Source organism: Lissotriton helveticus, chromosome 9, assembly GCF_964261635.1.
Source record: "Lissotriton helveticus chromosome 9, aLisHel1.1, whole genome shotgun sequence".
NCBI classification, from domain to species: Eukaryota; Metazoa; Chordata; class Amphibia; order Caudata; family Salamandridae; genus Lissotriton; species Lissotriton helveticus.
The window spans coordinates 1,005,923,116-1,005,995,204 of record NC_136070.1 but is presented as its reverse complement, the minus strand read 5'-3'; positions in this window follow the sequence as shown (position 1 = coordinate 1,005,995,204).

Genomic DNA, 72,089 nt, shown 5'->3' with positions numbered 1-72,089 from the left:
CAAAATGTTTTTTTTATCAAAAACAGCAATACATCATTCTCAAAGAGGTATATAATCGGTTGTAAATACAATCCTTGGAACGACTGCGGAAAAGTAAACAATACTTAATATACATTAATGTACTCATAAAGGGTTGATGAAACCCACCTACCTAGTGTGCAATGGTTCATCAGTGGGTTCCACAACAAGCACTGTAAACATCCAAGACTAGTAGTACAGTCCCCTAGGAACCTAAGAGTATAGCCCTTAGGTCAACACTTATGTTCCCCTTTGTTAAACTCTCAGACCTGTATTAAAATTGTCTGTGGGCGTGAAAAAAGAATTCTATTAGAAATAGTGTAGAACAAGGGAACCTGCTTCTCCTTTCCGTCAACATGTTTTGGCACTCTAATATTGCCAGTTTGGAGACAGGATCTTACTCAGCCCAACAAACACCTCACATCAAATATTGTGGAAACGTTCCTGTTCATAGGGTATGCTATGCAAGTGCATTCTATGTATCTTTTTTTCTTCATAAGCAGTAGAGGCACCTTCATTCAGCAATGAAAACATTCCTTTTTCATAGAACAGGTACACCTTATGGAGAAATAATGCAAGCTCTTATCCTGCAGGGGACAAATATTAGTAGGGCAGGAGAAGGGATAGCTTTCCCCATCACAGGACACTTAAAAATCAGACAGCAGCATTGCAAGTTTTGCTTCCTCACAAAATTGATACCCATTGGCAGTAGCAAAGCAAGCCTCCCACTCCCTAACAGAGTACAGCAAATGCCATCTTTCACTCCCTGTAGAACAGATTCAGCAGCACAGAATAGTACAAGTTTTCCCCAAAACAGAACATGTACAGTTAAACATGGACATCAATTCACCAAAATGAAGGGGTGGTGGAAATCATATCACACATCCTTTGACCTCGGTGACATCACAGGAAGTAACCTCATAGGACCTTTCTATTTTATATACACGTCATCTTCTGTATTCTGGTACTCGAACTGATTATCCTGTGCATGCTGCACCGCCTTAACTTCCCCCGCAGGTTTGGCTTTGTATCAGTTCCAATGTATTTCTACACTCTCATCTCGATGTGCCTGTATATACGTCAAACTCTTCTTGGCTTTGTAATAAACTAACTAAACTTAATTGGGAGTCTGTGATTCTTCTGAGTCATAGTTCATTGGAACTGCAATGCTTGATTGACTAACGATTCATTAGCTTCTCCGTTGGTTGTTCTTGGTGCTGGGTGTAAGTTTGGTTTCTGCTGGGAAGTTTTCAGTGTTGCATAAGACATCCTTCAATGTAGCTTAAATCACTTTATACGCAACCAACATAACATGCCAACCCTCCCGATTCAGGCGTGAGACTACCGATTTCAGGGCAAGTCTCCCGCCTCCCGATTCCTGCAAGCAGAAACCCGATTCCTCAGGGGTTTCATCTGACAGGGCTTAGTATTGTGTTAAGTGCTAATTCTTCCAGAAAAAAATCAGAGGGGCGATGAAGGGGCTAGGAGGGGTGAAAAACCAATTAAGCCTCATTAATAAGTGCATGGTCTTTTAAAGACCTGTGAAGTACTCGGGCGGCTGTGTGTGTGTCCTTTTCAGGGGGGGAGGGGGCGGGGGGGGGGGGCTGCCAGCAACGTGCCAGGCCAGGCAGTGTTCAACACCTGCATCACCCTTTCTCAGCCTGTCTTGCGCTCCATGCTTCTGAAAGGTAAGAAAAAGAACGTGCATTTGTGTTTCAAATGTCCGATCCTACAGCAACACACTTCCAAAGCCCACACATGACAGTAACCAGATTCAAAGCCCCATTCTCCCGATTTTTAAATAAAAATCTCCCACTTTGCTCTTCTGAAATGTTGGCATGTATGAATGAGGTAGCAACGCTTTTCCGGTGCAAACTTATTTGTGCAATGGTTTCCTTCACATTTTGCATGTAGCACAGCTCACAAGGCCGCCAGCAATAGCAGACCGAGTGAGGCTTCGGCCGTACCCAAGACCTTAGCCAACTCTGTGTGACCCCCGTCTCCTGTTGTGCGCCGTGGATCTAGCTTCTTGGCACTACTTGAGGAAGCTCGGAGCGAAGGGCTGGGCAGGGCGCGCAGGTGGCGTCTTGCCTCGACTCCAGCAGCGAGCCTGGGAACACAGGCCTATGACGCGTGTCCTAATATCTGCCGCACCGGGTCAGGGCAGGGATGAAAGCCGCATTGATGCCCGCCCCACCTCACGGAGAGGTGGAGGGCTCTTTCCTGTTTGCATGAATCGGGCCCTCCGCCTGCATGCAGCATACACAGGATGCTGGGAGGCATTGCGGCCCCCGCCCTTGGCCACGTCCAAAAGGCCCATTTGTTTCATAGCAGGGCCTGAAAGAACCGACATTCCTGGAAGCAGCAGCTGCCAACGAACACAAGGGCAGCGTTTGTGAGGAGGCCCGGGCGCGTGAGATGGAGCAGGAAAGGGCGGGAGAGGAAGGGGGGAGGGGAGGAGACCTGAAAGGACGGGGTACCGAAGACATTGAATGATAACGAGTAAGGGGGGAGGAGAGATGAATGTGGGAGACAGGAAAGAGATGAAAAGGTAGTGGGGGTAAGGGACTGTATAGAGGGACCGAAGGCGGGAGACAGAAAGCGGTGGGGGAGGGGTGGAGAGAAACGAGCGGGAAGGAGTGAAGGCGTCTGGCGGCACCGGGAAAGTGCAGTTTACTTTGGCAGGCAGTGCAGGGGGGTGTCTGGCGTTGGACAAGGGCATGTTATTGCAGCTGGAGAAGGTGAGAACTGGCGAGGGGAGGGGTGACGAACAGGCTTAGAAAGAACTGGTCGGGGAGTGTGGAAGGAAAGAGGAAAGGGAAGTAGAAGGATAAAAAATAAAACTTTGGAGCACTTCGGTTCGAAGTCCGTGTTTCTCCAGCTTCACTGCATCCTTCAGTCGTTGGAGGCAATGCCTAACTGTGTCCATCCTACGTGTTTTTTACATTTACAAAAACTTTTGAGCTCTGTATTTACTAGCAGAAAATACTGCGCTTTTTTTCTTCTCTTTGGTTAATTAATTCCCGAACTCACTTGACTCTGCAACTTTCAAAAATGGTGTGAGCTTTATTTATTTGGATTTTCCCCTCAACCCCCTTCACCCAGCGTGGGATTGGTAACGTGGGCATTCGGGCAATGCCCGAGGGGCCGGTGTCCGAGTGCTGCTGTGGGCCTCTTTTTTGAGCAGTCTGGGGGGCCATTTGGGAGCTGTCTCTATTTTTCGAATACAGCCGGTGGCCCAGCAGGTGTCTGAGTGGCCTTTCTATAGGCAGGTGGGCGCTCATTACCTCCGTTTAGCAAGAGGTGTCACTCCCTTTGTCTTGCTGGCAGGCCCATTAATGTGTGCACATACTGAGTGGTGGCAGGGGGCCTGAGTAGACGTGGCATCACTTGTTTCACCATTGTAAACTAACGCCTGCATTTTTTTTATCCCTCTCCTACAGTTTTTTTTATAAGATTACGCCAAAGCAGTGATTTGAGGAGTGATTATGCACATGTGGGCCGATTTTTTCATGCGTGCCCGGGCCGATTTTCAATCCCAATCCAATCCTGCCTTCACCTGCACTCTAACGTACTAATAACGTTCATGGAAAGGGAGCTAACGCAGCTATTGGAGGTGCAGGGCTTTTAGTCCGATGAAAAAACCTGAAGTGGCCACTAAAAGGGGCGTGGCCTAAGAATAGAAACTAGGAATCCTTTCCAAGAGTTGTAATGGCCCAGGGCACAAGTCCTAAAAAAAGAAGTGGGTGGACGCTGACGTCACGAAAGGTGGCTTGCACCATTGAACTCATTGCCTCCCTTAGCTCACCCCTTAGATGCGATTGCATCAGAGAAGCCAGCGCGTGAGCAGCATTCTAAATTAGCTCCGATCTCGCCCCAGAGAGGCCAAAGAGTGAATGTGTGGCTCCATTTGCTCCAGTTATCGAGCTCCCGGTAAAATAAGTGGGGGAACGCCGTCCACCCACATGGTATCCCGACTCGACCTCTGTTGTGGCCTATGTAAGTATGCTGTGGGTTAAAACATGTAAACTAAAATCCTTATGATTCTCAAACAGTCCCAGTCAGCCAGCATTTTGTTGCTTCTCTTTGAGCTTTCTAATATTGCATTGAGACACACACCTAAAACGAGCCAGACCTGTTGGCTTTGTTTTCTGCTAATTAGCAGTAGTAAGTAAAGGAGTCAAAACAATGATTTTGGTGTGAATAGAATGGAACATGTTTCAATTCTGAAAATATGTGACCAAATTAAACATTACTAAAGCCTTTCAAAGGTGTAGTGGACTTCGGAGTATCTTAGACACTCCTTTTCTTCCCTCACACCACTTCACTCTGACAGACACGTGTGCCCTTTTTCTCCTCACATCTTTCTACAGATGCCACCTCAGCATTTCTTACACTTCAACTCTTTCTTCTTCACCGCCTTGTGTTCAATTTCTCCTGCATGTACTTTTCGGCATCTTCACTTCACCCCCACTCACCTGTAAGCACTAGGTTTTACTTTCACCCTGTCAATATTTACATAGCTATGTACCTTATTCAAACTCTTTGAAATAGAATCACATCTATAAGTGGCACACATGGCTATTACTCTCTGTTCTGTGCTGAGAGGCCAGGGATTGGATGAGCACATCTGAAAACCTTTTTCACCCATTGACAGGCACTGTGAGAAACTAGCGCTACCTACAATTTCAAGGTCTCAATCATAGCCCATTCTAAATGCTCACACAGATACCTAGAGAGGTGACTACGTACACAGTAGGCTCTATTCAAGAATACTATGCTGCCTGGAGAAAAATGTAGAAACACAACATCCTGGAAAAAGCAAACACCCTTAGAGAAGCAAAATTCAGTAAAACATGTGAAATGTGAACAGGAACTACATCTCTGACATAAATTAACGTGTTTACAGTTATTCAGAAATCAATCTTTTTTTTTCTTTTAAAGTTAGGGACATGAATATACAGCAGTTTTTAATTACTACCAGGTCTCAAACCCGGCGGGACCCACCCCGTTTAAAGCCTTGCGCAGTTGCTAGGTGGGGAGCCGGTTCGCCGTGCCAGCTTGCTTTTTCCTGTCAGCTTTGCGTAGTGCTTCTTTTGGCTGTAGTTTAGTTGGCAGGTCTGCTCATGAATCTGTCCCGCTGCAGGCATTACCATAACAGGGAACACTGCAGCGAAGTGGGACTGGCTAAGGTATCCGACATTCGCTTAGCTGCTCCTACCATGCCTTCTGGTGGTGAGACTGAGCCTGAGCATGTGCTTGTACTACTTTAGGCACTATGGTTAGCGGAAATCATGATGAGGCTGGAGAGATTGCTGTTGATGTCTTCTGGTAATCCCACCACACCCTTTTAGCCTGTTTCTGCTCTTCATCCAGGTCTGGTGGGGCCACATGAGGTAAGCACTGCTGCGCCAATGCTGAATGACAGGGTCAGACTGGAAACCAAAACAAGCCCTGGCGGAAATGTTCAAACTAGCCCCACCCTGCAGGTGGCCAGAAATATAATGAGCCATGGTGGATATCAGGGTTGAGTCATGGCAGCCTAACCAACTCTGAAAGCAGCCCCGTAGCCTGCAGTCCCCAGGGATAATGCCATGGTGGCAGAATGAAAAGCCCCGCCCTTAAGAATGGGACCAAGCGCAGCCATCCGCAGTAGTTGGGAAGCTACCGTTTGGGTACCTGCAGGTCCTGGCCCATCCATGGGTGTTGAAGGCCCCTGCCCAGTTTCGGAAATGGAAAAAAAGTTCTCCAGGTGTCCATAAATTGGAGGTTATGGTGTGGGAGCAGAAAGCGGGGAATGGAGTCAAATGGGACAGGGTCTTGAAGAGCAAAGTCTGACAGCCATGCTACACACTACTTTTCTACAAACTCTGCCCCCAGAGAAATTGGCAACAAGAACAAATGGTATGGTAAATGTATTCTAGTTTAGTTAATTGGTCACAAACAGACTTCATTTTAAAATATCTTGCAGGGGTTAAGACACCTGTTGCAGAGATCTTTCTGTATCCTGCAAGTTCAAGGCTATAGTAGTGTAAAATTACCCTGCTGGTTAAAATCACCTGCTAGAAAGACCATCACAGGGCGTTAAGGAGCTGTATGCAAAATGGAAGGCACATATTTAGAGCCACACTGTTTGTTATCTCATTTTTTCTTTATTCTATGGTAACTAAACGTGCTCCTTTGAGAAACAATAAACGTAAGTGCTACATACATGGCTATTACTGCAATTACGTACAGATACATCCGCCTTCTCACTGTTCGTTCAGTACATTTCACTGGAGTCGACCTAGATCAGTAATAGCTGCTCGATCCTGGATTCACCTGGATCCCCGTCTTTTCCAGCACTGCTCTCACCAGATTTTAGTCAGAGCCTTTGGGTAATCAGACAAGAGCGGGAGGCAGGCCGGTCTCCTAACCTTCAGCTATGGGCAGTGCTTGAAATGGAAAATTAGAAGTGCAGGTACTCTGTAATAGAGTACCTGTTTGTTTCTGAGAAGTGCCGGTACTCTCCAATTAAAAGTGTAGCATTTCTCTTGAGAAGTGCTGGTACTCTCCCTCTCAAAATAAAAAAGTGCTGGTACTCCGTACCCGACAGTACCGTCCAATTTAAAGCACTGGCTATGGGTAGCACAAGAGCCCAGTACAAAAATCTCTTTATGTTTCACAGCCCAGAACATACTGGGGTGCTCTCACAACACATTTACAGTGGAGCTCCATCCAGTCTTCTAATGTGGTGTTTTGGCAGGATGCCTCACCAATCATAGCCCTTGTTTGAGATTAGGCTTTCATTGGTAAAATTGGTTGTTGATGTGATCTGGTATTTGTTCAACCAGCAACTACCTTCACTGTGTTACGGTGGTGTGTTGCCTTGTTGAGTGGATGCTATAAGCCTGAGCATGCATGTATGCATGTATGGATTGGTGGTGACTGGATTGAGAGTATCATATTTTGGAAGAGTGTGAGTGCCTAATGTGAGCTCTGACCATGTTCTAGTGAACCTGACGAGAGGGCTCAGCATGCAGGTTTATATAAGGTATGTAGCAGATTACATAGGTATTGATGATTTCATACATACCTAGCAGAGGCTGCCTGAGGCTGCCTAAGATTGATTGTTCCAACACAAGGAGAATATAGAGTTGAAGAGTCAGCAGTTTAATGCTTTATAATGGAAGTGGGTGCATTTAGACTCCAGAAAGGTAATTGAGATACAACTAGTGAACAGAATGATACACTGCCTCACAAATTGGAGGCAGTTACTAAGTTGTAATGGTTTTCTGGGTGGAGAGATGGTCTTGTACTTCCTGCTTCTGATTTGATAAAGAATTCCACAGATTGGCAGCCTGCGCTAAGACAGTGCAGCCTCAGGCATGATTTGCACCATCAAGGAGTAGCTATTATGAGCGGGATATCTGATTGAAGATTTTAATTAAGTCTGTAGTGCAAAAACTTCTGCTGCATAACTTGTGATCCAAATCCTTAGAGAAACCACTGTGCATTTCAGCAAACAGTAGATTTGAAAGCTACTGGCAGCCAGTGGTGCACCCGTAACACTGAAGAGGTGCTGTACTATATGGAAAATGTAGGTGGAGCCAAGCAGCTCTTTTGTGAAGCCACTGATGTTCGAGCAGAAAGCGTACAGGCAAGGCCATGTATATTCTGTTAGTGAAGTCCAGATATGAGACAGTAGAAGTGCTATGATGGCTTGCAACCACTGAGATTTCCAATTAAAGAAAGATTTGACTGATGAGATTGGAGGAAGCCTTGACTACTGAGTGGAGCAAACTTTGAAGTTCTGTACTGTAAGCATCTGCACTTTTACGGACATAACACTTCTAAAGTATTATTGCAATGTATCCAATTTTGCGATTTTGTACTGTAAGCACTTGCACTTTTATGGTCGGAATGGCCAATAGGGCCCGGATCCCCCAGCATGCTCCACGCCCGCCCTACCCACCAATTAATCAAACTTTGAGATAAGGTGGGTGTAAAAAAGGCCATGTTTAATGACAACACTCATAAACATGACAATAGATGATTAACATACAGACATATTATCAAAACATTAACAACAGCTATTATTGAAGCATATCATCGAAATTGCGTTGTTCATTATTAAAGCTGCATTTGTTCTTAAACTATTCTTCTTTCCCCCAGCACCAAGGGGCCCTCTGGTTTGCATCTCCCAGGCCGAGATGCCCACGCAAGGTGCAACCCACCTGCGCCCCTGAGTGATGGGCCCCAGCCCTCGGGTCCTTGTCCGCCATTTCCAGGGCCCCACCTCTCGTCCACCAGGCTGCCCAGGATCCCAGGAGGCTCGTACCTGTCGCCCTAGCCTCCCCAACCGGTGGCCTCCATCCCCCTGCGGAGAGCTTACCTTCTCTCCCCTCAGTGCTGGCCTAGGGAGTGCGCAAGGCGTACTCCCGTCCATTTTGTAAGTCTATATCAATGGTCCAATGTCTCTTTTCCGCAACTCACCCCTTCAAACTACTGCATTAGGGGACGGGTGGGTGGGAGTTAAAGTCTTAATCTAAGGCGAGGGGTATGGGGCCGGCCGGGTGCGAGCAGGTCCGGTGCAGGCGAAGGAAGAGGCCGAGAACCCTGCGCTACTGACCTAAATAGGTCACGGCCTCTGCCCCCGCCCCCGCCCCCCACCGGACGTGCGTCACCTCCCGCCCCGGAAGCACTTCCTCTGGCCGGCCTCCCATAGGGCGGCCGGCCACCTATTCTGATCAATGGCGTTGCGTGGGCCGGGGGGCCGGGCCCTAAAGGCGGGCTCGTCTAGCCTCGCCCTTGGTAATAAAGTTTGACTTGAGTGGAGCAGAGGGGAGGCCTGATTATAAGTTCCTAAGAGAGTTTTCTGAGGTTGCAGGATGTCCCAGATCTGATGACCAATTGATTGTTGCTTAAGAGTGGCACTTGTTGAGCCATGTCAGGATTTCAGTCTTGCTGTCATTCTCTTTTAGATGATGCTTGTATATCCAGTCCTGAATGTGAGAAGGCATGGCCCTAGCTAATTAGCATCTAGGATGAGAGAGTGTTAAAGGTCAGGAGGATGTGATTTTCATCTGCATGGTTGAAGGAGGTAAGGGCAAAGAACTGATCCAAATGGGGAAGGGTACTGAGGTAAAGTTCGAACAGTAAAGAGGATAGTAGGGAGCCGGAGGAATGTCACAGAAAATAGATCAAGGAGTAAAAGGTCAGCGCGAGGGCCCTGTTTGGTTCCCCCTTGTCAGATAATATTTTGAAATCGACCAAGCTCCGGATGCTCCCTGAAGAGGTTGGCAGCTACTGATCCAAGTTCCGTTTCATTCTCAACGATTGGATGTGTCCACTGACAGGAATGATAGAGGTGGAAACATGACGGAAGAGCCGCCTGCACGGGGCTTATGCTCATTTCTGACCATGCATAAAGAGGAAGTGCTGCATTGCGCCTTTCTAGTAGGCATGATACATCCTCTTTGCCCTGTGTCACAAGCATAGGCCCATTTTCTTAGCCACGGGTGAGCTTCCTGTCAATGAAGTGCTGTGTATCTTGGTGAACAAACACTGTCTGCCTTGACATCCAGCGTCCATTGCCAGCATAAGCAAATATGCACCATTCTCTTTGCCATTGTTATAAAGGTTATAAGAACTGCCCTTTTCCTTAACTGCACTAGGGAGAAAAAGAAGAGAAGCCCTATCATCCCCAGATTGGTAGGCCATGATCCCTAAGAGGACCCCAACCAGTTCACTTAGAGAGGATTGGCCAGCAAGATGTACCATAAAACTCTGGGTTCTAGGACTTCTCACCACTAGAATTTCAATGGTGCACATAGTACGACTGCCCAGTGGTGAAATCAAGTGTTTCGCCTCTTATAGCCCCTTTGCTTTAGGTCTTGCCTTGAAGACAGTTTTTAGCTGTCTGTAGGTGAAAACCTCTTGAGGGCCATATCCAAAACGTTACAGTGGGCTCAGATCCCACCCATTGCATATGATTGGTTGGCTTTCTTACTATTCTAATTTGCTTACTTCTTCTATCATCTCTTTAATTCCTCCTCTTGTAAATGGCCCTCGCCGAGAGCATAACGTCTTTACCATCCTTCTGATTGCATGACTTGTATCCTTCCACTGCTCACATGGGGAACTGCTTTTTTCTTTTTCGTTGAGCACTTCAAGAGAGTGAATTTGTTTTCTAGCTCTCTCCCTCGTGTGCTGCTTCTCCCCCAGTACCCACAGGCACTCTCGGTGTTGTTGGCCTACAATTTCCAGTGTATCTGTAAATGCATAGCAAATTGTGTATTTTTGTCAGGTTATGGCTAAAAAGTAGAGTTTAAGAGTTGGTTTTGTTTTACCTCCTGCATTCAACCTACAGAATGAACGCACAGGCCTTGGCACACAAAGGCTTTTAAAGCATTAGGTGAGGGTAATAATAATAATAATACTTTAACTTTATTGTATAGTTAGTAAAAACCATTACAAAATACCAAATATCACAATGTTTAAAAAGCAGAAAATTAACACAGCTGTATAAAATTTAAAATATTATAAAATAGAGCAGTTAATCAAAAACATTTTTTTTTTAAATCTGAACATATTGCTAGTTCAAATCTTTGCCAATGATAGTCGCTTTTTCTCAAAGTTGGTAATGAGTTTGTCTGCTCTGCAAATAAGCTGTGGGTCTACCGAGCATAGGATTTGTACAATCGCAGACCGGCAGGGGTTGGTGGCAGTACTCAGTACTCAGCTTGCATACAAGGGAATTAGAAAAGGAACTGTGTCTTCTCCTGTTCACCAATAAAACAGCCTCCTGGGCCACTCAGGAGAACCAGATGGCTAGAGCATGTTTCAGTTCTTAGAACCTGTGGAAAAAAATAGACATTGACAATCGATTTCCTTTAAATTGTGACACTTCCTTTTACTTTTTAAATTATGTTCAGAGTTTGCTGAATGAAACCTGCTTGAAAAAGAAAGCAGGCCATTTATAAAGAACGAAACCGTTCAATTCATGGTACACTTTTGAAATACCTTAAAATATATGTTTTCTATTGCTCAGGTATCTTGAAATGGTTTTTCCTATTACATTTTTACAACAATGTTTTATAAACAAGCATAGGCAAAGCCAATAGCTTGGAGCGTGCATTATAAAGACACGATCTGTTGGATTTGACAATGCTTTTTGTAACTGTTGCCCTTCTGAAGGAACTCTTTTGTTTACTTGGAGAAGAGTGATAGTACAGGCAGAACTAATGGTGGCAGGGCTTTCTGTCATGAAGGGATGGCTGCGCTGTCAGGTTGTTGGGGCCCTCCAGTTACACCCCTTATTACCATCACTCTAGCTCCCTTTTTCAGATGGAGTTAAGAAGGAGATACAACAGACACATATTTGCCAGCTTTGCCACAACGGAGGCGAAATAAGAGGAACACTCTTCATTGAAAAGAAATGCAATAGCAATCGTAGTTTTGGATGAGAAAATGCCATTTTGTCAAATGCTGGCTCCAAATATGACATCGACAAACAAAAGCTCCCGACAACACTTTGGGACACAGCTTATGGAGGGGAGGGGAGGAGTTTGGGGCGTTTGAACACTGATTTACTGAGGACAACTGTATAGCTTTGATGTATTATTTGAGTAGTCTGCAATCCGTTGATGTAATAAACCTCAATAAAATCTGCTTAAAAATAAAATAAAACTTTCAGTAAATCAATCAATAAAGTGTAGGGTATTAATGAAGGGTGGGCGATAAATTCCACTCTGCTGGTGGAGTTTTGCCCTCTCTGCGTTACACGTGTAACGCAGAGTTCCGGCAAAACTCGCAAGCTGAGTTTATTCTTGTGCACAGCCCTGTTGGTGAGAATTAGCACCCGCTAGCACGTGAGAACACAGCCACTTGCGGTGAGAAAGCTGCTGCTTGAGTTCAAAATCTACACAAGCGACAACAAAGAAGCAGCATCCTCAGCTGCACCGCGTAGTAGCGTTTGATATTGCAGCTCGGAACAAGCTCCTGGTGCTAAAAATCAACGTGACATGTCGTTTCTGCCCGCTCAGGGAACTCTGCGGAATCTCGCAGACTTTTTATATAACTTTAAGGAATCCTGTGGAGTGAAACTCCGCAAGTACCATCCACCCCTAATATTAATACAGGTATCAGAGAAAAGGCTTCATGTTCCTGTTTGACTGGGAAGAACATAAACACTGTGACAATTGACAAAACATTTGTGTCGTAGACTCCCTGGATGCATGTGTGAGATTGGGTTTCTAGTGGCAATATCAGAGTGCCCGTACAAAAGCATTTGCAATAACTGGAGTAAAATAACAAACGGGGGCGTAGCTTCTGGGGGAATGTTTCAGGTGTTACCCCCTAAAAAATGTAGTCTGTGGTAAATAGTTGGGTACAGGTGCTTTCAGTCAGGTATGGTGAGGTGTCTGTAAGAGTTCACCCTGGATTTTTACATGCCCTTACTGACAAATACACATGCACACTCTCTCTCTCCTCCCTGCCTTAAAACCTGGGGGCCGATTAGGATGGCGGTGAATCCGCATCCTCCGGGGCGGCGGAAGCCACCGCCGGCCTGGAGGATGTGGAATCACCGCCGTGGCCACAGGAAACACCCACCGCCAGATTAGGATGGCGGTGGGACCAGAGGCGGATGGCACGTCCATCCGCCGCTGATCCGCGGGTTGTGGAGGGCTATTTGGTGGCGGTGTCTGCAAGACACCGTCAGCCAAATTACGATGTGCAGGGAAACATGCTTTTCCACGGCGGCTTTTCCGCCGTGGAAAAGCATGTGGTCTTTGGGGGCCCGTTGCGGGCCCCCAGGGTGTCAGGGGTGCGCATGGGGGGTGCCTATGGTACCCCCCAGCATTTACACGCACAAAGCGGCAAGCACCGCGCGGTGCCTGCCGCTTTGTGCATGTAAATGTCAAACATGCATTTTTAACCTTGCGGCGGGTGCTGCTTCAAGCAGCACCTGCCGCAAGGTTAAAGATACAGGATGTGACCGCCAGGGTGGCGGTCACATCCTAATTGCACCGGAGGGACCGCCGCTGCCCCTGCGGATGGTCCCTCCACCTCGGGGGTGGCGGACGGACGCAGGTCTGTCCGCCATCCTAATAGGCCCCTTGGTTAGTTTGAAAATGATTGTGTTTTAAGTCCCCCATACAATCTGAAGTCCCCTCCCGCTCTCCTGCTTCTCATGATGTATTTTAATCATGGTAAGCGTGGGAGACAGCATCTTGACAAAGATGTACAGAAAGTCTGGGATCTAATGCAAAATGAAGGAATTGTCTGATAACTGCTGATTAAGTGCAGATGACTACCAAACCATGAGCTTTGTAAAGAGTGCAGGCATGTAAAGAAAAGTTGCAATAAAGAATATGCACAATCCTTTCTGAAGGATGTCAGCAAGGCGTAGCCATGTGAACCAGAGTGGTAAACAAGATATGTGTCTAATAGGAGATGGTTAGGTTAGAGTTATGAGGGTAACATATTTATTTTATGAACTTAAAACAACATGATGTGTACTACAAGGAAGCTGAGGCAACTACAAAGCGAAGAAAGAAATGGGATTATGTACTCATATGAAGATCTTTCATAAAAAGCATGTTTTTAGAGGGTATTTGAAAGCAGAGAAAGAGATGTAGTTCAAATGGAGAATGAGGTGTGATTACAAGAGGAGGCAGCTGGCAATGAAGGTTGTGGAGGACGCGTTCAAGATGAAAATCAGGAGGGGAAGGTTTGTTGATGTGACAAGAGTGACAGTCACGGCTGTGTGGTGATTGAGTCAGATAGGCCATGTTACATTGGCATTACCTTTGATGTTAAATACGCTGAAACATTCACGGAGGCAACAAGGTGGAGTGTCTCTGCCTGAGAAGTTCTGGTGTAGGTTGGGGCAGTGTTGTGTCTTGTCTTGTGGTGCGTGTATGTTAGTGCATTGATTGTTGGGTATATGAATTCCATGCATAATCCTTATGTTAGTATTTGTAGAACGCTAATCTTTGATGAACGGAGTGCTGTACGGGGGCATAGCCTCCGGCATATAATCACTGGGGGTAGGTCAAGGGTAGACCTTCGGACTAGGGGTAGTCCTCCCTGAAGAGGTATACCTTTCAATTTGTTTCTGATTGTAGAACAGTTGGTGCTGATCCAATATTGATAGGGATGCTTTTCCAGATACTGGAAGCAGAAATGGAGAAGGCTTTCCTTCTGTTGTTTTCCTCCTTGCATTTTTTTTGTCTCAAGCCTTTTCATATCGAGGCTCCTGGTCTAGTGTTGTGCCCCAGATGTGGCTAGTATGTTTCCAGGTTAGCTAAAGTCTTGTTGAGGGCTTCATAATTGACGCAGCTGGTCTTGTAGATGATTTGGGCTGGAAGAGAAAGGCAGTGTAGATCTTTTAACATGGAGGTGTTGTGTTTAAATTTTCTTTGACCTCTGTATGAGTTGTAAGTATGATATCTTTCAACAGAAGCGGTTACTACGTTTGAGCGTTGGAGCGTCGCCCCACTAAATTGCCCAAAAAATGCCATAGGGACGAATAATGAAGTTAATTGATTACCATTTTATTTTCCGTCAACCCGTCCCGAACCGAGTGTCAGGATACGGCGGGCATGCTGAGTGGCAGCAATGGTGGGCTGCCTGTGCACTCGTTTATAGGGAGCATGTCCCTTTGGGTGGCCGTGTTTGGCAGCCAGCCTAACATGCACACTATACACCTTTCAACCTGGCTGTCTTAGACAGACGGGTTGAGAGCCTACACAAGCCTCCAGTGTCCTCAGGAGCGGCAAGAGAGGTCATTCCCTCCAATCCTGGCACTGTTCTCCTGCAGCGTCAGGGTTGGTTAAGCCCAGCTTGACGTGACATCAGGAGAAGAAGACGACCGGAGAGAGAAGGAAGTGTCTGCGGAAAGCATAGTAAGTATACTTTTTTATTTATTTCTTTTATGTATTTACATTTTTTTTTATATATTAACCCATTTTCCCGCCCTCCAATTGCCGTACTTTCCAGCCGCCACTGCCTTTCAAGGGTGCTAGGCTGATATTCGGAGACCACAGAGCAGGCTTTACCTCCCTTCAGATGGGAAAGGACTAATGCTTGTAAAGATGTTCTAAATCCTGTTATACAATAAATGGCTTCGGTTTCCTCAAGAGGGAGAGTAGGGACCAAGCTGTGTTTGCTTTCTGGCCATTTGTTGCTTGAATGAGAGGCCTGAGTCGAGGGTGAACCCTAAATATTTAGCATGATCTATATGCTGGGGAGGTGTGTGCACCCTGATAGGGTTAGTTGGTTAGCCAGGTTTGAAACTGGTTATGGTTGATGGATGGATAGTCCAGTGGTTGCTGCAATAAAGTGTTGTTAATGAATGACATAGTGTTAGAGAATGCAGCAGGTACACTCTGTCTGTTATGAAACAGCCTCCTCCTATCCATGGATTAAATCCCTGAACTGCTGGTGAACCCCCCATGCCATTGCTCAGTCAGGCTGCCCTTTGCACATTTTATGGAGTGCATCATCATAAACTCATACGTCTGGCGTCACCTTTCACTCACTGCACTCAGCGTGCAGGGTCCAAGGTCCAGCTTTTTGCGTATTGTATCCTGGCACACACAACAAAGGACTTGCTGTTTCACAACTTTTCCTGGATACGAAACAGTGATATGCCAGTTTGTTTGGAGCTTGATAGCAATTATGTCAGCAGCAGTTCTGATTATAGGAGAGACTGGTGTGGTTCCAGCTGCCGCATGTCCATTTCCAGGAAGCGGCAGTAATGCTCCCAGCAGCGCATGCCAATTCCCAGCAGCAACAGGTCTAGTCTTGGCAGGAACCATGTCTGTCCCCAGCAGCAGCATGAGCATTGCCACCTGCAGGTTTGTTACCAGCTGCCGCAGAGCAGGTCTATCCCTAGCAGCAGATGGTCTTTTCCCAGCAGCAACACACCTATTCCCCGGAGAACGCCATTTTTTTGCAGGTGCAAAAGGACTATTTAAATCAGCAGCCGGTCTGTTCCTTATAGAAGAAGGCCTGTTCCCAGCAGCAAGTCTGGCTCCATCAACAGCAAACTGTGATGGGCTAGGAACCGACTGTCAATCATAGCTGAAGGGAGGGGAGGGCGGGAGGAGCAAGTCCACTCCTAGCACCAATAAGCATGGTAGGTGCCTGCTGAAGCTGATTAATCCCACTAGCAGTAAATCAGATCTCGCAGCAGCAGTTCTGGCCAGATAGGAGTAGATCTGTTCCCAGTGGCTAGAGGAATAATCTGAACAGCACCAGGTCTAGCCCTGGTAGGAGAAATCCTGTTCCCAGGCGCTGCATGATGACCAATCCCAGCTGTTATGGGTCTATTCCCAGTAGCAGCACACCCTGTCCCAGCAGCGGCGAGTCTATTTTCAGCAGCAGTATAATTAACATTCCTAGTACCCATTGCATTTCCGGCAACAGCAAGCTCTGCCCGAAAACAGCTGTTTTACTCCTAGCAGCACGTAAAAACACAACAAATGCATAGTTTGAGATTTCAGCCTCTGGCAGGCATTCTTTACAAACCTTCTGTAGCAAATGTTTTAGAGTTGTACTCCTTCAGCAGGCTATGTATTAGTAATTATGTTTGATCATCATTTTCCATAGTATACTTATGAAACAACTGTCTTGTTGCTACATACAGAACTCACAACAAATACTTTGAGGTCATCAGGAGAGTACAGCGGCTGCAGAGTAAGGACTTGCCGGCATTGCTCCACAGCAGCAGCACTTCTGTTCATAGCAGTAAGAGGCCCGGTCCAGAGATTTTGCTCTCATGGGGAACAACGTTTACAACGCAACTTTTACAACGCACTTCCATTACAACGAAACTTTTACAACGCAACATCCATTACAACGCAAGTCATTACAACGCAACCATTACAACGCATGACACTACAACGCATACCATTACAACGCATACCATTACAACGCATAGTACCCCTACAGTATCCAACACTTACCCTACTGTTGCACCCCCTGGAGTTAGAATAGTAATTTTTACCCCTACACTATCCAACACCTACCCTACTATTGCACCCCCCTGGAGTTAGAATAGTAATTTATACCCCTATACTATCCAATACTTACCAATTATGCATTGTAATGGTATGCGTTGTAAAGGTACTATGCGTTGTAATGGAATGCGTTGTAATGGTAGTTTATGGAAATTCTTTGTAATGGCATGCGTTGTAATGGAATGCATTGTAATGGATGTTGCGTTGTAAAAAATGCGTTGTAATGGCATGCGTTGTAAAAGTATGCGTTGTAACGACATACATCCGCTCTCATTAGGTGCAATAGTGCCCCATGCGCCACCATTATGGCTGTCTTTTATTTCGCAATGGGAGGGGGGGGCTTTTTCCCTTGCTTGCATTTAATCTTATGGAACCCATGCTATGCATTAATCTGGTCCCAGCAGCAATAGGCCCTTGCCCAGCAGCACCCGATGAGATGCGAGCAGCTACAATGCAAGGACGACATTTTGCTGTTGGCACAATCCCCTCAAATTGAAACAGGGCAGTTTTGATGCCTTTTGTAGCAATCTCATGCCAACTTCTTGTTCTACCCTGAGGCAGCTGTTTACAAGCGCGCTACTAGAACAAGCAGTTCTGACCCAGCAAGAACAGACCTGGGAGCAGAAGGAATATGTCTATTCCTAGAAACAGAAAGTTTGATCTGAAAGGTGGCTGGCTGGTCTGACATCAAAATAAGCAGGTCCAGTATTGGCAGCAGTAGGCCTGGGTCTTGCTGGATGTGGTCGATCTGGCTCTTGCTATGTAGGTATAGGCTTTGCAGTAGAAGCCCTGGTCTTTGAAAAGGGAGGTTTTTCAGTAACCTGTTCCCGGTGCTTAATTTGAGCTGGTGGTTGCTGGTGGGAGCCACTGACCCTCATTTCTGGGGACCAGAACGCATCTTTCCTATTCAGTCTTTGACACGAGTCAGAGAGGTAAAACACTCTGAGGGAAAATAAGCAGGAAGATAAAGACGGAAAAAACATTGCAAAGGGTGAAAGCAGCAACCTGCAAGAGTGACATAAAGAGGCAGGGAGAGTGTGCAATAGTGGATGGAAGAGCCACAGGGTTGATTCAAGACTTCACAGCCTTGGTTTTTGAAGCGCCGATGTTTAAAAGCACCATCCGCAGGTTATTCTGCACAGCGTTGGGCACCGGCACTCAATCTTAAACTTAAACACTGCCTTTGTCCCTGGTTATTGTGACAGGTTTTGGCACTAGCCTTCATCTGACACCTTCCCAGGCTTCTAAAGAGTGAACCTTCAAGTTCAGTGGCAGAATGTGGGACTGAAAGTGCCAGTAGGATGGCAAAGGTCAAAGAATGGAGCTAAAGCTATCGCCAGAGGCTCCTGGATGTTTCATTTTTACTAATGAATGTAAGTCACAGTTTAAGAAGATATGTAATAAATACAGGTTGAGGTTTTTGATTCCTGAAATTAATTATTAACCTCCAGCCTATGTCAATAAATTTGCAACAGGGCCTGGAGACCCAGAATTGTGCTCCATAAGTTATCCCTCAACTGGTATGATGGCGGTATTAGCCTTCCCGACATTAAAAAATATTATTGGGCGGCCCACCTCGCTGCCATCAACCAGGGTATGTATCGGACCCTTGGAGAGGTGGCTACTATCGGGCGGATCATACAACCAAGCCCTCTATTCAAATCCTAAGATCCTGCACCTGACTGGGCCAACTTCCCACTCGGTCCAGGTGTGGCATGCAGTTAACAAAAGTTTAGGATGGGAGCGTAGACTGACACTTGCAACCCCCTTGTGGGACACAGCTCAGCTGGGTGGTCTTCATTCCTCTAAAGGGTTCGATAAGTGGGACCTCACTGGCATTTCTTGGGTGGGTGACCTGTGGGTGAAGTGCCGAGTGCTCAGTTTTGACTAGCTGAAACAACACTATGAACTTGCGGATACAGAGTTTTCCCGCTATCTCCAGATCCGTCATGCCCCGACCACCGCCATTAGTGAGGGGTCCACCCTCCCTGATTCCTCCCCACTGGAAGATAGGTTACTGGACCGGCTTCTCCCTCAGAAGGCCATCTCCTTGACCTATAAGAAACTTGTCAACAACGCACCAGATCCCCTAACCAAATTGCATGAGTCATGGGAGGCAGACGGCCTCCTATTAGATGACGAAAACTGGATAGAAGCGGTGGCCTCCCCTAAAGAGATAGTGATCTCTGCACGTCTCCGCCTGATACAACTGAAAATTCTTCATAGGATATATATTTCGGGGCTGCAGCTGGCCCGTATGGGGTGTGGTGACAGTATAAACAGTAGACATCATTGTGGCCAGGTGGCCACATTCATGCATATTCTTTGGGAATGTGAATAGATTCAGGGATATTGGAAAGGGGTCCATAGTGTCATGAGTGAGGTCCTGCACAAACCCGTTAGACCAGAGGTCAAAAGATGTTTGCTTAATGTGTTTGAACCCACGGACTTGGTAGGAGCGGAGAAGCTGTGGGTCACGCTTGGTGCCACGGTGGCCAAGAGGGACATTGCTCAATTATGGGGAGGGTCAGCGCCCCGACTGCCACAATGTGGAAGCGCAATATGGACAGGTGTATGTTCCGGGAGAAGACTGTGTATGTGGCACGGGGCTGCCCTCAGAAATGGTCTCGAGTTTGGGCCAAGTGGAACTCATATAAAGGAGATATCTGTGTTGCACCTAGTGTTCCTCCTGATGATGATCCAATGTCTTAATGAATGTTTGATATATTGCAGTGCTGACTCCCATGTAAAATTCTGCAACCTTAATAAATTGCCATATTCAAACATGTCTAATATTTTTTATCCTTAAGCCAATGTAAATGCCGATTGTTTGTTTCTTTTTGCTTATTTTCAAAATGAATAAAAATATATTTAAAAAAAGAAATTTGCAACAGCATCCTTTTGTAGTGTAACATTTATATAGCACTTACTACATGCATGCCTAAAATCGTACCACGCTACACTGCACGGTGCGTGGTTGGAAGGGTGTTGTCTTTGTTTTGATCCCATTCTGGAAGTGTTTCCATACTGTGCGTGATGAACGCAGGTAGATGTGAGTATCTCATTCCCGGACACAGCCTTTAACTATGTAATGAGTAAAGAAGTGTGAGAGATAGGTGCACAGTTAATGGTTTTCACCAAACTGGCAGCTTTGAGAAGCTCTGCAGGTTCCTCTATGGCACTTCTTATGCATAGACTCCACTTAGCTGGTTATCACACTACGTTATCCATGCTGAGATTTTTAGTTTACAGTTTATGGTCCTAAATAGGCATCGGTTAAAGGGAAAGAATATGGAGATATCTGCTGGGATGAACTGAGTTCCAATCATCCCGTATATGATTCTTGTTATGAGATATCAAGGACGGGGGCGATAAAATATAGTTACTTAGGACCCAGAGTGGAGGATAAAATTAGAATTCTCCATTAACCAGAGGTATATGGGAGATCCCTTCAGTTATTCCATACCTGTTCAGTTGGTGATGGGTGGTTTACTGGTGTGGAGGATGATCAACATGACATGTAGGGATTCTGTCTTAAGTGAGTGCAAGAGGATCAGACACTATAAGAAAGTTATTATGCAGCCTGTTTGTGCTGCAACTGGCTGTCCAACAGCTGGGTGTTATGGTATTAGAGAGAGCCAAGAGGGTTATATAGGAATTGACCCAACTATGCTGCATGCGGCCCTCCTGAACTTTACATACAGCCCTCCTGACCTTCATATGCAGCCCTCCTGACCTTTATATGCAGCCCCAAGGTCAACAGCAGCAATGGGCTGCTGTTTACTCAACTCAACACTAACATTGAAAAGATGTTCAATAAACAAGCAAGCCTTTATTTAAAAGTTAGTTAAAGAAAGGAAGTAACTAGGGTGTCTTGCACCGCTTAACTTAAAAAAACCACCTTCGGTTTTACAGACATCTTGCAGTAAAAGTTTAATAGTATAATAAAGTCTATCACAAATTCAAAAATTGTTTTTCATTAACATGCAGAACTGTTCCACCTCAGTACATCAGAAATATATCAGTGCAATGAGAATAATTTCTTCTAAAATCATAGGTAGCAAAAATGAATTTAGATACATTCATTCTTCCCTTTCACCCTCACAATAATGTTATTAGTGAACAAAGAGGCAAGTCAGTTCTTATGTGCACTCTTTGGGTGGCCTGGGTTTCTATTATACATTAACAACATTAGAGTTTATTAAATCAAACACAGGAGAAGATTTTGTATAGCACACATCCTGAAGTCATGCATTTCGAGGTCCTCCTAAATGTGATAATGAAGAAAAAAGAGGGAAAGTCAAATAAAACAATTGTCTAGGACCACACAATTTGGTTGAGTTAAGAAGCCGTTATTAATCCCTAATTTTTGGGTTTCACATTGTGCATTTCAGACACTATGTTTTGCTTTCTCTATACCCACATTACCGCCAACTCCTCTCCTGCCAAACACTTGATCGCCACCCTGCTGACTTCAATGGGGCCCTCTGTCACATCACTGACCAAGCTTTGTGGCCCCTGGGAAAATGTTTGCGAGTACCCCTGGGCTAGACATATGATGAACAGAAGTGGGAAATTCAGAGCACATACCTTTGCAACAATACTTCATCACAACCATAAAAAGAAATGCTACCCTGAATGTTCAGAGATAACAAGAGACTTTAGTCATGGAAAACTACAACTCTTCATGAACTTTGGTAGAATTATACCTTCAATTTTATTTTAATATTAAAGTACGAAAATGACTCTCACAAATCTGACCCACCCTGAGATCAAAGTCTAAGACAACATGATAAAAACAAAGGTAAAATAGTAAACCATATTCAAACCCCACACTCCATTATATATTGTTTCCTTTTAACTTAGATATAATTTGAAAATATTTCACCCAAATAAGCTCACTAGAACAGAGGAAACAAAAACATCAATGCAGAAAGCCAAAAGCAAGCTCAAAAACCATAGCAAAAAAGAAAACAGGGTTTGCCTTTATAATACAGCTCCTAAACTATTGTTTTCGCAAATCCTTATTTGCGGAGCACTGCTAAAATAATTAAAAAAAAACATTTATTGAAGTACCTCAAAACTGATTATTTAATTAAATTTTTTCAATCTTTATAAATAGTATGGTTTATTTTTCAAATTCCACACAGGAAACTCTGAACAGTTTTAAAATAATACAAAAGATAATTTGCAGGTATTTAAAAGAACATAATGTTATAATAATTGTAGAAAATGAAGAAGACCCACTCATGCAGGTATCAGCAAGAAGACACTTACAGATGTACATGTTAAAATACAAAATATAGGCCTAAGCTAGTAGAAAAGAAAGCAGCGTAAAGTAAGTCAGGAGCTGGGGGCAGAGAAATAGATATGAGCTTTAGTAGAATAGAGAAATATAATTAGACACAGCAGAAATGGAAAGTTACGGGCCCGCATTGAAAGAAGACATCTCTGAGTAAATATGCAGATAAAGTAGTGCAGAGGCACAGGATAGGTGGGAGATTAGGCCTTGCAGAGCAGAAGACATGTAGGGAGTAGAGCATTGCTAAGCTTCAAAGAGACAAGCCAAGGACACCAGTAGTATAGCAGTAAGGTGGAAGTGTAACAAATAACACATGCATATGAGACACATCCCATAAACATGTGATTAGAAGTTTTTGCAGAAAGTATAACCTTTTGAAATAATGTTGTGCTTAAGCAAATGTTTGATTAAATATGCAAATGTATGCCTTAGTTGCGATTACACATGTATAAAGAAATTGAAGCTCAGATTCCGGTTCCATGGAGCCGACTGCGCACTTTTTTAGTTAAACTCTATACTATATTGCCAACAGAAGTCATTTCATCTTTTTCTTTCTTCCAGCAACATTATCATCTGTCTGAGTAAGTGCCAGAATTTAGAGGAACATGCTTGGCATTTACTTTCCACATGACTAGGTCATGAAACAAATGCTCCAGTTATTTGGCACTCTGCATTAGAATTGTGATCAGATTTAGGAGAAGAGACATCTTTCCAGTCAGTATTATTGCACAAAACCAGGCTGAGTGCCAGCAGCAACCTTTCCTCCCCCAGCGCCATAAATGCTGCCTTTGTGTACCAAGACCTGGGGTTTCATGTAACATTTGTAAAGTAGCTTATAAAGGGAAAAAACTGTAAAAATAGCGTTTGGTCAATCATTATGAAAATATACCTGTTGCTGTGCTTTTGATAGTGAACTGGGAGGGGGTGGGGAGCTACACAAAGACTACAGTGGGGTGAGGATGTGAGGGGTAAGTAGCACATGTGGGAAATAGCAAGAAACCACATGGAATACAATAGCATACTCAAAGAAAAAGAAATATGTAGTTGCCAGATGTGTTGCGGAAAGATACAAGTCATTCAAACAAAACAATGGTAAAGGAGCAATGCTCCAGGGAAGCAATAAACACAAGAAGAAGAAGGAAATCCACTACATAAGATGGTAGCAAATGAGAATGAGAAGGACAACAAATGATAAGCAAAGTGCTTATCGTATTGCTATCAACAGATCTTATATAACATGCTGCTTTTAGTCTGTAGACGAGATCTAAAAATGTGAACTAATGGCTCCAAACTTCTACAAGCTTTTCTGGGTTCTGTGTGGCTTGGTGAAAAAAGTGTTCACTCCAAATGTATGTACTGAGACTTATATAGCACACAATTTGAGTAGAAATGCCTCATTGAGCTCCCCAGAAGATAAAGGGACTGAGGCACACTGAGACAGAATTATTTTGTCCATTATATAATGTTTTCAAGTGGGGAAAATTATATTCAAAGCAGTTCCCGTGATCGTGTGTCCACATGTTAGCCACCCAGCCTTATAACCTATTCCTGTTCCTTTATCATGGGAAGAGAAAAAGGTAAGTACATTGTCCAGTAAAAGAGATAAACATATTGTCCATCTCTGTCTCCCAGACACACTATTCTGAGGGGTCCTATATCACCTGTGCATTGTTTATGTGTGTATTTGCCTGTTTAAAACAAAAATCTATTAACTTTAGTAACAATTTGACTTTCATTTATCCATATCCTCTCAAACACTTTCAGAATGTGGAAAATTAAAGACTAACTAACACTTGAGACTAACTGCCTCACCCACAAACTCCTCGACCGGAAAGTTCCTATGGTTCTCTGCAATACAAATAAATGCCAGTGCTCCTGATCTCCTGGTGTTTCTAAACTACTTGGCCATTGATCAAAACCTACTCCATTTCCTTGCCTAAGGAAATGCTACCCTCCAAAAGGCTGTGGCTGCTGTTTCCAATTTAGGAAGCCTTCATCATCAAAACTATTGACAGAGACTCCTCCCTCTGTGTTGTGAAAAACTATGTGGTAATTTGGTTCATGGTGTTGCACTACACTAGATTTTCCATTTATCATGATGAGCAGCTTTTTGTACAGCAATGACCAAAGGTATAGATGGGCGTCAGGCGCTTTAGAGACTTCATGTACAAAAAATTATTACATTACCACTGCAAGATTATTGAAGATTTTCTATGGTCCTGGTAGGTCCAATTCCCTTCCAAAGCCAATAGGTCTGTGTAGAGTTATTGGCCCCAGATACTGGCCCTCAAGACTCTCTGCACTTGAAAAAATGTCGACTTGACCCTAACATTCATTCTAATTCATAAACCAATCCATAAAGGCATAATTAAACAACATTGAGCCATCATTACATTCAATCCTTTTTTTTTTTTAATTAAAGATTGTTTCCTCTTTTTTACCCTTGCAGGGCACAATACAAACTTAAGCAGATAATTACATACATATAAATGATAACCAATAAATGACGATATACATTACATTGTGACATATACAAAGGATAGCTTTGCGGCACCACATTACAAGAGAGGGAGATAATTCATACCAATTAATATAAAGCCATATCTAGATACTGAGCTCTTATCTATCTTTCCAATTTTTCATGGGTTCCCATATTTGTAGACCAAGTCTCCTTCCCCTTCTGCCCTTCCTTGCGTATATCTCCCTTTCCAGGTTATAAATGGAGAGAAGTCTGGACAGCCATTAGTGAAATGTAGGGGGCATTGGATCTAACCATGCTGATGCCACACAGAGACGTAACACTGCCATTGCGACAAATATAAAGTAATCAGCAGTACCTTCCCCATCTACTCCTAAGATAACCCTTTCTGGTGTAAGCGCAGTGTTAATTCCCAGGGATTTGTACAAGAAAGTTTCAATTGTCTTTTGAAATGGCTGTAAGCTTGGACAGGTAGCAAAGATGTGAACTGCCCCAGCATCTGTACTACTGCAACGAGGGCATGTGGTTCCAGATGTGCCCCCCCATTGTGCGATCCTAGCAGGCGTGTAATACAATGAAAAAATTGTTTAATAGTGTTGTGCCTGTAGTGCAGCACAACAAAGAATATTCCTTCCTAGTTCTAATGAGAGATGAAAACTTTCCTGCCCAACACCCAACCTCTCGGCCCACTTGTTTTCATGTTTTCCTAGATCGTCCTATAGATTGCTATTAGTTCAGAATACATTTGTTTGATCCTGCAGCTCCTTTTGTTTGCAATGCATTCCATGACTGGATTTTCCCCAAACCCAGCAGGGCCTCCCTTTTTAGGCCCCAAAAAACTCCTGACTTGCAAATATTTAGAAAAGCTTTTCGTGTCAACACCATACAACTGCTGGACATTGGAGAACTGGTAAAAACCATGTAATCCCATGAGGTTCCCGATTTACACAAATCCGCGCCGTCCCCAGTCTGAGAAGACCGAGTCTGTGAAAAGAGCTGTCTGAAGTGAATTATTCCCGTACAGTCGTGTATACGCGTTATATCTCCCAAGTCCACATTTCTTTCTAAATGCTTCCCATATTTTATATGCTGCCATCAGGGTCTTAAATTTAGTTCTCCTGAAATAACTAGGGTCTTTATACTTCAAAAAAACATTAAGTGCCTTTCCTCCTAGCAAAACTGAATATATAGTAGTAGAGTAAGATGTGTGTTCTGCCTCTGTTGAGGCTCCCCCTATAAGCCCAGACATATACTGGAGGGCTGCCGCCCAATGGTACATTCTAAAATCGGGGACAGCCCAGTCCCCTCGATCTCTAGGGAGTGCCACATACCGAAAAGCACGCCTCGTCTTCCTGTGTGCCCATAAGAATCTATTTGTCATCTGCTCTAATGCAGTGTACCATTTTGCCTCAAATGTTAATGGGATCGCCCTAAATATGTATAACATTACATTTAATCCAATCAATCAAACACTTGTAAAGTGCAGCAAATCACCCGTGAGAGTCTCAAGGCGCTGTGAGGTGATCTGATCATTGGAACAGCCACATACCCTCTTTCCCGTAACCACAGATTACTGTTCTTCCCCCTCATCGCTCCACTTTCTAATTCCCGCACATTCACATTCTTCTCTCCTCACTCCGTTACTCCGCCCCTCTGTCCTTCTCATAACAATTACCTTTTGCTTCTGTCTACATGAGGGGGAGGGAGTCGGCAGCAGCAGCAGGATATTCCCTCCGGTCTGGCACACCTCCCCTGGCACCCGCTAGGACCTGGGAATGTGCTCAGTGAGATCATTGTTATTGTGAAGACGGTCTCTTGCCAGTCTATTAACTCCTTCTGACGCAGGCAGCTCACCTGCTTTGCAATGTGCCCACAGTTCTCCCATGCTACCTGACCTACGGTTCTCTTTTTAGGTCTGGCGTTAGCTAAGACGTTTTGATGTTAGTAAAATTATACCTATGACACTTTTTTTGAGGGGCTTTCAACAATCCCTCTCCATCCTTTGGTCTGTTGTTGTGTCATTCACATTTTTAGGTTGCGCCTACCAGACCGCTGAAAAAAACCTATTGTCAGCTTGCTACGAATTTACAGATGGCTTAAAGTGTACACATTGCTTACCATTGGTTGGCTTTGTTGTCACTCTCATTTGCTTGCTTCTTATTCAGTAGCTTTCTTGGTCCATCATCCTGGTCCATCATGTCTTTGTCCCTCCACTGGACAGCATGCATTGCTCACTTTTCTTTTATGTAAGTACTCCTCAAGAGTACATCTGTTTTCAAGTTGTCTTGTGTGTTCTTCTCCCTAGCTCTGGGTAATCTTGCCTCCATGTGCTTAACTCTCCAGTGCTCCGTGTTGCACCCATCTGCTTCTCTCCCTTCTGCCACGCTCCTTGTTGCTCCATGTGCGTGTGTGCTACTCCCAATCCAATATATCACTCGCCCTCGTCTACTGCTATTCCCCGTACCTGCCCCGAGTGCTTCCTACCCAAAACCGTTTCTCCATTGGCCTTCACCCCATAACCCTATTTTTTTAAATTATTTTTTAAATTTGTTATACTTTGAAAATATAGCTTGATTACACTACTTCTTTTATTGCTTTACTGGTCCCTTTTGGATCGGTAAGGAAAACAGAAAAAAGAGACAAAGAGGCAGTCACCTAATTTAAAAGCATCGTTGCATGTTCATGCACAATCAATCAATCAATCAATCAATCAATACATTTGTAAAGCGCGCTACTCACCCGCGAGGGTATCAAGGCACTGAAGGGAGGGGGGGTGCACACGCTCTTGGAAAATGATGCCTGTCTACACATACATCATCACACATGTGTGCAGGCAAAATATTGCGTCATTATGCGTGTACCATGTGCACCTTTAAAGAAAAACTTGCTCTCTTTAGTGCCTTTTAAATATATGTCCAATTAGGTGCTTTATGGAGAAATAAAATTGAACAAGACTAATTGAAAATTGTTTTGTAATAAAGGTGATGCAAACTGTTACAAAAAAACCTAGCAAAGACAAAAGGTTGACAATCAACTCCAGATCTGTTGGGTTTGCCAATGCTTGTTGTTAATGCCCAGTAGCGGCTCCTCGAGGGAGTGCTGCGGGCAGTGGGGTGCGGCACGGGAGAGGCAGGGTGGGGGGTAGTAAGCTCCAGCATACGGCCAAATGGAGGTAAGTACATACATAAAATGAATTACATTGCGCGCGCTGCATCGCCATTTGGTGTTGCAGCCTGCGCTTTGTAATTTGTTTTGTTTATTTATTTATGTACTTACCTCTGTTCGCCGTATACCAGAGTTTACTACCCCCCCCCCCCGCCCCGCAGCACTCCCTTCGAGGAGCCGCTACTGTTCAACACTCCCTCTTCATCCTTTAGTCAGTTGTTGTGTCATTCACATTTTTAGGTTGCGCCTAATGCCCCTTTGCTGGCTCTTCTCCTGTACATACACCCCTAAAGCACTTTGGCTTTCCTGCTTTTCCTTTTATTAGTTAATCCCGTAACGATTCTATGTCACTTGTTTTTCATTTCTTTTGTCTACTCGTGTGTTACTATCTCTAGTGTCCCTGTGCTGTAGTGAGCCTTGTACTAGGGGTCCCCAATGTTCTTTGGTGTTGTAATTTGGCACATTCTGACACTGCCATGCCTCTTGAACCACATCTGGTGTCTCTAATGACTGCCATTGTCACTATTCCTGCCCTTTCTATTCAAATCTGCTTTAATATTGTCATATACGTTCTTCCTCAAATGTCCCCTCACGTTTCTTTCTAATTATGTCTCATGCTTCCTTCCTTAATGCCTCACCCTGTTGATAGCTGTGCTCTTTCAACTCTAAGGCCACATGCTGACGCCAGTGCTGTGTTTTCTGCCCCAAATGGGGACAATGTGCTAACCCCTCTGCCACTCATACCCTTAAGGCCGTATGCTCTGTCTTGCCCTATGTTTTCTCTTTCAAATGTTCTATGTTGTCTTTCATCTTATATATGTTCGCTTAGCAATATGCCTTGTCAAGACCAGCCCCAACATTTTGACCCATATTCTTCTTGCTTTTTAAGCAAAGCCTACAAGACAGTGCAGCTGTCTGGTTTCTAACACCATCTTGGGGACATTTGGAAAGCTTACCTGGGAATGCATTCCGCCCATTGATTACCATTGTCTTTGTGGTTTGCAATTCACATTTGCTTGCTTTCTATTTGGTGGCTTTATTTGTTTTAGGCAGTCCAGCTTGAGTTTGTACCTTCCTTTGTCCAAACCTTATTTAATGCATTCATCCACAAGTAATGGATTTCCGTAAACGGGCCTTTAAATCTTGTTCTTGCTGCATTTGCTGTGCATTCCTAGACAGAGGTCAAATGTAAGGCTCTTTATTACCATGGGGGCTTGGTGTTTACTTTTCTTTTTTTTTCTGTGACTTCAAATTGAGAAGTCATGCTGGCTCCTGGAAGAGTGCTTGAGGCAGGCTGTATGATGTCATTTTTTTCTAGCACAAAACTAAATTTAAATGTAAATTAACTGTACTAATATTTCAGAATATATCAGACTCTATAATAATTAGAAAAGCATAATCAAGCACATTTTTTGGTAATTCAGAATTGTGGTGAAAACAAATAATTTAATACGATCACAACAAATCAATACACTAGGTGATGACATTTCCACACATTATGTGCTATATACTTCTATGAGTAAAACTGTATGTCTGTGTAAATGTAATGATCATTTCAATTGAAAATGTGCTGTCTGTAATGGCAGCACACTACTACAACATGCATGCTTCACTCTATGTCACTTTACTCGATTCTGCATAACTAATGCCACTCCACACTGCGTCACTGAACTTTACGTGTTACCACTCCATGCAACTTCACTCTACAGCTCTACCCTCCACCACTCTACTCTATGCCAAAGCACTCTATCCCACACCCCTCTACTATACACCACTGCACTCTACACTACTCCACGCTGCAACACTGCATTCAATACCACTGTACTCTATGTTAATCCACTTTATGACACACTAATCTACTGTCTGGTAGTACCAAGCAAAAGGGACAAGATGCTAGGGTCCACGGGCCCAGATTAGATCTTCTTGTTCGATTATCTATATTTAGGTCTAAAGGAGATGTAGAATTTAGACCTAAAAAAGGGACCCTTATTAAACTACCTGGCAACATGACTGCCTAAAAGGCACACAGAACCTATTATAGTTGGGACAATACATTTGATCTTATGCACCAGCCATGGTGTAAGAATTTAGCAACAGCATGAACATGTATTCAGAAGCATCAACATGCAACAGTCTGAGTGCCCCAGCACATTGTCTAAAACCCAAGCGTGAGAAAGTGCCCTCTTTCTGCATGGTTGCCCCCACTTTATGCTGAACTGCTGATGTACTTTAGCTGAGTGTGCCTTGGGCTCCTGCCAATCAGGTACCCAGAGCCTATGTTCTTTCTCTAAAACTGCATTGAAGACCAAACCCAATTGGCACTCTCTGGCCATAGGGCAGCCCCTGGTAAATGATACCACAGGTACCCAAGGCACTGTGACCAGGGAAGCCCTCTAAGGGCTGCAGCACTTAGAGACCCTGTACCTTTACACTCACGCCCGACCTTTGCAGGCTGTGTGCTTTGGTGCAGAACAAAGTGAAGCGTCAACATGGCACACGTCCCAGTGTGCCATGCCTACAACCCACTGCCCTGGCATAGATCAGCCACCCCTCTAGCTGGGTGCACTATACCAGTGGTGAGGGTACAGGTGCATGAGCCCTGTACCCCTACAGTGTCTACGCCAATTCTTAGATATTGCAAGTGCAGTAATGCCATTAAGAGTATATGGTGCTAGGAGTTTGTCATTACGAACTCCACAGTACGATAATGGCTTTACTGAAAACTGAGAAGTTTGGCATCAAACTTCTCAGCACAATAAACCCACACTGATGCCAGTGTGGGATTTAATGAAAAATGCACGCAGAGGGCATCTTAGAGATGCTCCCTGAAAAATTACCTAATGCTAGTGTCCAGGCTGAGTAGCTGCTGCCTGAATGCCAACACCCGACATGTTTCTGGAATGCTAGGTCGAGAGCCTGCTGCTCTTGAGGGCCTGAAACAATGCACATCCTGGGACGAGGTGCCAAGCTTTCTCCCCAGGATGGGCAGACTCCACGAAGGGGAAGCTTCAAAGGCTTGCCACCTTTGTGAGCTTCCCCAGGCCTTTTGTTGCTTCCAGCAAATAGCCCCCACCGGGTCTGACACCCACTTTGGGCGGGAAAACCAAGAGAGGAAGGGAGGTGTGCCCACCTTTGCCAACCCCACCCCTCAAATGGGGAAGGCGAGTTGAAGCACAACTCTCAGTCCCCTCCATCTTGCAGATGGGGGGACCCAGCCAACCAGAGTGAGGCACATGCCCCCCCCTTCCACTGGAGGGGGGTATAATAAGGAGTGTACCCACCCCAAGGAAGGGACCCATTGGTCCCAACCTTTTACTTACCTGTAACATCCCTAAATCTAGTATTTAGGGGCACCCCTGAACTTTGCCTCCTCAGACAAGCAACGACCAAGAAGGAAAAAAAAGAAGGACTGAACAGCCGTGCCGAACCTAAAAAGAGGAGGACACCCACTGACTTGACCCCAGCCCTACCGGCCTGTCCTCACCTCGAACCTACAGAAGTGAAAATCCAGTGTGTCCTGCAGCCAGCAACCTCAAGTACCCCGAGGACTTGCCCTGCCTTCTAAAGAAAAGGCTTTGTCTCCCATGAACACCGGATTTGTTCACAACAGACTCCAGCTCCGGCAACATCTGCAAGTCTGCACCACTCTGCACCGGTCGCCCATAGCCCGAGTTCTAGTGGCCCAACTCCACAAAGAGGTCACCCAAGCGATTCTGACCAGAGGCCCCTATCCCCGATTGGACAACATTGGGCCTCGGCACTCTGCACCCTGCCGCCCTAGTGCCGCTGAGGGTGTAACCAGAGTGCATCCTTGACCCTGGGGGAACAATTGTTCTTACCCCAGAAACTCCACTCTAAAGACCGAGTACTTACCTTGTGACAGTTAACTTTATTTCTCTCCATAGGAACCCATTGACTGTTTTTCTCTGAAATAATTTCTGTCAATGATTTGTATGGAAACCTGAAAAGTAACAATTGTTCAAAACTGATTGTACTTACCTTTTCTCTAAGAAATGTCCCAGTGTGCTATCAAGGCATGTCACACTGAGTAGAAAAAGTAACCTAAAAAGTAATCTAAAAAGTAACTAAAAAGTAATCTGTACAGTAATTTCAATACCTTGGCTTACCTGTATTTCAAACAACTGCATTTGAACTTGCATTCACTTGTAAACACTGCATAATATTTTGAAAAGCATTTATTTCAGTTACCTGTGCCAGGCTTGGCTTTGTTCTAGAAATAAAATAACTTAATATTTTATACAAGCAAAATTGGTCTTTGAGTGTGTGACATCATTTGCTGATTGAGTATGTACAACAAATGCTTAACATTACCCTCTGATACGGCCTTACTACTCGCCCACATTACCATAAATAGAGAGTAAGGTGCTATCTACGTTTACCTCTGCCTACCTTTGGGGTTCCACTGGACTCTGTGCAGACTATACCTCATTTTGGTATAGTATATACAGAGCCAGCTTCCTACACTAAGTTCCTGCAAACGAGGCCTTTCCATCATTTTCTTGGTTGTTCTATCTCAGGGCAAAAGAAAAAGAGGTGCATAAGGGTTTCTTCAGCCCAAAGGCAGACAACACATACCAAACTGAAATCAATGTTAGTTTTCCAGTTCTTGGTGAAGTTCTTAACAGGAAGGGTGCTATGTTGGAACCTAGTGTACAGTTGCTTAGCTAAGGGGAGCTGTAATTAAATCCAGAAGGTTTTAAACCCACTGCTATTTTTAATGGCCATAAACTCTGAGGTGATAGAACCCAACTTAAGTCTTCTTACTTCCACAACCCAGACATGTTGCCAAAAGACTTCCTTTAGATGTAATCTGGTTAGGGGAGTTCCTCAGGGTTCTGTGCTCCAAACTTCCTAGCATCCTACAGATGAGAGAGAAGGCTTATGGTTCGCCACCCACTTTCACTTTCATTTAAAGCACAAAATTGGTTGGCCAGGGCAGGAGTACTCTTCAATCTCCACCAGTAAAACAACTGGGCCTAATGTGTCCTTGCATAGGAGTACTCTGTGGAAGCTTCATTAGAGATTTTAGGTATTTGTTTTCAGCTGTGACCAGTAGGGTGGTATCAGTATGGCCCCAAAATTCAGCACCATATAGAGAACCAACTACTGCCTTTGTCTGGTAGGTAAATAGAGCCAGGGTAATTTGCTTCATGTAAGAGAGTTCTACAGCTTGTTCACCCAGAATGCATGCTGGGCCAAATCTAAAGCACTCTTTCTAATTTGGGCCAACCAGGACATGTTGGAAGTCAGTCTGAAGCTTAAATAGTCAAAGTCATATATCCTCTCTAAACAATGCCTGTTGATTTTAAGAGAGCCTCTAAGCTTTTTGTGTGAGTTTGCACACATACATTTAGTTTTCCACATGTTTATTTCCAGACCCCGATCTAGACAAAAAGCTGCAAAATTGTCATCGGGGTCTGGAGGCCTATCAGCATTTTGAGAAAGTGTCTTCAGTAAAGAGGAGTATCGGTACTTCAGTGCCTGCAATCACTGGGACATCGTTCCTGCAATGGCCCATCTCTTTCACCACTCCACACACCGCTTTCGTACCCCCTGTTTACTCTAATACGCTCTGTGAGTTCGCCTTACTGTCCCCGTCTCACTTGTGCGTATGTGTCATCATGTAGATGAATTAAGCTATCCAATAATGGGTGATGGTATCTCCATCTGCCCTAACTCTTCCCACAGTTTGCTGTGGGGGTACTAAATCAAAGGCAGTGTTTAAATCCACAAATATTATGTAGATATGGATTTTTTGAATAAGCACAGTTTTCCAACACTATTGACAGAAACCCGAACACCTGATCTATGGTGCTTACATTCCTTCAAAACCCAGCCTGACGGTCCTACAAGACAGCTGTGTCTTCAATCAAGGGCACTTAAGATCTGTCTACAGAATATTTTTTTACACATCTATAAGACTAATTGGTCGATAGTTAATGGTGAGTCTTCGTAGTCCTTCTTGTGGATTGGTAGGATTTCAGCTGCTTTCCAGGAGTTGGCAATCTGCTCACCTTCCGTTACAGCATTTCCCAGTTTGTTCAATATAAACACCAACTCTCACTGCCAGCTTGTAGAGGTCCCATGGTATTGGCAAGATACTATTAATGGCATCCCTGGTGACTTTACTCAAAAGCAAAGCACTCTAGGCCACTGCACTCCACACTAACGACTCTGCACCACTGCACTATGCCCATATACTCTACTACCCTCTGTGCCACTGCATGCTATAACACTGCATGCTAAGACACCCTATTCTACTCTACAGCACTGTACTCTACGCCACTGCTTGCTGCACCACTCTATTCTGCGTCACTTTGCGCCTGTGCCGCTCTACTATGAAAGACTGACCTCTCTGCCACTGAACTGAAAGCCACCCTACTCTGCATCACTACACTCTAAGCCAATGCATGCTACACCATTGCACGTGACGCCACTCTACACCATTGCGCTCTGTCAGTGCACCCTATGCCACTCTATTCTACTCTGCACCACTTTACTCTACACCATTGCTCTCTGCACCACTCTACACAACTTCACTCTCCGTCAATCTGCTTTGCAAGACTGCACTCTCTGCCACTTAACTCTCTGTCACTCTACTCTGCACCACTGCACTCTATGCCACTGCATGCTACATGTCTATACACAATTGTGCTCTGTCACTCCACTCTATGCCACAATATTCTACTCTGCAGCACTGTACTCTATGCCACTGCTCTCTACACCACTCTATTCTGTGCCACGCTACTCTATGTTTCTTCACTCTATGCCACTGCACCACTCAACTCTACTCCACTCTATTGCACTCTAGGCCAATGCACTCTACGCTACTACACTCTGCATTACTCCACACCACTCTAATCTATTATGCACCACTGAACCCCACACCACTGCACTCTACTCTACGCCACTGCACTCTAAGCCGCTCTACACCTCTGCATTCTACCCTGTACCACTCCACTTTACTCTGAACCTCTCCACTTTACGCCACTTCACTCTACTCTGAAATAATCTTCTCTATGCCACTGCACTCTACGCAACTGCACTCTACACCACTTTACTGAAAACCAATGCACTCTATGCCAATCTACTCTGCACCACTGAACCTTATGCACTTCACTCTAGGTCACTCTACTACACTCTAAGACACCACACTCTACGATACTCCAGTCTATGATGCTCCACTCCATTAAACTCTACTCCACTCTATGACATTCTAATCCACTCTATGCCACTCCACTGTACAACAATGTACTCCACTCTTTGCCACTCTGCAACACTACTCCACTCTATGATGCTCTACACAACTCTCTTTATGCCACTCCGTGCCACTTTACTACACTCTATAGTACCGAACACTACTCCACTCTAGGCCACTCCACTCTATACCACTCTACTCTACTCCACTTGAGATTACAACACTCAACTCTACTCTATGCATTCCACTCTCTTACAATACTCCCTTTTATGCCACTCCACTCTACGACAATCTACTTCACTCTACTACAGCTTTTTTTAATAGGTGAGACCTGTTGGCTTTGCTAATGCTTGTTTTACTGTGTGGTTGCTTCCCCAGGTTCATCACTGAGCTACTTTGCCTTTGGACCTAATGCCCCATGCTGCCAATAATCCTGACATTTGAGGAACAATAGCCCATGTTTTAACTACACGCGCTTTCATTCATATTGACCTATGCTCCTGACTCCTGGTGCCATAAGCTCTGCTATTTCTCTCCCAAAGTCTCATGATATATCTTGTCAAAGGTTTACTGTCTCTAAATCATTTCAGTGACTGAGAACTATTGTTACCTAGACTAACCATTATCTGATCATATCCAACATCCCCATTCCATCATTACCTAAAATAGTAACACCGCCTACCGCCTTGCATGTCACACCACTGAAAATAATGGACATATTCTCCTTTTGCTCCCATTCACCAGTTACATTAGTCACAGCCCACGAAGAACAGTTCAACAGTTCTACTACTTCAGTTTTGCAACCTCATCCAATTTAAATCCATCACAACCACTGAACTCATTAATATTTGACTGGCGCTGGCTAACTCCTCAAGTAAAATCACTAATGTCAAATATTAGAATCTAGGAAAGTTCTTTAGTCATTCTAAATTTGTCATATATATTTATATTTTTGTTTGTACATTCTGTGCTTGCTGTGTTTGATCTTGTGTTCGTTTTGCCTGCGTTGTTTTTGGTACCTAATGTGGAGACTCTTGATTAAATGCCAATAAAGAAATGTAAACAAAAACATTAATAGATCTTGAGTTGCTTCAGGAGAGATTGCCTTTAGCTTGTGTCAGGAATGGGTGACCTTTCAGTTGCTTCAGGAGTGGGTGGACTTTAACATCTGTGAGCTTTGAAGTTACTTTGAGTCTCCCTTTCCCGAGGTCCTCCTGCTGATACTTTCTGTCTGCTCAGAGCTGGCAGAAAATGTCAGCATTTTGTTGACCGGATTGGGAAAATCTGACCTGTAAAAGCCCGATATCTCCTGGTCCAATCAGTGATTTCCCATTCTTTGGGAAAACTCGGAGTAGGTGGAATTTGGTACTGGTGTACCAGAGATTCTGGCCTCCAGTTTCCCCACACCAGATTCTGGCCACCCCGTAATGAAGGCCTATGTTGGGAAACCTGATGATGTGTGGCGTGTGCCCATGTTGTGCTATTTGCTCTGAATTTGAGTAAGGAAGGGAAGTTGAGGGTCCTTGCTTGACCACTATCTCTGGGTTGTAATTACCTTCAGTGCAGTTGCCCCTGAAGTGTGAGCAGAGCTCAATCTTTTTAAGATACAAGCCACCTAATGTATAACGTGAATAAGTTGAACTTTTACTAATATTAAATGTTGACCATTTACCATCTCCTGTGCCCCCCAAATCCCTGGTTTGTTTCATAAAACAGTCAAATTGAAATGTCGTTTTAGTGTGTGGTAAGCAATTGTTATCATTATCGTACAGTAGAAATGGGTTATTTGAAATTAGATGGGAATGTGTGAAATGCCTTATTGGGCACAGCTTTCCCTTAAGATGAAACATGCTCTTGGCCAGCTTATATGGTGTTTATTATTTCCAGTGTTTAGTTAATGTTATCTAAACATTTGTGGTTTTGGGTTTGGATGGTGGTGGCATTAGAGCTTGTCTAGAGGTCATAAATCAAGTTTATGTGCTACTTTGTCGTATTAGTCACAGGGTGTGAGATGCAACAGAACAGTCGCCCCGGGTGTTACATCCTTAAAGGACACAAGCTTTAATTCTGAAGAACTATAAAGTCTGTAAGCAAGAAAGACTAGGATATGATTAACCCACGTTGGTTAGGAAGATATTAGCTCCCAATAACTCACTATACCGTTTCAGCCCCTAAAATATCCTTGAACACCCATGATGGCACAACAGCTGTCCATGCTGACCTTGGAATAATGTGCCTCTTGTTTCCCTCATTCTAATGTACTCTTGTCCTATTGCAAAGATTATGGTGAATAACATGCACCCTGAAACCATCCCCTTTTCTGAATCGCTCTTGAGAGGCGCAACCGAGAGGGTGTCCTCTGTCCCCCTCCTTTTCGCAAACTGGAATGGAAACGTTGGCGTGTAAAATTAGGCCGCACCATGCAGATAGAGGCATTCCTTTCCTAAATAGGAAATTGATAATATCAATGCTTGCTGACAAAGTTACACTATTTATCAAAAAAAGCAATCAACCTGTTCCCAGTGCTAGCTGAGGTCAGCACGTTTCTGTTATATTCTAGTATGAGCATTAACTGGGACAATTCAGAAGCATATGCTTTAACTTAGGTAAACCAACCAAGGGTGCTGGATCATCCACTAAAATGGCAGGAGGAGCCGGTGAGATTCTTAGGAATTAAAGTTCACAGAGATAAGGAGGTGGTTATTGGCGATAACTATGAGCCAGTGCAAAATTATGAGAACAGATAACGACTGCGCTAACAGCAGAGTACAAAGTTCCCCAGGGGGCGTTAAACCGTGTGGAGCAAGGAGTTGGTATTATGAATACCGTGGCTGTGAAGAAAGGGTTCCCTAGTCGGAACTTAGAGAGCCTCACACACCCAAAGTAATAAGCGTGAAACACACCCTTACTAGAGGGTGTCCGGTGTCATCATCGGCTCACTGCCCCTCGTCAGACCGGCGCTGCAATATCTGACGGAGTCCCCAAAGGTACTCTTTTGACGGGGTTCTTTTAGTTCCTTGCCGAAGGTGGATGTGGGTGAGGATGAAAAGGAAGGTGTAGTCAGTGCAGTGGTGAGTGAAAGCGATAAAAAAGGTAATCAGTCCACTTGCAACTTTAATAACGTGGCTGATTCCTTAGTTAAAAGGGGTGGGAGGGGAGTTTAGAGACCGTAAAAGGTGTACAGAACAATAACTCTACCCCCTAGTGTGGTCAACATGTTTCTCGCCGAAAGGCGATTCGTCAGGACCTAAAATAAAGTACTACACAAAAAGAAAGTGAACTCAATGCTCAATCTATATAAAGAAAGCAAATACAACCTCGCTGGGTCGGAGGACAAGAGGGCCAAGGGGTCCTGCTCTATTTATGCGACCTAGAGGTAGGGGAACAAAATATAAAAACAAAGAGAACAGCTCAAGTCAAATGCAATATAGTGACTCAATGTTCAAATCGTGCAGCGTGACTCTTGTGACACAGGCTCCACACTGTGAGAAGTGAAGGGGGGTGGTGTGGAAAGGGAGCATACACCACCCAGATATCACAATTGGGGAATTTTCATTGTGTGTTTTTAAAAACAAACTGTGGTATATAACCGAAGCTTTCAGGATAACAACCCGCCCCTCCGGAAACAACAGTAGGCGTGCAGCATTGGTCAAGTTCTTACCCTAAGGGGATTAAGAATGGGCCCCGCAGCAAGCTCCCGTGAGGCCAGCGTAATAAGGATTGGATACACCTATTGGATGTAAAAATAGGTAGCTGGTAACTGAGACAGGTAAGGTTGAAGTGTAAAGTGGACAACTCGGCCCGATATTGTCCCGTCAACCACACTCCATGATGACGCTGGGGCTTTAACGGTCTCGAGTTGAGCTTACCTTTGAGTAGACACTGGAACGGCGGAACACCTACCCCTCACGCTCGCGGCACCTGGTCAGGGTGCGGAGCTGCTGGTGGAGGTTTCTACCAGTGTCCGCCCTTTTGAAGGGGATGAAGGCGCATCTAGGTTGCGTCAAGCGCATGCGCAGTACCCGGTATGGGGATGAAGGCGCATTGAGATTGCGCTACGCGCATGCGCTGTCCCCGGTCTGGGACAATGGGCAGAATTAGATGCTCGGATGGTACAGTGAAGGGGCCATCTTGGGAGTGTCACAACATGCTTTCACAGATCGCGAATGGCTTCGAGATCAATAGCTCAGGGAGGCAGGTGTAATTAGACCAGAAGGGGGAACGTTACAGGGAATGCCTAAGTGAGTATTCATGCAGTGTCCATAGGGAGTGTAATGGTGCGAATGTTAGCGCATAAAGTATCGTAGTCTACACACGATGTCAGGACACTGTCTGTAATGACCGTATGCTGCCGAGACTGCGTGACTAAACTCAGTCAGTCCGTGGAGTAATGAACAAAAGGTATGCTGTATGAGAGGGATCAAGGTGGACTGGGATGGCAGAAATAGTAAGGGGTAAGGAGTTGGGCTATAGGTTATGTAGCACCATTAGTCAGGGGTTTATGGCAGGAGAGGAATGTCTGGGATGTGATACCATTACAGTAGGGGTGGACTGGTATTGGAGTAGAGGGTATCTACCTCGAGACACTCGCCCAAGGAATAGCGTCATTCAGCCCAATTGTATCTAGCTGGAGACGATGCACCCATCTCTGTTCAAGCCTGAACAAAGCTTGTCTAGTCATGGCTGGTTGGGACTCAAGCACTAGCCATTGGATGCTGTCGGCCGGGTGATTATGTTGTTTATAATGTTCATACATTCTCGTATGAGTTCTGGAACATCGTATGTTGCTTTTATGCTCCGTTATTCTCAATTTGACCTGTCTCATGGTCATCCCGACGTAGAATTTGTCACAAGGGCAGATAAGGAGATAGACACACTTGGAGCTGTTACAGTTAGTATGTCTATTCAGTTTCCAAGTGAAAGAGTCTGTTAATGTGATTTCTTTACACTGTCTAGATTGGGGACAAACGGCACAGCCTCCGCACGGGTAATGTCCAACCACGGGTGGAAGGTCCCATAATGTGCGTTGTCCACCAACAGATGATTTCTTAGGACGTGTATGTATCAGGGAGTCTTTGAGGTTTGTTGTTCGTTTAAATGCAAACCTAGGCTTGGGTAAATCAGTACCCCCTGAATTGAGGATGCCCCAGTGTTTGTTCACTGTTTTCTTAATGAAGTTTGAATTCCTGGTGAAACTAGTGACACATGTTATAAGATTGTCGCGTTCTTTTTGGTGTACTTCTAGGAGGGCATCCCTATGGTTGTTAAGGGCTCTCTTACTAGAGTCTCGTATCAATTTGGTGGGGTACCCTCTGTCGAGCAGCTTACTTTGTAAGGAATTAGCTTCCTGTCTGTAATCGTCCCTTGAAGAGCAATTCCTACGTATCCTCAAGAATTGACCGAAGGGAAGATTTTCGCGTAGTGCTCTGGGGTGATGACTGTTAAACAGAAGGAGGCTGTTTCTGTCCGTCTCTTTACGAAACAGAGTGGTACTCAGACCGGCTGGTCCCAGCCGTATCGTGAGGTCAAGGAAGGGTAAAGCTGTCTCTGACATCGTCCCAGTGAATTTCAGGTAGGGATTCTGTAGGTTAATCCAGGTGCAGAACTGATTACAACTCTCTCGGTCCACCTTCCATATTATCAGAATGTCGTCGATGTACCGACGCCATAGTGTAAGATGTTGTCGGAAGGGGTTAGAGTCGGGATAGATGAACTGGTCCTCAAAAGCCGCCATGTAAATGCAAGCAATGCTAGGAGCAAAGGTCGAACCCATAGAGGTACCTCTGATCTGGTGGTACAACTGTGAACCATATTGGAAGAAGTTTTCCGTCAATGCAATACTTGCACATGCCATGATGAAAGATATAGGGGTAGGCGAGGACCACTCCTGCTGCATCAGGGCGGATTCCACGGCTTCAAGTGTGGCTGCCTGGGGAATGTTCGTATATAATGCTTCTACATCAAGCGTGAGAAGTAGGTCTACATCTTCTCGCCCTTCAATTGACTCAATGAGACGTAAGACATCTCTAGTATCTTGGAGGTAGGAGGGTATTTCCTTTACAATGGGTTGAAGAAACACATCACAAAACTTAGATAGAGGTTCTAATAATGAGCCAATCCCAGAGACAATGGGTCTCCCTGGGACTGGACTGGTCCCTTTATGAATTTTAGGTAGAGTGTAAAAATACGGGACCACAGGATGCTTCGTCAGGAGGAACTCTGCCTCTTTTTTAGAGATCCAGCTATTGGCTTCACCTTCAATGATCAGACTGGAGATGTCTGTAATTAGTCTGTTAGTTGGATCTGCTGGGAGGGGTCTATAGTGGGTAGTGTTGGCCAGTTGGCGCTTACACTCTGTGTCATAGTCGATGGCGTCTTGTATGACAGTTGCTCCCCCCTTGTCAGCTTGTTTTATCACGATGGCGGTGTCATTGCCAAGGGATAGGACTGCTTGTCTTTCAGCTTTGCTCAGATTATTATAACTACTGGAGTGTGGTTTATTCTCCAAGGATTTTAGTACAGCCTTCTCAAAGGTCAATACCTCAGGAGGGACCATCCCGTCCGCTGGGGTGAAAGTAGAGGGGTTATGTAGACCCGTGTCAGTTTTATCACTGGGAGGCTGGTCCTGGAAGTAGGCCCTAAGGCGTACTTTGCGGAAAAATTGTTTGATCTCACATATTTCTGTAAAACTGTCCGGGATGGGCGTGGGAACAAACCCTAAGCCCTTTTCAAGGGTAGTCGTTTCTAAAGGAGAGAGAACTCTGTTTGAGAGATTGACCACTAAGCTCTTCTCCCCCTCGCTGTACTCCTGGTTTCCATCGGGGCTGATGTCGATGGCTGGTCTTGCCACTGCACCCCTCTTGTGCCGCTCCGTTTGCGCCCTTTTCCTCTGCCCCAACCTCTGTCGTGAAAAGGGTTCTGGGGGTAGAATTGTGGAGGGCCTTGCGGGTAAAAGGGGTATTGCCATGGAGGCAGCATTTGTGGGGGTCCATGGAACATGGGTCCTTGATGGAAGCCCCGGTTCCAGTTGGGGCGCCGTTGCTGGCGGTTGTTGTTAGGGGTGGTACCAGTACTAGAGTCGCTGCTTGAGGACCCTCTTCGACTTTCAAAACCAGAATTCTCATCGGAGGAGTACCCAGTTTTCTTATTGGTGTATCCTTCCTTAAGGTAAGGGTAAACTTTTTCTTTCTCAAACCTTGCTACATCTTTTTCAAGTTTGGACAATTTCTGTTTAAGGAGATATTCCTGATTATCGGCAATCTCCTGATTAATCTCTGCGAGTTTAGCTGTGAAGGCCGTTTTAGCATTTTTGCTCACGGCTGTCTTCATCGTTGTTTCTATAGCTGTAATTTTGTCCAGCAGAGCGTCTGCCAATCTCTTGGCTGTTTTGACAATCAAGAAGAGTAGGTCTTTCGTACACTTCCAGGAGACTTGACACCAGTCCCCTTTGAACTGGTTGTCTTCTAGGAAGATCCTGGGGAAAAGGTTGACTATGAGTCCCTGGGGGGCGATATTGGCCCTCAGGTATTCAGCCATCATAAGTCCATGTATGGTAATACGTAACCACTCCTTTTTCAAGGCGGTGAGTATTGTCCAGTCGTCAGTAGAGGAGCCAGTGGCGGCAGCCTCTGATGTTCCCAAGAGTGAGGGTGTATCCCTCAGGGCTTCGGCTATAGTTTCCTCATCGAAACTGAGACCCGGGACGTCCTCCATGGTGGGACGGACACCCGGGGGAAAGAGTCGTGGGAAGTGAAAGGTAAGACAAAAGGTATGTGGGAAACACTCAAATGCAGTAAGTTATTCGAGGTACCCAGTGGGCCTCACAGCGATCTGTCGCTGGAGGTAGCCTAAACAGTTCCGTGGGTTGGCCCACGCAAAGATTTTTAACAAAAGGGGAACAGAAGAGGACGATATTTAATGGGGTCCAGTGTACATGTCCTAAAGTAGAGCTAACAGCAGAGTACAAAGTTCCCCAGGGGGCGTTAAACCGTGTGGAGCAAGGAGTTGGTATTATGAATACCGTGGCTGTGAAGAAAGGGTTCCCTAGTCGGAACTTAGAGAGCCTCACACACCCAAAGTAATAAGCGTGAAACACACCCTTACTAGAGGGTGTCCGGTGTCATCATCGGCTCACTGCCCCTCGTCAGACCGGCGCTGCAATATCTGACGGAGTCCCCAAAGGTACTCTTTTGACGGGGTTCTTTTAGTTCCTTGCCGAAGGTGGATGTGGGTGAGGATGAAAAGGAAGGTGTAGTCAGTGCAGTGGTGAGTGAAAGCGATAAAAAAGGTAATCAGTCCACTTGCAACTTTAATAACGTGGCTGATTCCTTAGTTAAAAGGGGTGGGAGGGGAGTTTAGAGACCGTAAAAGGTGTACAGAACAATAACTCTACCCCCTAGTGTGGTCAACATGTTTCTCGCCGAAAGGCGATTCGTCAGGACCTAAAATAAAGTACTACACAAAAAGAAAGTGAACTCAATGCTCAATCTATATAAAGAAAGCAAATACAACCTCGCTGGGTCGGAGGACAAGAGGGCCAAGGGGTCCTGCTCTATTTATGCGACCTAGAGGTAGGGGAACAAAATATAAAAACAAAGAGAACAGCTCAAGTCAAATGCAATATAGTGACTCAATGTTCAAATCGTGCAGCGTGACTCTTGTGACACAGGCTCCACACTGTGAGAAGTGAAGGGGGGTGGTGTGGAAAGGGAGCATACACCACCCAGATATCACAATTGGGGAATTTTCATTGTGTGTTTTTAAAAACAAACTGTGGTATATAACCGAAGCTTTCAGGATAACAACCCGCCCCTCCGGAAACAACAGTAGGCGTGCAGCATTGGTCAAGTTCTTACCCTAAGGGGATTAAGAATGGGCCCCGCAGCAAGCTCCCGTGAGGCCAGCGTAATAAGGATTGGATACACCTATTGGATGTAAAAATAGGTAGCTGGTAACTGAGACAGGTAAGGTTGAAGTGTAAAGTGGACAACTCGGCCCGATATTGTCCCGTCAATCACACTCCATGATGACGCTGGGGCTTTAACGGTCTCGAGTTGAGCTTACCTTTGAGTAGACACTGGAACGGCGGAACACCTACCCCTCACGCTCGCGGCACCTGGTCAGGGTGCGGAGCTGCTGGTGGAGGTTTCTACCAGTGTCCGCCCTTTTGAAGGGGATGAAGGCGCATCTAGGTTGCGTCAAGCGCATGCGCAGTACCCGGTATGGGGATGAAGGCGCATTGAGATTGCGCTACGCGCATGCGCTGTCCCCGGTCTGGGACAATGGGCAGAATTAGATGCTCGGATGGTACAGTGAAGGGGCCATCTTGGGAGTGTCACAACATGCTTTCACAGATCGCGAATGGCTTCGAGATCAATAGCTCAGGGAGGCAGGTGTAATTAGACCAGAAGGGGGAACGTTACAGGGAATGCCTAAGTGAGTATTCATGCAGTGTCCATAGGGAGTGTAATGGTGCGAATGTTAGCGCATAAAGTATCGTAGTCTACACACGATGTCAGGACACTGTCTGTAATGACCGTATGCTGCCGAGACTGCGTGACTAAACTCAGTCAGTCCGTGGAGTAATGAACAAAAGGTATGCTGTATGAGAGGGATCAAGGTGGACTGGGATGGCAGAAATAGTAAGGGGTAAGGAGTTGGGCTATAGGTTATGTAGCACCATTAGTCAGGGGTTTATGGCAGGAGAGGAATGTCTGGGATGTGATACCATTACAGTAGGGGTGGACTGGTATTGGAGTAGAGGGTATCTACCTCGAGACACTCGCCCAAGGAATAGCGTCATTCAGCCCAATTGTATCTAGCTGGAGACGATGCACCCATCTCTGTTCAAGCCTGAACAAAGCTTGTCTAGTCATGGCTGGTTGGGACTCAAGCACTAGCCATTGGATGCTGTCGGCCGGGTGATTATGTTGTTTATAATGTTCATACATTCTCGTATGAGTTCTGGAACATCGTATGTTGCTTTTATGCTCCGTTATTCTCAATTTGACCTGTCTCATGGTCATCCCGACGTAGAATTTGTCACAAGGGCAGATAAGGAGATAGACACACTTGGAGCTGTTACAGTTAGTATGTCTATTCAGTTTCCAAGTGAAAGAGTCTGTTAATGTGATTTCTTTACACTGTCTAGATTGGGGACAAACGGCACAGCCTCCGCACGGGTAATGTCCAACCACGGGTGGAAGGTCCCATAATGTGCGTTGTCCACCAACAGATGATTTCTTAGGACGTGTATGTATCAGGGAGTCTTTGAGGTTTGTTGTTCGTTTAAATGCAAACCTAGGCTTGGGTAAATCAGTACCCCCTGAATTGAGGATGCCCCAGTGTTTGTTCACTGTTTTCTTAATGAAGTTTGAATTCCTGGTGAAACTAGTGACACATGTTATAAGATTGTCGCGTTCTTTTTGGTGTACTTCTAGGAGGGCATCCCTATGGTTGTTAAGGGCTCTCTTACTAGAGTCTCGTATCAATTTGGTGGGGTACCCTCTGTCGAGCAGCTTACTTTGTAAGGAATTAGCTTCCTGTCTGTAATCGTCCCTTGAAGAGCAATTCCTACGTATCCTCAAGAATTGACCGAAGGGAAGATTTTCGCGTAGTGCTCTGGGGTGATGACTGTTAAACAGAAGGAGGCTGTTTCTGTCCGTCTCTTTACGAAACAGAGTGGTACTCAGACCGGCTGGTCCCAGCCGTATCGTGAGGTCAAGGAAGGGTAAAGCTGTCTCTGACATCGTCCCAGTGAATTTCAGGTAGGGATTCTGTAGGTTAATCCAGGTGCAGAACTGATTACAACTCTCTCGGTCCCCCTTCCATAGTATCAGAATGTCGTCGATGTACCGACGCCATAGTGTAAGATGTTGTCGGAAGGGGTTAGAGTCGGGATAGATGAACTGGTCCTCAAAAGCCGCCATGTAAATGCAAGCAATGCTAGGAGCAAAGGTCGAACCCATAGAGGTACCTCTGATCTGGTGGTACAACTGTGAACCATATTGGAAGAAGTTTTCCGTCAATGCAATACTTGCACATGCCATGATGAAAGATATAGGGGTAGGCGAGGACCACTCCTGCTGCATCAGGGCGGATTCCACGGCTTCAAGTGTGGCTGCCTGGGGAATGTTCGTATATAATGCTTCTACATCAAGCGTGAGAAGTAGGTCTACATCTTCTCGCCCTTCAATTGACTCAATGAGACGTAAGACATCTCTAGTATCTTGGAGGTAGGAGGGTATTTCCTTTACAATGGGTTGAAGAAACACATCACAAAACTTAGATAGAGGTTCTAATAATGAGCCAATCCCAGAGACAATGGGTCTCCCTGGGACTGGACTGGGACTGGACTGGTCCCTTTATGAATTTTAGGTAGAGTGTAAAAATACGGGACCACAGGATGCTTCGTCAGGAGGAAACAGATAACGACTCCCACTCGCTATGACGGGAAAGATAGCTATTTTAAAAATGCTGGTAATGCGTAAGCTATTATATTTGTTCATAAACATCCCACGGTTAAAAATAAAAAGCTTCGTAAAATATATACATACCAATTTACAAACCAGCAATAGCCCAGGAGAACATAGTTTAGGACCCAAGGCAGCCTTAACTGATGCCCCTGCTGATGCTTAGAAATTGTTAATCAGATGAAATTAACCAGGTCTCTGTTCTGTAAGTCTAGAGGGTATATGCTGAGAGCACGGGCACAAAAATGACCATCCACATGGCCCAGTTCTTACTCTTTACTGTCCTTTCTTTTTCACCACTTCGATATTAACTAATATTGAGGGTTCCGCGGTACCATGTGAACACCGCCTCAAAAGCCTGTCTACTCCCCCTCTTGTCTCTCCTTTACCACAAACATTTAGCAAAAGGTGCAGAGGGAGTGACAGAGAAAGGAACAGGGCCTTCAATGCCTAAACCAGGCTCACAGTTATACTGAGAGGCCTTTACAAGCCTAGAAGTCCACGAAGTAGACACAACTGGCAAAGACGTCACTTGTGGCAGGCAGCTGGTGTAGGGCAAAACAGAATGCATAGGCCACACACAGAAGACACCTGTGGTAGTCCACGTTGAAATAAGGGTAGGGAGGCAGGTAGCATGGTACTGCAATATGCAGAGGTTGACCGGACCGCTTACTCGCATTGGCGTTCAAATACTTGTAAGCCCCATGCCACCATCATTGTGTTTTCCTGGACCTCTTCTTTTTCAGGATCGCACGTCGCACCCACTGGATATCCTTAATCCTCAAAGATGTATAATTTAGAATGCAGAATGTGCTTCATTAAGCGACATAATTAACCTTTTCATGTTGCAAAATTTGCAAAATTGTTGCATAATTTAGTCGACCCTACTGCATTATTTGATTTTTTTATTACCGCTTAATTCCAGTAGCTCTGCTTATACATGTTATTACTTCCTTGTGATTACAGGTAGAGTTGCAAGTAGTTTAGTCGTCATTCACCTCTCCTCTTTTGCTAATGGTGCTTAATTTTTGTTTTGCTTTAGACCAAAATGTAAAAGTTATCAGATTGGCCAAAACACTAGTTTTTCTCATTGTGCATTAAGACATTTGCGAGCCTGCATAAGATTTAGGAACCTTTCACATCAGATCGGATGTAGCAGGCTGTACATTTTCAACAGGCCACCATTATGCAAGGAGTTTGCAAAGGCTCTGTGATCCCCAAACAATTCTAGGGCAAATGTGTGGCAAAAAGAGCACATTCCAAATCCAACCCCTGTGAGGATCGGGGTATTCCTAATTGGCTGGAATTCAACAACAAAAAATATACAAATGACGACGTGCCTAGGGCTTATTTTAAAAGACAGCAGGCTGGAACAAATGATGGTGAACTGTGGCAGTCTGCAAATCAGTTTGGTACCCATGGCTGATCGAAGTGACTTTCAATTTGTGAACCTCAAAAAAGACAAAAGAATCATTTTTTTGCATGCGTAGTAGTAAAAAACCCTCATGTTCACTACGATCATGTCAAATGACACCATGGTTGTATCTAAGCATTAAAAATCTCTAAAATGTGCCTAAAAATCTGTGCTTATCATACTGTGCCCCCGACTTGTATTTTCCTGCTTCTGTTATTGCATGCAGATATATGATACTACAAGTAACATCATACCTACAACAAGTCAGGACTGTTGGCTTTGTCAAAGGTTGTTAGTTACATAAGATAAATTAGCAGCAACTATGGCTTGTATATAATATTGAAAAAGCTTCCACTTAAAGCCCTGGTGACACCATGACAATGTTGCTGCTCCTGAGTTTAAAAAAGAGAATGGAAATCCAGAGAGAAAATGACTCTCTTTAAAGGATTTCCCTTCCCACACAACGCTCGCCTGGCATGATGTCATGCCGTAACTTCTCCACTAGTGAGAAGTGAGCAATGTGAGCAGTTCACATCGAGGTGCCTGCTGTCACAGCAGTCTGGAAAACAAGCATTTACCATGCAATGGTTTCGCCTTTGGAAAAGTTAGAGCTATTGGCATTGTAAATGACCAACTTTGTATTTATGTGTTGGTTTTGTCATTTACATTGCCATTAGCTTAATCTCTCGCAATGTGAGACCTATTGTACCCTACGGACGAGCTCAGCAGACAGCAATTACTACCACACACACACAACCAGAGCCACACACACACACACACCCAGAGCCACACACACACCCAGAGACACACACACACACCCAGACACACACACACACACCCAGAGACACACACACCCAGAGCCCCGCCACACACACACCCAGAGCCCCCCCAACACACACACACACACACACACGCACCCAGAGCCCCCCCCCACACACACACACACCCAGAGCCCCCTTACACACACCCACCCACCCAGAGCCACACACACACACACCCACCCAGAGCCACACACACACACACCCACCCAGAACCACACGCACCCACACAGAGCAGCCCACATCTCACTTCTTGCTGTTTGAACGATAGATCTCACTTCCAATGGCTAGCCTCCATTTATGGAGCTAGCCAATGGAAGTGAGAGGCGGTGAGAGGCGGGACTTTTGTCCATAATGTCTGTCCATAATTGTGTAAAGGACAGGGGACTAAGGGAGTATGAAGGGATGCCTCAGTCATGAGGTTCCCTCCTTTTTACCACATGGTCTCTGCATCGACTTAGAAACCATGACTTTACATTTCCACAGCTGAGCTTACTGCAAGTCTCACACTGTGCAATAGGAAAAGTTTAGCGAGAAAAACAACAAGCAAAGCATAGCTGTCAAGGTATCAGATTCATAGTGGGACATTTTCATAATTTCAGTGCAAATATGAGTGATATTTTAACGACTATGAGTGACACTTTCTGCAGAGCAACATCAAGCATTGACGACGAGGGAAACATATAAATATCAGACATTACACCCATTTGCATGTCAAGATTGTCTGAATTGTACTGTGTGAGCTACCAAAGACCATTCATTAAAGGGTGTGAGCCACCGGACAAATGGACTGAGGAAGGCAAAAGGGATGCCCAGCCCTCCACTAAAGGAGAATCCTGAAAGAGAACATCTCAGAAAAAGATGACTGCCTTCACCAGTGAGGAGCATCGTTATTCAGCAATTAAGGGGGCATACCTGTGTGTTGGTCAAGATGTTTGCAATCACAGCAATGTGTGAAGCATGATTACTGAAATCATACCTGCGTGTGGTGCATGATTGCAGAAAGAATAGTAGAGTGGGACACATGATTACAAATACTCCGCACAAAATATGGTAAAGTCAGCCTTAATTTCAGAGATCGGCCTACGTAGTTATCTATAGTACTGTTTACACAATACTTTAATATCAATGAGGTCGACTGCAATGTTGCACCATTTATGCCTCTCACAATATCAGGGGTATTGCACTTGTGAAAAATAAACTCCTGCTGATGCTGGAGCAGGAAACAAATCAGCAGCAAGATATTTGTGTGGGCTGGCTCCCCGGGGGCTTTAACTTAACAATAATATTACTTCCACTTGTGAAAGGAACAAACACAATGTCAAAGGCACTGTGGCAATAATGCTGCAAATGACACCAGCAGATGGGTGCTTCGTATGGGATTCTTCGACTTTGCGGCCCATGGCTAGGAGGTCGGGTCAAGCAGCTGAGGCTGTGAGCTTCATACTGCCAACCGAATGTTCCTGACATCTATCTGTGGCTCATCCCGCAAGCAGCTCCCCTGTACTCATGGAGACTAATCACACCTGCAATCTGTGCCTCGTGTAACGCGCAGTATCCCTGCCCTTTAGAGACGGGTATTAAACTCTTACTGATTTTTCCCTCAGATAGTGGCATTTACCATTAAAATGTGTGTAGTCCTCAAAAGTAGGCAAACCAAAGCAAATTATGCAGCTTAATGCGGCACACTTTCAAGCAGCACTATCTCATTGTTTTGCCACTGCTGCATATATTAACGCCGCATGGGCAAACATTTCACCTTTTTATCAGTTGAATATCTAAATATAGCAATCAGCAACTGACAGGTCTGAGGTGACCTGCAGCCGCGCGATAGAAGGAAGGCCTGCCCCTGCGCAGCAACACATGCAGCACCGTTTTTATTAATACATTTTGATCTGTTTGAGCTAGAAAAAGTTATTTTTTTAGTCAAAATCAGCAAGTTATGCAAAACTGTGATGGATTATGTGGCAAGTGTGGCAAATCAAAGATTATGCCGGAAACGCCGCAAAATTGCATGTTTACAGGGGTCGTACTCCAGTAGTGAGCCCCACACATTCACAACAATACTTAATTATTAACGGTCACTTTGCATACATGTGTTTACTTTAATATCAAGCGAGTACGCCGTCTCTGAGAGAATAAGTTAGAAGGGATCCATCAAGTCAGGCGGAATTCTCTTTGCTTCGTCGAGGGTTCATGAAAAAGTTGCTTCTTTAGTCGCGGCCGGTGGAACAACTCCAGTCACGGCCGGCATGAATCAGGGGGCTGGGGGGAAAGGGAGGAAAACCGCGCGGGGAGGGGTGGGTTAATGCAATGAATTAAACTTACCAGGCATCTTCTTCGGTCCCGCGCGTCGCCCCACTTCTCCTTTGCAACGCTCAACAGGGAATACTAACTGCGCCCAATCAGGAGACCGAATGCGACTTGGGGGGAGGGGGGCTGGCGGCGGACCCTTGTTTCCTCGTATCCTGGCATTTGATAGGGCATAGGGCGTTGTGACTCGTCAGTCCTGGGTGTAACTGAATTTGCATGGCGCGACTGGGCGGACGACGCATTGTTTTATTAGCGGTCTTTGAGGTGGGCATAAAAAAGGCCAACAAGCGTCCAAAGAAAACATCACATCCATGCCCTGTGTTGCCGCTACACAGCTAACAAAACAAGCGGGAGGGGGAGGAGAGACGCAGCGCCATTGCGAGGCCAGCATCAGGAAAACAAGCGGGAGGGGGGCGGGAGAGAACACGGACGACGGGAGGGGGGTGGGAGAGAACACGGACGACGGGAGGGGGTCGGGAGAGAACACGGACGGCGGGAGGGGTGCGGGAGAGAACACGGACGGTGGGAGGGGGCGGGAGAGGACACGGAGGGCGGGAAAGGGGAGGGAACGGGAAAAAACGTAACTCCGCCCAGGGAAAAAATCTCGGGAACGCCCCCGAATCTGGTCTGGCCTTGACGGACAGATCCGGCACCCAATGGCTAGCCTCCATTTATGGAGCTAGCCAATGAGAGCCGGGGGACGTTCCCGAACTCCTTATTGTCAACATAGGATTTCACCTGCGCCGAAAAGCTGCGCAGAGCGCAGCCTTCGGCAGGCGAAACCCAAAAATGGACCGCCTGTGCCATGGCACAAAAGAGAGCCCGATAGAGATCCGTTTCGAGGCCCCCTTTAAAAAACTGCCGGTGCTAAGCACCGGTGAGACCCGATCCACTTAAAGCCCTGCATACCACCACAGTCATAATGCACGCATGGTCCAAATACAACAGAGAATCAACCAGATATTTAGGTGTTTTACGGTGGAAATGATGACACTAACTAGAACTGGCCAGTTTCTGAAATTTACAATGGTTCGATCTATCGATAAACTAGCTCCAGGGTGTGGTTTATACCTTTGAAATACCTATACATGGATACAGTCCCATATTTATCCTGTATCTTCAGATATGGTTTAGTGGAGGAGATTGCTCATTCATTCATGCAATTTTTTCACAATTTGCGAACTACGTGAACCATTGGATCACTCTAGCAGATTAGATCTACTATATGGAATACCTGGATTTTTGTCCATATTCGGATATATCATTGACTTGGCCTGGGATAAGGGACCTGGTGTGACCGAGGGAGACAGTGGCGCTCGCTTTAGCTGATGTAAGTCATGCATTCATAAATGTTCTTTTTGTGTCTTGGTGTTTAATAACTTGCTCACAGTGAGTAAGATTTTTCCTAGAGGATTATGGGGAGTGTAGTTTATTGTTTCCACTGTTTTACTACTGTGAGAAAAGAGACGCCTAATACATTTCACTTCCATGTCTTTAATTGAGAACTGTCTTGCTCAATATTTAAATATGCATACTTATAGTAAATTCAAGAAAAGTCAGAGAATGGAGGAAAATGCAGTCAGCTGTGTTTTTTTCAACATGACATGCTACATTACATGCTACATTTGAGATCTGCCTCAAGCTAGGTGAGTTCAAGAAAATAAAAAAAAGTTCTCCAAAGAGCTCTCTTATGATTCCAGTACGTAAAGTTCCGCTTGGTGGTCAACAGGTTGGCTCGTGTCCCGGCCGCTCCTGTGATCTTCTACTGTGAGGATTGTTAGAACAAAAGAAGTGATTGTCCGTTCTGTACTCGGCTTAGGGCTGATCTGAAAAGTCGTGCTGAGCAGATCACATCTGAAATGCTTTACTCTATGGCTTGGATTGTTCGAGCCCTTTCCATACTGAAAGGACCACCAGTCCCGGGAGTCATGCGAAAAACTCCTTAAGGGGTCATTCAAAGTTTATGAGACCCGTAGCCGAAGAGCTGAGGCGTGGGCACCGCCTCCACCGCTCCAGCCGTGGAAGGCCAGACGAGAGTTTGCAGTCAAGCTGGCAGACATTTTTCCCTGAAAGCGACTCCTTTCTCTATGGTGGGAGCAGCTTTGAGGACAAACAAAACTCTAACAGTGACAGCATATCCACCGTGCCATGCACGTTAAAACACATTGTTCCCACCAAGATGAAAACAAAACTAATATCTCATACACAATGCGAGTTTTAGCTGGTTGTATGTCGTTTCAACCAGGGCCGGACTGGGAACCAAAACCGGCCCTGGCAAAGTGCTCGGCCGGCCCCCCCGCCCCCCGGGCGGGAGGGGGGCGAGCGCTTTGCCAGGGCCGCTTTTCAGCCGATTTTGTTACAGGGCCGATTTTGCAGCTATGCTGCAAAAACGGCCCCCAGGGCCCAAAACCGGCCCCCACCCTTGAGGCCGACCGGGGGATTGCCCGGTGCCCAAAACGGCCAGTCCGGGCCTGGTTTCAACGTATTCCGTTGCAACGCATGCCTTTACCACGCATGCGTTACAACGGAATGCTTTTTTTAAGCATAAACTTTCCCACGAATATTCCTTTACCACGCATAGATTAACAACGATTTTCGTTGTTAATTTATCTATATCTATACTAATATAATAAAGAGAGAGCCCAAACCTTTGAGGCGGGTAATCTCAGGAACCACAGCACCAATCACAACACCCAATACAGCGTTGGAAAGGGCAGTTGCAGCAGAAAGACATAGGCTATGCAGACACCCACCATATACATTTAAAAGGTAAAAGAACCGTGCCAGCAAAGTAGTCCCTTGTGTCCGTGTCTGCGTTGTTCTGTGGGCGTGTGCTGGGGGCGTGACGAACGCTGGGGGCGTGTGGTACGTTCCGCCCTTCATGCCATGTTTTATATCGTGTGCTGTGGGCGTGTGCTGGGGGCGTGGGCGTGTGCGGGATTACGGAAAAAAAAGCGAGCGTTGTGCCCAATATTTCATTGTTTTTTCTTCCCAGGTTCTGTACATTCCAGCTCCGGGTGTCCACCCTGCTCTCTTTAAATACCCCTGCACTCCATAATCATAACCCACCCTTACTCCTTAAAATACCCCAACACCCTTAAACACTAACCCATCTTAACACTATAAATATACACTGTACCCCAAAACCCAAACCTATACCTAAACCCTAAAAATACCCCTGTGCCCCAAAACCCTAACCTAGCCCTGAACCCTATAAATACCCCTGTACCTCAAAACCCAAACCTACCCCTGAACCCTAAAAATACCCCTGTACCCCAAAACCCAAACCTAGACCGAACCCTAAAAATACCCCTGTACCCCCAAAACCCAAACCTACCCCTGAACCCTAAAATACCCCTGTACCCCATAACCCTAACCTAGCCCTGAACCCTTAAAATATCCCTGTACCCCAAAACCCAAATCTACCCCTGAACCCTAAAAATACCCCTGTACCCCAAAACCCAAACCTAGCCCTGAACCATAAAAATAACCCTGTACCCCAAACCCAAACCTACCCCTGAACCCTAAAATACCCCTGTACCCCAAAACCCAAACCTAGCCCTGAACCCTAAAAATACCCCTGTACCCCAAAACCTAGCCCTGAACCCTTAAAATACCCCTGCACCCCAAACCCCAAACCTACCCCTGAACCCTAAAAATACCCCTATACCCCAAAACCCAAACCTAGCCCTGAACCCTAAAAATACCCCTGTACCCCAAAAACCATACCTATCCCTAAACCCTAAAACTACCCCTGTACCCCATAACCCAAAACTATATCTGAACCCTTAAAATACCCAAACACCCCAAAACATATACCTCAGTACCCCAAAACATATACCCCAATACCCATACTTACCTTATCCAAACATTTAAAAAAACCATGCTTTTACCATTCATACATTTACAACGAATTTCGTTGTAAATGTATGCATGGTAAAAGCATATAAAATGTAATGCCATGCGTTATAATGGCATTGTGGAGTCATGGTACTTTCGTAATGAAAGTATGCGGAGTGATGATATGCGGAAAGAAAGTTTCAGAATAATGGGTGTTTACCCTCCCCCGGTAAGTACATTGGTGTCACGGCGGCCCACATCTCCAGCAACATACTCATATTTTTTCACCACCGATTTGAAAAATACACAGGTCTCTCTCATTGATGGCCAGCACCGACATACACTTTTAGACACACCTCCCGCCACAAGTTCTAGAATTGCGAACTTTAGAGCTGGGGAGCTACGTTCGAATTTTGGCATCAGCTCAACATCCTGTGATTCCAGGCAAATCGCTTTGTCTCCCCGTGCCTACCACAAATGAATGTGTTCTTCTGTAATGTAAATTGTGCTCATGCCACGTTGTTGAGTTCGCGCTATATAATATTGCAAGGAAAAATAAAGTAGGGAAACTCGAGTTCACACACTACTGAACGCCCACTCTTAAGTGCATCAGCAGTGCACTGTGAATCGGAGTGTTTCACAGGCCTGTCACAGATAAGAAATGCTATCAAAACGAAATCCTACAAAACAATATACTACTGGCCGGCAGCAATTTATACCCGGACAACGTCGGGACGGGCTGCTAGTGCATGGTAAAGGCATACTCTTGGGAAAGGTTATAAACCTCCCCTGTAGCCTTACGCCTTAGCCATATTCCCGACGGTGTCGTTTATATGACAGTTCAACTGCGTTCCTCAACTTCGAATTGAGGCTGAGAAACCGAGTGGAGGGATAAAGGGACATATGCCAATTTGTTTTCAAATGCTACGTTACAGTTGCCTCTTGTAAATCCTATAGTCTCCTAAATTGTTATGCATGAAAGGTTCTGAGGAAAAGACTGTGTTAATGAAGCAATTCATTAATCCATTCATCCATTCTCAGAACGTTCGAGCTGGGGCCATGGCTAGATCGCTCCTGGACCTCCATGTGCTGAAGCGTCCTCAGGAACCTCTGTTGGGACCTTACCACATGCTTGCTATGCTCTCTTTGTAACCAGTACTCTCCTCCCCTGCTGCGAATGGCATTACCACCATACCAGTGTAAATGTATAGATTATCTTCAGAGGGTTGGAGTGGGGAACGTCCATTACAACGCAGCCATTACATCGCAATGCCTTTACAACGCAATTTTTACAACGCAAGTGCCTTTACCTCGCATGCCATTACAACACATGTCATTACAATGCATAATAAGGTTAATAAAGGAGATTTGTAAGTTTTAGGGTGGGTATATATTTTGGGGTAGTTGGTAATAGTCAATTTTACCCCTAAGCTATCCAACACTTTTCCTACTGTTGCACTCCCTGGAGAAGGAATACTAATTTTTACCCCTACACTAGCCAACACTTTCCTTACTGTTGCACTCACTGGAGGGGGAGGGGAACCTTTTACCCCTACACTATCCAACACTTACCCTACTGTTGCACTAAAAGTATTATGCATTGTAATGGTATGCTTTATAATGGCATGCGTTGTATTGGAATGTGTTGTAATGGTAGTTTAAAAAAATGCGTTGTAACGGTATGCGCTGTAAAATCATGCGATGTAATGGTAGTTGCATTGTAAAAATTGTAATGTAAAAGCATGCGTTGTAACGTCATATATTCAGTTGGAATGTGACCCTATAAAACTCCGACGACTCTTGGCGCTGTACTGAAGGGCGTCTTTGTGTTCATAGTAACAGAGGAGAGACAAGAAGGGCCCTGGAAGAAGTGGGAAAACAGGTGCTGCCAGTGTACCTTCTCGGCATGGTTTAGCAACACGTATTAGATAGTTTTGTTGCAGACAGACTACCTTAAAAGGAGTGAGTGAAAAGTGAACTATCAAACCCAGGTGTGTGCTGTCTCCACTTTACAAGTGCATAACCAGTCGGACCGGAAAGTCTGAAAGGTGACATTTACTTCTGCTGATGGCCTCCAAAAAAGGAAACATCATTTAAGCTGACGTGATTGCTGCCTCAGGGCACAAGAGACAGTCTCTGATGTGTCATAGTTAGCCATATTGGGACTTGACTTGGCATTCTCCTCCACAGAAGAGTTAAACTTTTTCTACTTGGGTGTCCCTGACACATGTATGTATGTATGTGGTATTTCTATAATACGGACAAAGCCAAAATGCACCGGTGTAAGATACATGATCAAAAACACATGGTGTTATCTCATGTGTGGCCCACACGGCTCAGCCGGATGTATGACATTACAACGCATGCTTTTACATCGCATGCCTTTACAACGCGGTTTTTACATCGCAAACCTTTACAACGCATAGCGCTTTGGGGTGCTAGATAGTGAAAAGTTTAATTTACTATTCCAACTCCAGTCCCCGTGGACACTAGGGAAGGTGTTGGATAGTAAATTAAACTTATTCCCTATCCTAGAGCGCCCCCCAGCGCAATGCGTTGTAATGGTTTGCGTTGTAAAAGTTGCGTCGTAAAGGCACTGCGTGGTAAAAGTTGCGTTGTAAAGGATGTTTCCCGGCTCAGCCATGGTTCCAAATGGCTTCAGTGACTAAATACAGAAGGTATTGTTTTAACTGAAGACCCTAATTGGAAAATGTGAGAGTGATCAGGTGGAGAAATTTTGGCTTGGGGATCTCTTCCTGGTGGGCTTGTTCTCAAGAGAGCAAAAAAGCAGTGTTTTTTTCACAGACAGGGGCGGGGTGTTTAAAATCTCATTACTTGAGTCTTCCTGAACCATAAATGGATCCCTATAGAGGATGGCTGCATGCTCATAGGTACAAGGGTGCATTGTTTTGCAACAGCCAGAAAAATATGTGATCCCACATGATGTAGCTACTAAAAATCCAAGCTATGTTTCAGAGGTACAGAGTTCAGGGAGAAAGATCTTGGCATCTTAATGTGGAATTGTAGGGCGATTAAAAAAACGATGTTTGTCTTTCGCTAAGAGAGAACACTTCAAAGAGATTATGCTTGATGAAGGAGGAGCTGGATGACTTCGGAATATCTAGGTAGGTTCTTGATTGCACCAAATATTGGACATAATATTGAAAGACAAAATATCAAAAGGTAAGTATAGATTTTCTGTACCTAAGTCCCCATATAAGTACCTTGACGAAATATATATGGATGTGAATTTAAGAATAGTAAATCTATTGTTCCTCTATGTGCACTTGACTTTCAATATTTTGTCCCTCAAGATTCTTCCCACAATATTAGCGTACCTCGATATTCCTAGCCTCGAGGCACGAGGCTCTCTCTCTCGAAAGGCAAACTACAGTGAGTTCATTGCTCACCCCGGTAAGTGGAGATACTTCGTTTTAAGTTAAGCTAAAACCAGTGGGAGGACTTTTTTACCTCTGTAAATCCTGGAGGAAATGGCGAGATCATTGATGGGCAATACAGCACTGGGGTGTTGAGCGGGTTTCAAAAAGTAGCTTCAGTTGTTTCTTGACAATGCAGATTTGAGGTGGAGTGGTGTTGGCCGAGGTAGAACTCTAGAGTGTTCACTGTTAACCAGTGTGTACCTGCAGGAGGTTTCTTGTTGAACTCTTTGACTAATACTGAGCAGCATGGAAGTCATTTTTCACTATGATATTACGGTAGGGTGGGCAATGCAGGGCGGTATTTGCTCGACCAAGGTATATATGCATGGTAGCTTTTGATAACTGGGGTATAAATATAGGATGGTTATTGTGATCCCCGTATAACTCAAGGTGAGTTATTCTTCATCGAGGATAACTGTTGGCTGGACATTGAACCGCAAAATGTTTTGCCATTGTGCAACATTCCGTCCATCAATTGTTGTTTTTGCGCTGGACATTGACTACAGTATAGCTCCTGGAATTCTACTGGTATTGTATTATAACTGCAGGGCATTTCCTGCTAACTAAGATATACACCAGTGAGGACATTATATGCTGAGGTACAGCTCCATGAAAGTTATTTGTGACTATGAAGTAACCACAGGTCACTCATTGTTGACCATTGTATGTAGCCAGCAGGATTTTGACAGAGACAGAGCTTCAGTGTTTTGTTAGGATTGTAGTATGACTACAGGGCGTTAATTGTTGACCAGGCTATGCTGCCAGCAAGTCATCATTTGTGTGATGTACAACTCAATGATGGGTGTTGTTGATAGTAGCAGAACTGCAGAGAGCTCTCTTTACTTCAATGCACAACTATTTGCTGGTCTCAACGTAGAACAAGGTAGGATTGCAGGGCTGTTTGTGATTACAGGATGTACTGCAGAGGGTCTTTTCTCTAAAACGAAACCATTACAGGGAAGAGGATACTATTGGCCAAACAAACTGCACAACCACTTTTTTACTTTTCAGAAACTGCCTGGTGAGAAGAAGCACTACTCCTGAGTTGAGGCAGCGACCCCTTTCGACAACATTACAATCTGATAAACTCAATTGTAAGAGAAGGCCATAATGTCTTTTTTTTTTTAATTTCTGCAATTTTGTTATTGAAAATAAAGAGCATATTTACATGGTACTGGGTGGAGAACACATGGGGAAAGAGAAAGAGGAAAAAACGCACCGGGAGGGGGGGTGGGGGGGTTATCAAGCATTGTATACATTGGCTTTAATTAGTTTGGCTCTTGACAGTTCATTCTGCAATTTGTTACATCTTCTTCACTCCGTTCTTGCACGTTCCAGTTTCCCCCGTGCCCTTTTGCCACCGGCATGGTTATCTTTCCGCCCCCCTGGTGGTGTGAGGAGATAGAAGATCAAAAGATGAAGAGAGAGACGTAGGTATATAATGTTGTTGAGTAGGGTGCATGTGTGCGTTCGGTAGTATTGTCTGGTCTGAGTGTCTAGGGTGGCTTGTGCGAGGACAAGTAGTTGTCTAGTGACAGCCATAACTCGCTCTTTTTCCCTGAGTCCCTTTGGCTGTTAGACGTTATGGTGTCGGCTCCCCTTAGGAAAATGACCCAGTTGAACCAGGCCTTAAAGGTGGCTTTTGCTGTGTCCTTCCAGTTATTCAACACCGTCTTGACTGCTGCTGTAAGCAGGAGGTCAATCAGGTCTCTGTCATTTTCGGATGCTATGGAAGGGTCCGTGTATCCCAGTATTAGGTGGTGGAAGTCCATTGATAGTGCGGCTCCTGTCATGTCATTGATTAGAGTGATTATGGAGTGCCAGAACTTCTTTGTTTTGGCGCAGTGGAATAGGAGATGTGCTAGGTCCCCCTTCTGCCTGTTGCAGTTCCAGCAGGAATCAGTCTCTCTGATGCCTATGTTGGCGAGACGGGCTGGGTCCAGTAGGCCCTGTGTACTAGCCAGAATTTTGTCTGATCCAGGGTCGTTGTCACTTTCCTCCTTGATGTGGAGGACCATAAGTCTGCCCTATCCTTCTCGCTTAGCTCTCTCCCTGCTGCTTCTTCCCATTGGCTTACAGTTCTGTTGTTCAATTTGGACGTTTTGGGGGTCATGGCTCTGTATATGTGTGCTACCTGGTGTCCCGTAATGTTCAGGCTATTGGCGTATTGTGTTATTGATGGGGCGAGCGTGTTTATGTTGGCTTTGGCTATTGCTACTCTTATTTTAAGGAAGTTATAGAGCTCTATGTTGTCAAAGTTGTATTGTTGTCTGAGTTCGTCAAATGATGTCTGAATCCCTGTCTTCTTCAGCTGGCTCACCGTCGTTATGCCCTGCCTGTACCAGGTGTGCATGTCTAGTGTTTTATTCCTGTACTTAATTCTGGGGTTGTGCCATAGCGACTCTAGCTGGGATTGTCTGACGCTGGTGTCTAGCAGTTTGTCTAATTTTAGTAGGGCCAGTCGCGTATTCCTGAGGATTGTGTTCTGTTTAATCGCGGGGTGTTTTGTCGCTGTGAGTAGTGCCACGGGTTCCATTCCTCCTAGAAGTCTCCGCTCTAGGGAGAGCCAGGCCGGGGTGTAATCTTTCTTTGGTGATATCCAGTGTAGGCCCTGTGCTGCCAAGCAGGCTGTTTGGAAGGTTCTGAAGTTCGTTATGTTCAGACCTCCTAGAACCCTGGGTAGTCTGAGTTTCTGAAGGCTGATTCTCGGCTTCTTTCCCCTCCAAAGAAATGTGTTTAGTAGTTTGTCCAGCTTTTTGTGGAAGTCAGGTGTGCTAGTTAGTGGTAGCATGGTGAGCATGTAGTTGATCATGGGGGTGACCATCATTTTGATGGTCTCCACCCTTCCCCACCATGTGGTAAATCTTGGTGACCACCCCTCTAGCTTCTCTCTTATTTTGTGTAAGATTGCTTTTTCGTTCTGGTCTACTGTGGTCCGCAAGTCTCTCTCGAACAGGAGGCCCAGGTACTTGATGGCTTTCTTCTGCCATGCTAGACCCGAGGTCCCCAGTACTGTCTTGTTGGTATGTACGTTCAGTGGTTTGCATTCAGATTTCTCTCTGTTGAGTTTGTATCCTGACACTTGCGCAAACTGGTCTATGGTTCCCATTAGTGCTTTAATGGAACTTCCCGGGTTCTCCGTTACTACGAGGACATCGTCTGCATATGCTGCCAATTTGAAGGATTCACCCTCTATAGGTATGCCCTTAATGTCAGGGTTTGAGCGGATCATGCACAGTAGGGGTTCAATCGCTAGTAGGAAGAGGCCTGGGGATAAAGGGCATCCCTGCCTCGTCCCTCGTTTGAGGTCTAGTAGCTCCGATGTGCCTCCGTTTACAACCACACGGGCTTTGGGCTCGTTGTACAGTGCCATTACCATCTTCCTATACTGTTGGCCCAGTCCAAATTTTTGCATACATAGCTCTAAATAGGGCCATGACACTCTGTCGAAGGCTTTTTCGGCATCTAGGGCGATCATGACTGCCGCGTTGTTGCTTTTGGCTGTGTGGTTGATTACGTGGCATAGCAGTCTTGTATTATCTTGGGACATCCTATTCTTCAGGTATCCCACTTGTGCGCAATGTATGAGGGATGGAAGGTAGGTGTTGAGCCTGGTGGCTAGGATCTTGGCATATATTTTGCAGTCAACATTGATAAGTGATATTGGTCTGTAGTTCCCTGGGTGTTGTGCGTCTTTGCCTTCTTTGGGGATCACTATAATGTTTGCTTCCGCCATTGACGGCGTCATGCGGCCTTTGTGTACGCAGTTCGCAAAGACTGCTGTCGTTGCTGGCCTTAGAGCTTTGATGTAGTGTTTGTAGAACTTGGCTGTGAAGCCGTCTGGCCCAGGGGCCTTTTTATCTTTCAGGCTGTTGACTGCTCTCTCTATCTCGTCTCCGGTTATTTCTGAGTCTAGTCTGTCCTTCTGTGTCTCCGTCAGGGTTGGAGTCGTGACACTCCCTAGTAGTTCCTTTCCTCCATCTACTCTAAGCGTTTCGTCTTTTTTGTATAGCTGTGCATAGAAATCTCTGAAAGTGTCCAGTATTCCTTTGTTCGATGTGTGTGATTTGTTCGTACCGTCTCTGACTGCTGCTATTGTGTTCTGTCTCTGCTTGCCCTTGAGGTATGCCGCAAGTGGTTTCCCTGCCCTGTTGGCCGAGCATACATTTATTGCTCTATACTAGTTAATCCAGGTGCCTGCCCTTTCACTAAGGATCCTGTTTAATTCGTACTTTTTCTTTGTTAGCGTTGTGAGGGTGTTCCTGTCTTCTAGATTTATTATGTGACCTGCCTCTAGTCTTTTTATTTCGTTTTCTAGGTCAGATATCTTCTTGTTTCTTTCCCTGTTCTGTCTACCTTTGATGTTCATTATTGTCCCCCTTACAGTAGCTTTCATTGCGTCCCATAGTGTATCTCTTCCTACGTCGGTGTATCATTGTTCGCTAGGTACTCCTTGAGTGCATCTTCTATTTCAGTACTGTAGCTGTTGTTTTTGAGGAGGTCATCATCAAACCTCCATCGTCGTGTGGGTTGCTCGTTGTGTCTGCCCGCCATAATGTCTTTAACGCTCTATGCTTTGCTCTGAGAGTTTTGCTGTGGAACCATGCTGATGCCATTTTCAGAGGTTTGATGATTAGAAGGTGATATTGTTTTATGACAGGTACATAATAAGGGCTACGTTTTGAAGGTTGGAGGCCAAGCCTTGCCCTGCAACCCTTGCTGTTCTATCCTTAATTTCTGTCGTATTTGCTGGACAAACATTTGACCTCTTAGGGATTTGAGGCCAATTCAATGGCCTTTCACAGTTTTCTCAAAATTCCACACATTTTCTTCAGTTCATCTCAATATTACTGCAGTTCTGTTTTCTGATGACTACATAAATAAATACATGACACAAATTTTAAGAAGCAATTGCATTTTGTGGGCCTAGCTTGCATATCGTCATTTTTTGGTTTGTCACATTAGTATGCCATTAATCATGCCGCATGGGACACATCTGCTTAGATGTTGGCACTCAGTGATTTTATCTGCCAGATACATCTGTTTATCCTCCTCCCATGCTTATCAATTTCACCTGTTAACACTATCTCTCACACTATCTGATATTTCCACATTCTAAATATATGCTCCTTTCCTCTTTCTCTCTCTTTATCTCTTAAGTTACCTTTTGTCCTTTTTCTCCTGCCTCACACCTATCCATGCCCTTAGCATGTCTCCTCTCAGCCCATATCTCTATTTTCCTACCCCTCCTACCAGGCTGTTATCTTGCAAAGAAGCTTACATATTGACAGGAGTTTGGGAGCAATGGTGACTTGCACTAACAATTCAAAAGAAATATAGAGGATGAGATGGCACAGCAGTCTTGTGTTGTCTTGCGATAGTCTGTTTTTGATGTATCCTACTTGCGAGTTGTGGATCAGGTTTGGCAGAACCTTGTTCAGTCTATTGGCCAGTATCTTCGCGTATATCTTACAGTCAACATTTATGAGCGAGATCGGTCTGTAGTTCTGCGGGTATTGTGGGTCCTCCCCTCCTTGGGGATTATTGTGATGTTTGCTTCGCCCATGGACTCAGTCATCTTGCCTCTTTGTATGCAGTGAGTGTATGTTTCCGCCATTAGTGGTTTTAGTTGTTGGCTGAAAATCTTGTAGAACTTTACCGTGTACCCGTCCGGACCTGGTGCCTTGTTCGGTTTGAGCTGGTTGATGGCTATTTCGATTTCTGTGTTTATCAAAAGGAGGGAAGAGGAATAATTGTCCTATCGGTTCCCCAGAGCATATAAATTTTAATCAAAATGGATAGGACACTTGTAACCACTTTGCCAGGAGATATATGTTGAAAAACCCTCATAAACGCTGTGTTTCTCGAGTAGCTCTCAGGACTGAGTGAAGGGTCCTTAGCATATCTCTTCAATGAAGTACGTCAACATGTTTCAGCTCGCTTGGCCCGTAGGTCTATGGAGCCTTCGTCAGGACAGAAAAACACATGTGTTTTTCTGTGAGAGCATACCCACAAATCCTTTTACTGTAGTTGTCCAACGACGTGAATAAAGATTAGGTTGTTGATTGGAGACTATTTTTACCTTTTTTGACAACCTACCAGTGGGGTAACATCTGGAGATCTCTGGATACTGCCACGATACACCAGAGATTGCCTCGGGTGAGGCTGGCATGATACAAGCTGTCAAACCCTATGACTAATGCCACAACGCTAGTGTGGGGCGGAGAATAAGATAAACCGCTACTCGAGAAACACGGCGTTTATGAGGGTTTTTCAACATATATCTCCTGGCAAAGTGGTTACAAGTGTCCTATCCATTTTGATTAAAATGTATTTCGATTTCTGTGTCCGCTATGTCCACTTCTAGTGCTGTTCTTTCGTCTGGAGTGAGTTCTGGCAGGGTGGTATCATTGAACATGGCTGTGCCGCCGTCTGCTTTCAGGTTCTTGTCCTCAGTGTATAGTTCCTGGTAGAACTGCCTGAATACCTCGAGTATACCTTTGTTCGTCGTTTGGGACCTATTCGTTTTGTCTGTTATGGCTGCGATTGTGTGTTGCCTCTGTTTTGCTTTTAGGTATGATGCCAGTTGTTTCCCCGCCTTGTTGGCGGCACATAAGTTTATGGATTTGAACTTATTCAGCCACGTGCCGGCTCTTTCACTTAGAATTTTGTTCAGCTCATATTTCTTCTTTGTTAGTGTGGACACGTGGGAACAACTCCTGGGAAGGCGGCTAAACGACAGCGAACGAGGCAAAATGTGGCGCTCGGCATCGACAAACAAGATAACCCCACAACTAGCCCAGACAAATTCTGGCTACTCCACAGAGCCTACTGGACACCGTCAAGACTCCACAAAATAGGCATCATAGAATCAGGCGACTGCTGGAACTGCCGGAAAGAGGAAGGAACTCTAGAACACCTGATCTTCAGCTGCACTAAAGTCAGGAAGTTCTGGATGAAAGTGAACAGCTTCCTGAACGATGTATTCGATAAAGACTTAACAATCAGCTTTGTAAGCCTGGCCACAGAACACATGACAGCAGACCTAAACAGCAAAGAAGAAAGAGACCTAACTAGACTTACTGATCACAGCAGCCCTTAAATTAATCCTGACGAACTGGAAAAACACAGCCAAAGCCAATTTTAAAACATGGATGAACTGGGTCACCTTTCTCAGAGGAGCAGACAACGTTAACGGGGAATTTCTCAAAGGAACACAACCCAAAAGAAGAGATGTGGGAGCTCCTAGATGCACAGCTGACGAGACCCCAGCCAAGGACATACAACTAGCCCCCCCCTCTCTCTATTTCTTCCTTTTTCTTTTTTTTTCTCCTCTCCTCTGAGAACACAAAGGCGAAGCATACCACATTTTGTACTGTATATCAGAAAGCCAGATGTATATTCTACGTTTTTTTTATATTTTAATAAAAAGTTTTAAATTAAAAAAAATAAAAAAAAAATAAATATAGAGGAGTTACATACTAAGGTTTTCCATGGGTGCGCATGTGGTGCAAAGAAAAAGGAAGAATTGCATTAATTTACTCACCTTTATAAAAGCCTGTGGTTGCAGCACAACATTGTGCAGTGCCATGTGGGTCCTCGCTCAATCCCTAGTAAATTGACACAGTCTCTTTCCCACTTTGAAGTCCCCAGCCTTATTTCTGTCTTCTACCTCTAGAACTATGCCACTATTGAAATAAACGATTGGGTAATGTGCAATATTTCTGTAAGAATCTGTTTCTTGGAAATAAAGTATTTTAGATTTAATTTGAAACAAACAATATAGCCCATTGTTCAGCTATACCTGCACTAAAGGCTACGAAATGCTTTCCTTGTTGCAGCAGGCAGGCAGGCACTGAAATAAACTCTCTCATACCTAGACACGTCACACCTTGGTGAATGGCTCGTGGCGGTAGACAACGAGATGCTACAGCTTCACCTGAAACGTAATTCCTCCAAAATGGAGAGCCTGCCCTTTGAAGATTTTACTACCCCAATCACTTCGATAAAAGCGAAAACCTTGATGTGCTCATGGACTTCAGCCTATCACTCAAAACTTAAGTTAACCAAGAGCCCATAGGTGCTTTCTACATAATGAGAACAAATAGCCTATTTTTCCTTACCGGGGCATTCGTTTTCCACGTTGAATTCTCTAGCACTAAATCAGCAGACAGCAGGGACTTCAGAATGCTGCAACCAGAAAAGTCCTACACATAAGCCATGACCATGTTAATCCTATTCTCAAAGTCCAACACTGGCTACTGTGGCAAAACCATTCTTACTCAAGGCCCTTTTCTTTACTATCTAAGTGATCGATGAGAGAGGACTGATCTTTGCGATATCCTAGCTCACACTTTACAATCAAGGAGAAACCTCTTGGTTGAAGAATGTTCCTACTTCTGATCATTGCATTAAAAAATGTTTTGATGGTACAGACATGTCAGCTCTAAAACCCATTCCAATAGAGAACAAAGAACATCAGTTGTCATCTGGATTTCAGCAGATCAATAAAGACCTGACTCTTTGCTAAATCTTGATGAACTGGTTCAGGCTACAAGCTCCATTGATTTCTAGACGAAGAATGTGAACCTAGCCCTCACACTCTTCACCTCCCACCTCAGGCTTACGATGCTGCCACATACCTGTGGAGCAAATTTGCAAGCCTCACTCAGGATACCAAAATATATCCCCCAAATATTATTATTACACCTCAACCAATACTCAGTATCAGAACACAGAGTATCAGAGTATCTACTTAATCAACCAGAGAGCACTTTGGGGATTTGTAAGGGGTGGACAAGCGCTATACAAATGCTACAGTACAATACATTACAATCCTGGATGAACCTGGCAGTTGTTATGATCTGCCACTGTGTTGTTACATATATGGGCTTAGATTTTCTACTGGGGGATAGTAAAAAAGTTTAGGTCTGTTTGAAGGAGTTACTGAGAAGTGGCTGTTTGTGTCATGTAGGTGGGGAAAGACCAAGATCCTCCTGCCTGCACCCGGGTGCAGCTTTTAGAAGATCTTGCATGAAACACTGGTGTGTCCCACTAGCAACAAACACTAGGTCGACGTTTTGTTGACAGGATGTAGCATCGGGACAAAAAGCCGATAGATTATTATGAAACATTGCTACTACAGTTGGTGACCAGTTTACCATTGAACAAAGGATTGTCCTCAGAAAAAACATAAGTGCTGACATGTTCGCAATTCTACCCCAATGGAGACTCATGCCAGAATCCACTTCGTAGGAAAATAGATTGTTAGCTGGTCAGCAATCTCTAGACTTGACCGGACTGCCAAACTCGAGATGAGACACTACATCTAAAAACGTTTTTGGATTTTCCAGCTTAAAATCCAGGTTGAAAGATAAGGCGAGAGATTACCAGAATGTTCGATGTAGGGAGAGAAACCAGAGACTGATGACGCCCTGTGGATTTCCTTACAGTATATAGATCATGCTGTCTAGGGAGAGCACCGGAAGGGAAAGTTTGCCTTCAGCCAGTAAATTCTCGCACTATTCCTGTGGGAAATGTTTGGAAAAGAAAACAAATAGTAGCCATTTGAAGGTCTCAGCACCTATGCAGCGATATCTAATCATACTCTCCTTATTTTAGTTATATTGCTCCGCCATTTCCTGATACAGCTTCTATTCCTATTTTCCTACTTCTGTCTCCACATGCAGGTACCCTGAGCTTTCTCTCAACCTCCAATTTTCTTTGTCCCCAATCACAGTTATGAAATATATATCATTTCCCTGCTGTCTCTTATCCAGTCTCCTCTTTCGGGCTCTTTTTTATCACTTTTTAAAATCTTTCTCTCGCCCTTCTATCCATGTCCTTCTTCACCCCCTCTGTCTTCTTTCATCGTATTTTCGTAGTCTAACTTGCTCTCTTTCCCATGCTTTTACACCCTCAACTTTGTCCAGTTGTTAAATTCTCTTTTCTCTCCCTCTCACCTGTTTCTCTCCTTGCTTCATCGTACCTCACTTTTTCCATTTTTCCTTCTCAACTTCTCTGACTTTTGAGTGTCACCACTTTCTCTCACTCCTAACGCTCTCACCCCTCATCCGTGCTCTCATCCTAACTCATTTACTCCCCTCATTTCTATCCCCTTTGTTGCTCCTGCTTATCACTACTACTTTTCACCAACAGCCAGTAATTAAAAAGTTTTTTCTCAGCCTATAGTTTTTCTCAGAAGCCTGTAGGCAGTGCTGACGAATATCGGAATTGCCAGATGTCAAGGCTGCATAGTCTTGAATCCACCTCATGCCTCTTTCTTCCACCACCAGACTCTCCCTGCCCCTTTATTTTACTCCTGCGGGTTAGTTTTCATCAGCTTCCCCCCATTTGTCACTATTTTTCCGTCTTTCTCTTTTCCTCTTTCCTCCGTATTTTTCTCTTTCCCTGGGTTAAAGTCTGATGAGGAGAAGTAAGCGCCGGCCCCCAAAATAATAGTGCCAGTGGGTCCCACCTGCAATCACCAGCTCAAAATAAGCACTGTCAGCACTTTTCTCCACCTGTGTCTCCCCCCTTCCACTGATCTTTCTCTCGTGACGTATTCCATATCTGTTGCGTGCGGATGAGCGCAGGCAGAGAGCTGAGCGCGTGACAGTGACGTGCTGCATCGACGCCCCTGGCGCGCGCCGTTTCGCCCCACCCTTCTACCTGTTTGTGTTTCTGCTGCCGCGTTCATCTGAAAGGAGGTAAAAAGTCACTATCTCCTTGTTAAGACTGCTGTGTTTCATATATGAACTTTTACCAGGGCCAGGATTTCGAGGCACCCCACCAAGTCAACCACTGGCCGCCCCGCACCCGGATATAACTAGTGTGGTCACCAGGAGTACCAGATACTCTAAATCACATTATGGCGCTGTTGTCCCATTATGCAGTGATTTTCGGTGACGTCACGTGGTCTGGTGGTTCCCGGGGCGATAATATGTGCTCCCCAACCCAGTGCCTGTTTGTATGCCTGTCCCTCCCTGGCGCTCGACGCGCTGCCCCCCCCCCCCCCTCTTTCCATCCTACCCACCCCATAGTAAGTTAGTAAGTGGTCATGGCGTACTTTGGGCTTTGCCATGACCTAGTCTACAAATATTGTTCTGAACATGATTATTGGGGCAGGAAGGAATGCTTCCCTCTTTAACTCCCAGTTGATGCTGCACAACTCTCCACTTTCTGGCAATTTTACGAAGATTATTATGTTGAGCAGTACGTCATCTTTCAACCAATCTGACCTTGTTAATGAAGAGTTAGAACACCATTGCTAAACGGTTGTATCTTCGTAGCTCACAGTCACGCAGCTCCTAAGCACTGTAAATAGAAAATGTTACTGGTTATCCAAACGTAATGGTTCTCTTTTTATCAATCTGTGAAGACCAAGTGGGTCTGACATGATTCAGTTCAGTGGCTTTCTGTTTCACACAGGTAGGTGCAAATGACACACTAACCCACCAAGTTAGAACAGGGAAACATCATCATGATCAAGCAATTTATTTTCTTCATTTTGTGGCCCCGAAAGCTCAGTGGACTGTAATACCTCCAACTCTTTGCTGTTTCCCCAAAGACACGTCCTCTGCTTATGCTCTATGTGTGTGTGTTTTATTGAGTGATGTATTACTCAAATGCAAAAACAACTTGCTTAGTCAGTGCTTGTTGAGCTGGAGGGGGAATTAACACTGCAGTCGAATTCACTGTACAAAGGGCACATCCTAGAAGGAATGATTTCTCCGTGGAGAACCTCGCCCATCCCACCCCTCAAAACAAGAAAATAATTGTCCTGCCTGACTATAGTGAAGCCTTTCCTCCTGAAGTGGCCAGACGAAGGGATCTTATTATCCTCATTGTGAGCTAGTAATCTCGTCTTTTGTCTCCCGGACCAGGTTAATTAACACTAACTGCACCCAATTTGCCACTGGGGCTGATTACACCCCCATTCCTTCATGGGTATTGTGTTTACGGGAGGGAGGGAGGAGTGTTGTGAAGGTGTTAATGTGTTTGCCATTGTCTTTAGCGTGTGGTGACGTTTGTTTGTTCATGCTAGCAAAGTGGCCCCATGTGATATCCTGTGAGGCATCTACAGCCGGTCATAGCTTTTTCACCAACAACACTGCAATTCTCTCTGTGCCACAACTACAAGTTCCAGAATGCAAAGTTTGATTTGCTAAAAATCCAGGTATTTTGCTGCAGCTGTAACACATGACATGGTGACTTGACGACTTCCTTGCTGAGTTGTGCAGACCAGTGTAAACGGACTTGTGGGTCTCCCTGAAAACTTTGTGAGTGAGTGCATTGATTCTTACAAGCTTATATTTTTGTGTGCCTGTCAGTTCACTTCCTGCTTGATCCTTTTGTTGTGGCTGTTGTGTGTCCTCCCTGATTGCAGACTCCTTGCAGCGAGCTCTGGTCTTAAGATAGTTCGCCAAGCTTGTGCATTTGTGATTTCTACGTCTTGTGTTACGTGTGCATGTCAGTGTTTCCTTGATCTTAGTAGGCCGACAGGTGTAGATTGATGTAAGAGACAGGACCTGTTCCTGTGGTTTGCCCTGCATGTAATGCACAGGGCCTTTGACCTGGCTCCTTGGATTACCTGCAGCCCAAGTACTCGAAGTGGACTAGACGTGGTCAATTAGTTGGACATTTAGTAGCAACTGGCTGCTTTATTTAGGATTTTTAATAGTGTCCTCCTTTTTGAGAGCCAGAACCTGCTATAACATGTGGTAATGTGAGACTGTAAATTGTGTACAGAGCCATTCAAATTATGTGATTTTGTGGCAAAGGCATTTTCCAGCATAATTATGGATTTTCTACACTTGCCACACAATCCATTATCATCTGCAGCACATTCTGTAGAGTTTAACAAAAAAGTGTTTCTTGCTGAAACGGGTCAAAAGTTACTGAAAAGGTGGCAACATGTGTTGCTGCGAGGTGAAAGTCCCTTTGCACAGATTGACTGTTCCCCTTTCTGCTGCTTTTTGCTGTATTTGGGTGTTCAACTGGTATTAATGGGGTGAAGCCTTTGCCAGACCGTGTTGCATGAAAATTACAAAACAAGGAAATGATACAGGGACAAAATAGACTGCATTATTCGAGATTATAGGACAGAGCCATTGAAATTATGTGATTTTGTGGCAAAGGCATTTTCCAGCATAATGATGGGTTTTCTACACTTGCCACACAATCCATTATCATCTGCAGCATATTCTGTAGAGTTTAACAAAAACGTGTTTCTTGCTGAAACGGATCAAAAGTTACTGAAAAGGTGGCAAAATGTGTTGCTGCGCAGTGAAAAGTCCCTTTGCACAGATTGACTGTTCCCCTTTCTGCTGCTTTTTGCTGTATTTGGGTGTTAAACTGGTATTAATGGGGTGAAGCCTTTGCCAGACCGTGTTGCATGAAAATTACAAAACAAGAAAATGATACAGGAACAAAATAGACTGCATTATGCGAGATTATTTATCTTTTCTTGCCACATAATTTAATAAACGTTCCTCCATAATTTAGTCCTCCACTGCCACATAATTCCAGTGGCCCTGGATGAGTGCCTTGAAGATGTCTTCTCTAGGAAGCTTTTCACAGAGACAAGCCTTCCTGTAAAT